The following is a 71036-nucleotide window of genomic DNA, read 5'->3' as shown; positions in this document are numbered from 1 at the left end:
GATATGGTTTAATTCTCTTGATCCTGGTTGTGTGCGTAGTCCCCAGGATATGATTTATTACTTCTCTGCTAAATATTTCCCTGCTCATAAGAAACAAGCTGCTTTAAGGGATATATAAAATTTTGTGCAAATTGAAGAAGAGAGTCTCCCACAAGCTTGGGGGAGGCTTCTCAAATTACTTAATGCTTTTCCTGATCACTCTCTTAAGAAAAATGAAATAATTGATATCTTTTATAATGGACTAACCGATGCTTCCAGAGATTACCTGGATAGTTGTGCTGGTTCTGTTTTCAGGGAAAGAACAACGGATGAAGCTGAAATTCTATTGAATAATATGTTGACAAATGAAAATAATTGGACACTTCCTGAGCCAACTCCCGAGCCTATTCCTAAACCAACTCCGAAGAAAAGGGGTGTTCTATTTCTCAGTCATGAAGATATGCAAGAGGCAAAGAAATCCATGAAAGAAAAGGGTATTAAAGCTGAAGATGTTAAGAATTTACCTCCTATGGAAGAAATACATGGTCTTAATTTACCGCCCGTTGAAGAAATATATGGTTTTAATACATCACCTATTGAAGAAACACATGGTCTTGATAACCCGACACAGGTAGTAAAGGTAAATTCCCTCTATAGATATGATAAAGCTGAAATGCCATTTACTAAGTTTGCTAGCCCATGCTTAGATGAGTTTGATAAATTTATGGTTAAGCAAGAAGACTTCAATGCTTATTTTGGTAGAGAATTAAAACGCAGTGCTGATATGCTTGAACACTTGGGTGATTTTATATGGCTAATGTCAAAGGTGAACTTAAACTTATTAGTAAACATGCTTCTATGGTTACCACTCAAGTAGAACAAGTACTTAAAGCTCAAAATGATTTGCTTAATGAATTGAATAGTAAGAATAATGATTATGCTATTAGAGTGGCTACTAGAACTAGTAAGATGACTCAGGAACCTTTGTATCCTGAAGGCCACCCTAAGAGAATTGAGCAAGATTCTCAGAGAAATAATATAGATGCACCTAGTCCTTCTAAAAGGAAGAAAAAGAAAAATGATAGGACTTTGCATGCTTCTAGTGAACCTACTGCGGAAACACCTGAGAATCCAAATGATATTTCTATTTCTGACGCTGAAACACAATCTGGTAATGAACCTGAAACTAGTGATAATGTTAATGATAATGTTCATGATGATGCTCAACCTAGTAATGATAATGATATAGAAATTGAACCTGCTATTGATCTTGATAACCCACAATCAAAGAATCAACATTATGATAAAAAAGACTTTGTTTCTAGGAAACACGGTAAGGAAAGAGAACCGTGGGTTCAAAAACCCATGCCTTTTCCTCCCAAACAATCCAAGAAAAAGGATGATGAGGATTTTGAGCGCTTTGCTAAAATGATTAGACCTATCTTTTTGCGTGCGATTAACTGATATGCTCAAAATGAATCCTTATGCTAAGTATATGAAAAATATTGTTACTAATAAAAGAAAGATACCGGAAGCTAAAATTTCCACCATGCTTGCTAATTATACTTGGAGATCCAGGAGATCCAGGAGTACCCACTATACCATGCTCCATTAAAAGAAATTATGTGAAAACTGCTTTATGTGATCTTGGAGCCAGTGTTAGTGTTATGCCTCTCTCTTTATATCGTAGACTGGATTTGAATAAGTTGACACCTACTGAAATATCTTTGCAAATGGCTGATAAATCAACTGCTATACCTGTCGGTATTTGTGAGGATGTGCATGTGTGGTTGCAAATGTTACTATTTTAACGAACTTTATTATTCTTGATATTCCCGAGGACGATAGTATGTCTATTATTCTTGGAAGACTCTTTTTGAATACTGCATGGGTTGTTATTGATTGCACTAAAGGCAATGCCACTTTTCATGTTAATAGTAATGAGCATACGATACACTTTCCGAGGAAACAACCTCAAGTCCACAGTATCAATTCTATTGGAAAAATTCCATCGATTATTTTTGGAGGTTTTGAATTTCCTCTTCCTACTGTCAAGAAGAAATATGATATTCTTATTGTTGGGGATGTGCATATCCCCATTGAGGTAACCTAGTGTTATTCGAAAATTCTCTGGTTCCATGTTATCCGGAATGAGTTTGTTAACAAGACTTGATCGACCTTGTTAATGGATTCCTTTTGATGATCATGAGATGGATGAAGTTAGAAAACACAACTCTCTGTACCCTCCTTTTACTTTCTATTATTTATATTAAATAAAGAAAAAATAGTAATTTCTGTCTGTTTTCTAATTATCCGTGTAATATAAAAATATCCCGAAAATAAAAGTTCTCCAAATGCCCTGAAATTTAAATATGATTTTTTCTGAAATATTTGAGAATATTTTGCACTGAGAACATAGCAGGGGGGCATCCACCTGGCTATGAGGGTGGAGGGCGTGCCCCCCCCCCGCCTCGTGGGCCCATGGTGGCCCTCCTCCACTTATTCCTGCACCCACACACTCCTTCTTCCTCCCACAAACACCATTATCCAGCTCAAGCACGAGTTCTAGCTCATTTTGCTGCGATTTTCGATCTCCTTGCTGAAAGCACCTCTCACAAAACTGCTTTAGGGTATTGTTCCTTGGTACGTGACTCCTCCATTGGTCCAATTAGTTCTTGTTCTAGTGCTTTATTCATTGCAAATTTGTGCTGCCTAGGTGACCATGTTCTTGAGCTTGCATGTCAAATTTATATGGTTCCAAGTAGTTTTGATGCGTGATATAGGCTCTAGGCACTTGTAGGAGTAGTTGTTATCAATTTTGTTGAGTTTGGTTCACTTTTATTTTGAAGTTACTAAAAATTTCAGAATTTTTCAGAAAATAATGGAGAGATTTTTGAGGGGCTCATCGAGTCGAAGCTCGAAGGAAAAGCAAAATGAAGAAGCAAAGAAGCCCAAATATAATCTGCCTCGCATCGCGGAGGTTCGGCCGTGTGAATGGCCTTGTGATGATTTCTTGAGAGCAGCCCGGATTTATGATGATTTCTATGAATTGGTTGAGAATGCGGGCCTCACCGCCTTCCTCCACGACCAGCGCGAACAGTATCTCTTACTCACCAATATCTTTGTGTAAAACTTTCATTTCCATGCTAGGAACTCACCACCTACGTTGGAATTTTATTTATATGATGAGCACAAGGAGATGTCACTTCATGATTTTTGTCGGGTTTGTTTGATCCCTTTCGAGAGCATCATAGAGGAACCACATCGCGGCGATGTGGATGGGTTTATTGATACCATCACTGTAGGGGAAACGAGGAAGGTTTTCGATGCACGAACTACTAGTATACACTTTCATGTTCTATGTTACTTTGCTATATTTGCTAGTAGATGCTTAATTGGGCATAGAAACTGTGGAAACCTAAGTGCCCCTGATATTGTTATTTTGTGCCATGCCTTATTTCGTGATGACACATTCAGCATGGGTGCTATTATTGCAAAGCGGTTAAATCTTAACCGTACTAAGGGCCCCGTCTTTGGAGGCATCTTTGCCTCGCGCCTAGTTGCACATTTTAACACCCATTAGGCATTATGAGAAGGAAGAAAAATTGCTGCCTCCTATTTATTTAGATTATAAGAGTATGGTAGCACACGATTTTATTGTTAAGAATAGGGGAAATGAGCTCAAATACAAATTGTTCTTTGATAAACATCATCCTGAGACTATTACCCTGCCTGCTCCTTCCTTGTTTGATTTATCTACAGGCAAGTACCATGTTCCGTTGGAGGCTATTCACGCCTACCGGAACCCTACATCAGCCACAGAGCCAGAGTCGAAACCACAAGTTGATCCTCCACGACAGTATAATTACTAGTGGGATCCGGAGATGATTTCCAACCAGTGGCAATCAGAGTCTTCTTCTTCGCAGTACAACCCCAACTATTACTTTGGATATCTGCCAGGCCAGCCGTGGCCAAAGACTAACTTAGGCCAAAAGCCTAAGCTTGGGGGAGTACGTATTTCTCACCGACGTTACATTCATGTTCACACACTCATTGTTAGATGTCGGTGCTTATAATTTTTCATTGTATCATACATGCTAGTTTATTTTCTCTTTTTATGCTTTCTTCTTGTGTGTTTAATAAACATTAAGAAAAAAAATAGTTGTAGCTTTTAGCTAGTTTTAATTTCCATGCATGTAGTAGTAATTAAAAAGAAAAGCCAAAAAGATTTCTTGTTCTTCTTTTTGCTTGTTGGGAGCTTTCCCATGTAAATAGTTTTATTTCTTTTCTTTTCTTTGGGGGTCGATAGGAGAAGACCATGATTAAATTGTTAAAATGGCTCTTACATGCATTATTGTTGATCTGACAAAAGAGCCCATATTGCCTTGTCTTCTCCTGTTTATTGAATGCTTGCAGATTTCAGCTTAGTCCAATGCACGCGCACTATTATTATTATCCACATCGTTCGATCGTGCAAGTGAAAGGCAATAATGATGATTATATGATGAACTTATTGAGATGAGAAAAGCTGGTATGAACTCGACCTCTCTTGTTTTTGTAAATATGATTAGTTCATCATTCCTGATTCAGCTTATTATGAATGAACATGTTTGCAATGATAATTAGAGATTATAGTTGCTTATGCCATGCTTAATTAGCAAGGAGCTTATAATGGTTTACCTTGCGTGCCAACATGCTATTAAAATGGTTGCGATGTGGTATGATAGGGTGGTATCCTCTTTTGAACGATTCGAGTGGCTTGACTTGGCACATGTTCACGCATGTAGTTGAAACAAAACCAATATAGCCTCTACGATATTTATGTTCATGGTGCATTATATCCTACTCATGCTTGCATTCGGTGTTGATTAATTTTAATGCATGTTCATGACTGTTGTCACTCTCTAGCTGGTCGCTTCCCAGTCTTTTGCTAGCCTTCACCTGTACTAAGCGGGAATACTGCTTGTGCATCCAATTCCATAAACCCCAAAGTTATGCCATATGAGTCCACCATACCTACCTGTATATACGATATCTACCTGCCGTTCCAAGTAAATTTGTATGTGCCAAACTCTAAACCTTCAAATAAATATCATGTTGTGTATGCTCGAATAGCTCATGTATCAACTAGGGTTGTCTGTATCTTCCATGTTAGGCGGGTTATTCTCAAGAGGAGTGGACTCCGCTCCTCACTCACGAGAAAATGGCTGGTCACTGGGATGCCCAGTCCCATGCTTTATGCAAATTAAATCAAAATAATTGCAAACAAAACTCCCCCTGGGACTCTTGTTAGTTGGAGGCACTCGTTGTTTCGAGCAAGCCATGGATTGATGCTTGTTGGTGGAGGGGGAGTATAAATTTTACCATTTTGTTTGGGAACCGCCTATAATGTGTGTATCATGGAAGATATCGCTATCTATTGGTTGTTATGTTGACAATGAAAGTATACCACTCAAAATATTATTCATCTCTATTTCAAAACCGAGCTCTGGCACCTCTACAAATCCCCTCTTCCCTCTGCGAAGGGCCTATCTATTTACTTTCATGTTGAGTCATCATCCTCTTATTAAAAAGCACCAGTTGGAGAGCACCACTGTCATTTGCATTCATTACTGTTAGTTTACATTGAGTATGACTTGACTGGATCTCTTTTACCATGAATTAAAATGTCTAGTCAGTCCTTGATCTTTAAAGGTGCTCTGCATTTATGTTTTGCGGTCTCAAAAAGGGCTAGCGAGATACCATCTTGTTATATCATATTATGATTGTTTTGAGAAAGTGTTGTCATCCGAGATTTATTATTATTGCTCGCTAGTTGATTATGCCATTGATATGAGTAAACATGAGACCTGAGAGTTATTGTGAATATGGTTAGTTCATAATCTTTGCTGAAAACTTGAATGCTGGCTTTACATATTTACAACAACAAGAGCAACCATAGTTTGTAAAAGTTTTTCTTTATCACTTTCAGTTTGTCAACTGAATTGCTTGAGGACAAGCAAAGGTTTAAGCTTGGGGGAGTTGATACGCCTCCATCGTATCTACTTTTCCAAACACTTTTGCCCTTGTTTTAGACTCTAACTTGCATGATTTGAATGGAACTAACCCGGACTGACGCAGTTTTCAGCAGAATTGCCATGGTGTTATTTATGTGCAGAAACAAAAGTTCTCGGAATGACTTGAAACTCCACGGAGCGTATTTTTGGAAATAATAAAAAATATTGGCAAAAGATCAAGACCAGGGGGCCCACACCCTAGCCACGAGGGTGGGGGCGCGTCTGCCCCCTGGGCGCGCCCCCTACCTTGTGGGCCCCCTGGAGCTCTTCTGACCTCAATTCCAACTCTATATATTCGTGTTCGAAGAGAAAAAATCAAGGAGAAAGATTCATCGCGTTTTACGATACGGAGTCGCCGCCAAGCCCTAAACTCTTTCGGGAGGGCTGATCTGGAGTCTGTTCGGGGCTCCGGAGAGGGGAATCCATCACCATCGTCATCATCAACCATCTTCCATCACCAATTTCATGATGCTCACCACCGTGCGTGAGTAATTCCATCGTAGGCTTGCTGGACGGTGATGGGTTGGATGAGATTTATCATGTAATCGAGTTAGTTTTGTTAGGGTTTGATCCCTAGTATCCACTATGTTCTGAGATTGATGTTGCTATGACTTTGCTATGCTTAATGCTTGTCACTAGGGCCCGAGTGCCATGATTTCAGGTCTGAACCTATTATGTTTTCATGAATATATGTGAGTTCTTGATCCTATCTTGCAAGTCTACAGTCACCTACTATGTGTTATGATCCGGCAACCCCGAAGTGACAATAATCGGGACCACTTCCGGTGATGACCGTAGTTTGAGGAGTTCATGTATTCACTATGTGTTAATGCTTTGGTCTGGTACTCTATTAAAAGGAGGCCTTAATATCCCTTAGTTTCCGCTAGGACCCTGCTGCCACGGGAGGGTAGGACAAAAGATGTCATGCAAGTTCTTTTCCATAAGCACGTATGACTATATTCGGAATACATGCGCAGATTACATTGATGAATTGGAGCTAGTTCTGTGTCACCCTAGGTCATGACTGTTACATGATGAACCGCATCCGGCATAATTCTCTATCACTGATCCATTGCCTACGAGCTTTCCATATATTTTTCTTCGCTTATTTACTTTTCCGTTGCTATTGTTACAATCATTACAAAATACCAAAAACATTACTTTTGCTATCATTACCTTTTGCTACCATTACCACTACTAAAATATTAATTTTCTACTAAATACCTTGTTGCAGATATTAAGTTTCCAGGTGTGGTTCAATTGACAACTCAGCTGCTAATACTTGAGAATATTCTTTGGCTCCCCTTGTGTCGAATCAATAAATTTGGGTTGAATACTCTACCCTCGAAAACTGTTGTGATCCCCTATACTTGTGGGTTATCAATCGCAGAAACTTGATTTTCTTGTTACGATGATTTTTCACTTCACTCTGAAATTCTTTGAACTTTTCAAATGTTTCAGACTTATGTTTCATTAAGTAGATATACCCATATCTGCTCAAATCATCCGTGAAGGTGAGAAAATAACGATATCCGCCACGAGCTTCAATGTTCGTTGGACCACACACATCAGTATGTATGATCTCCAATAACTCTGTTGCTCGCTCCATTGTTCCAGAGAACGGTGTTTTAGTCATCTTGCCCATGAGGCATGGTTCGCAAGTACCAAGTGATTGATAATCAGGTGATTCCAGAAGTCCATCGGAATGGAGTTTCTTCATGCGCTTTACACCAATATGACCAAAATGGCAGTGCCACAAATAAGTTGCACTATCATTATCAACTCTGCATCTTTTGGATTCAATACTATGAACATGTGTATCACTACTATCAATATTTAGCAAAAATAGACCACTCATCAAGGGTGCATGACCATAAAAGATATTACTCATATAAGTAGAACAATCATCATTCTCTGATTTAAATGAATAACCGTCTCACATCAAACAAGATCCAGATAAAATGTTCATGCTCAACGCTGGCACCAAATAACAATTATTTAGGTCTAAAATTAATCCCGAAGGTAGATGTAGAGGTAGCGTGCCAACGGCGATCACATCGACTTTGGAACCATTTCCCACGCGCATCATCACCTCGTCCTTAGCCAATCTTCGCTTAATCCGTAGCCCCTGTTTCGAGTTGCAAATGTTAGCAACTGAACCAGTATCAAATACCCAGGAGGGAGAGGGAAGTGGGGAGGGAGAAGGAAAGGGGGGCGCCGCCCCCCCTCTCCTACTCCAATTCGGACCGGGGGGAGGAGGCGCGCGACCCACCCTGGCTGCCCCTCTCTCTCTCCACTAAGGCCCATATGGCCCATTACTTCTCCCGGTAGGGTTCCGGTAGCCCTCCGGCTCTCCGGTTTTCTCCGGAATCACCCGGAACACTTCCGGTGTCTGAATATAGCCATCTAATATATCAATCTTTATGTCTCGACCATTTCGAGACTCCTCGTTATGTCTGTGATCACATCCGGGACTCCGAACTAACTTCGGTACATCAAAAACTCACAAACTCATAATATAACTGTCATCGAAACCTTAAGAGTGCGGACCCTACGGGTTCGAGAACAATGTAGACATGACCGAGACACATCTCCGGTCAATAAGCAATAGCGGAACCTGGATGCTCATATTGGCTCCTACATATTCTATGAAGATCTTTATCGGTCAGACCGCATAACAACATACGTTGTTCCCTTTGTCATCGGTATTTTACTTGCCCGAGATTCGATCGTCCGTATCTCAATACCTAGTTCAATCTCGTTACCGGAAAGTCTCTTTACTCGTTTCGTAATACATCATCTCGCAACTAACTCATTAGTTTAAATGCTTGCAAGGCTTATGTGATGTGCATTACCAAGAGGGCCCAGAGATACCTCTCCGACAATCGGAGTGACAAATCCTAATCTCGAAATACGCCAACCCAACATGTACCTTTGGAGACACCTATAGAGCTCCTTTATAATCACCCAGTTATGTTGTGACGTTTGGTAGCACACAAAGTGTTCCTCTGGCAAACGGGAGTTGCATAATTTCATAGTCATAGGAACATGTATAAGTCACGAAGAAAGAAATAGCAACATACTAAATGATCGGGTGCTAAGCTAATGGAATGGGTCATGTCAATCACATCATTCTCCTAATAATGTGATCCCGTTAATCAAATGACAACACATGTCTATGGTTAGGAAACATAACCATCTTTGATTAATGAGCTAGTCAAGTAGAGGCATACTACTGACGTTTGGTTTGTCTATGTATTCACACAAGTATTATGTTTCCAGATAATACAATTCTAGCATGAATAATAAACATTTATCATGATATAAGGAAATAAAATAATAACATTATTATTGCCTCTAGGGCATATTTCCTTCAGTCTCCCACTTGCACTAGAGTCAATAATCTAGTTCACATCGCCATGTGATTCAACACTAATAGTTCACATCACCATGTGATTAACACCCATAGTTCACATTGTCATGTGACCTATACCCAAAGGGTTTACTAGAGTCAGTAATCTAGTTCACATCGTTTATGTGTTTAACACCCAAAGAGTACTAAGGTGTGATCATGTTTTGCTTGTGAGATAATTTTAGTCAACGGGTCTGTCACATACAGATCCGTAAGTATTTTGAAAATTCTATATCTACAATGCTCTGCACGGAGCTACTCTAGCTAATTGCTCCCACTTTCAATATGTATCTAGATCGAGACTTAGAGTCATCCAGATCTGTGTCAAAAACTTGCATCAACGTAACTTTTTACGACGAACCTTTTTGTCACCTCCATAATTGAGAAATATTTCCTTATTCCACTAAGGATAATTTTGACCGCTATCCAGTGATCTTCTCTTAGATCACTATTGTACCCCCTTGCTTAACACAGTGTAGGGTATACAATAGATATGGTACACAGCATGGCATACTTTATAGAACCTATGGATGAGACATAGGGAATGACTTTCATTCTCTTTGTATCTTCTGCCGTGGTCGGGCTTTGAGTCTTACTCAATTTCACACCTTGTAACACAGCCAAGAACTCTTTCTTTGACCGTTCCAATTTTTGAACTACTTCAAAATATTGTCAAGGTATGTACTCATTGAAAAAAAAAACTTATCAAGCGTCTTGATCTATCTCTATAGATCTTGATGCTTAATATGTAAGTAGCTTCACTGAGGTCTTTCTTTGAAAAACTTCTTTCAAAACACTCCTTTACGCTTTGCAGAATAATTCTACATTATTTCCGATCAACAATATGTCATTCACATATACTTATCAGAAATGTTGCAGTGCTCCCACTCACTTTCTTGTAAATACAGGCTTCACCGCAAGTCTGTATAAAACTATATGCTTTGATCATCTCATCAAAGCGCATATTCCAACTCCGAGATGCTTGCACCAGTCCATAGATGGATCGCTGGAGCTTGCACATTTTGTTAGCACCTTTAGGATTGACAAAACCTTCAGGTTGTATCATATACAACTCTTCTTTAATAAATCCATTAAGGAATGCAGTTTTGTTTATCCATTTGCCGGATTTTATAAAATGCGGCAATTGCTAACATGATTCGGACAGACTTAAGCATAGATACGAGTGAGAAACTCTCATCGTAGTCAACACCTTGAATTTGTCGAAAACCTTTTTGCGACAATTCTAGCTTTGTAGATAGTAACACTACTATCAGCGTCCGTCTTCCTCTTGAAGATCCATTTAATCTCAATGGCTCGCCGATCATTGGGCAAGTCAATTAAAGTCCATACTTTGTTCTCATACATGGATCTAATCTCATGTTCTCATACATGGATCTAATCTCAGATTTCATGGCCTCAAGACATTTCGCGGAATCTGGGCTCATCATCGCTTCCTCATAGTTCGTAGGCTCGTCATGGTCAAGTAACATGACCTCCAGAACTGGATTACCGTACCACTATGGTGCGGATCTCACTCTGGTTTTACCTAAGAGGTTCGGTAGTAACTTGATTTGAAGTTACATGATCATCATCATTAGTTTCCTCACTAATCGGTCTAGTAGTCACAGGAACAGATTTCTGTAATGAACTACTTTCCAATAAGGGAGCAGGTACAGTTACCTCATCAAGTTCTACTTTCCTCCCACTCACTTCTTTCGAGAGAAACTCCTTCTCTAGAAAGGATCCATTCTAAGCAACGAATATCTTGCCTTCGGATCTGTGATAGAAGGTGTACCCAACTGTCTCCTTTGGGTATCCTATGAAGACACATTTCTCCGATTTGGATTTGTGCTTATCAGGATGAAACTTGTTTCACATAAGCATCACAACCCCAAATTTTAAGAAACAACAACTTTGGTTTCTTGTCAAACCACAGTTCATATGGTGTCATCTCAACGGATTTAGATGGTGCCCTATTTAACGTGAATGCAGCTATCTCTAATGCATAACCCCGAAACGATAGTGGTAGATCGGTAAGAGACATCATAGATCGCACCATATCTAATAAAGTACGGTTATGACGTTCGGACACACCATTATACTGTGGTGTTCCAGGTGGCGTGAGTAGTGAAACTATTTCACATTGTTTTTAACTGAAGGCCAAACTCGTAACTAAAATACTCTTCTCTACGATCAGATCATAGAAACTTTATTTTCTTGTTATGATGATTTTCCACTTCACTCTGAAATTCTTTGAACTTTTCAAATGTTTCAGACTTATGTTTCATCAAGTAGATATACTCATATCTGCTCAAATCATCTGTGAAGATTAGAAAATAATGGTACCTGTCGCGAGCCTCAATATTCATCGGACCACATACATCATTATGTATGATTTCCAACAAATCTGTTGCTCGCTCCATTGTTCCGAAGAATGGAGTCTTAGTCATCTAGCCCATGAGGCATGGTTCGCAAGCATAAACTGATTCATAATCAAGTGATTCCAAAAGCCCATCAGCATGGAGTTTCTTCATGCGCTTTACACCAATATGACCTAAACGTCAGTGCCACAAATAAGTTGCACTATCATTATTAACTTTGCATCTTTTGGTTTCAATATTATGATTATCTGTATCACTACGATCGAGATCCAACGAACTACATTCATTGGGTGTGTAACCATATAAGGTTTTATTCATGTAAACAGAACAACAATTTATTCTCTTACTTAAATGAATAACCGTATTACAATAAACATGATCAAATCATATTCATGCTCAACGCAAACACCAAATAACACTTATTTAGGTTCAACACTAATCCCGAATTTATAGGGAGTGTGCGATGATAATCATATCAATCTTGGAACCTCTTCCAACACACATTGTCACTTCACCCTTAACTAGTCTCTGTTTATTCTGCAACTCCCGTTTCGAGTTACTAATCTTAGCAACTGAACTAGTACCAAATACTGAGGGGTTGCTATAAACACTAGTAAAGCATACATCAATAACATGTATATCAAATATACTTATGTTCACCTTGCCATCCTTCTTATCCTCCAAATACTTGGGGCAGTTCCGCTTCCAGTGACCAGTCTGCTTGCAGTAGAAGCACTCAGTTTCAGGCTTAGGTCCAGGTTTGGGTTTCTTCTCTTGAGTAGCAACTTGCTTGCTGTTCTTTTTGAAGTTCCCCTTCTTCTTCCCTTTGCCCTTTTTCTTGAAACTAGTGGTCTTATTGACCATCAACACTTGATGCTCCTTCTTGATTTCTACCTCCGCAGCTTTCAGCATTGCGAAGAGCTCGGGAATAGTCTTATTCATCCCTTGCATATTACTGTTCATCACGAAGCTCTTGTAGCTTGGTGGAAGTGATTGGAGAATTATGTCAATGACGCAATCATCTGGAAGATTAACTCCCAATTGAATCAAGTGATTATTATACCCAGACATTTTGAGTATATGCTCACAGACAGAACTGTTCTCCTCCATCTTGCAGCTATAGAACTTATTGGAGACTTCATATCTCTCAATCCGGGCATTTGCTTGAAATATTAACTTCAACTCCTGGAACATCTCATATGCTCCATGACGTTCAAAACGTCGTTGAAGTCCCGATTCTAAGCCGTAAAGCATGGCACACTGAACTATCGAGTAGTCATCAGCTTTGCTCTGCCAGACGTTCATAACATCTGGTGTTGCTCCAGCAGTAGGCCTGGCACCCAGCGGTGCTTCCAGGACGTAATTCTTCTGTGCAGCAATGAGGTTAATCCTCAAGTTACGGACCCAGTCCGTGTAATTGCTACCATCATCTTTCAACTTTGCTTTCTCAAGGAACGCATTAAAATTCAACGGAACAATAGCACGGGCCATCTATCTACAATCAAACATAAACAAGCAAGATACTATCAGGTACTAAGTTCATGATAAATTTAGGTTCAATTAATCATATTACTAAAGAACTCCCACTTAGATAGACATCCCTCTAATCCTCTAAGTGATTACGTGATCCAAATCAACTAAACCATGTCCGATCATCACGTGAGATGGAGTAGTTTCATTGGTGAACATCGCTATGTTGATCATATCTACTATATGATTCACGCTCGACCTTTCGGTCTCCGTGTTCCGAGGCCATATCTGTATATGCTTGGCTCGTCAAGTATAACCTGAGTATTCTGCATGTGCAACTGTTTTGCACCCGTTGTATTTGAACGTAGAGCCTATCACACCCGATCATCACGTGGTGTCTCAGCACGAAGAACTTTCGCAACGGTGCATACTCAGGGAGAACACTTCTTGATAATTAGTGAGAGATCATCTTAAAATGCTACCGTCAATCAAAGAAAAATAAGATGCATAAAAGATAAACATCACATGCAATCAATATAAGTGATATGATATGGCCATCATCATCTTGTGCTTGTGATCTCCATCTTCGAAGCACCGTCGTGATCACCATCGTCACTGGCACGACACCTTGATCACCATCGTAGCATCGTTGTCGTCTCGCCAATCTTATGCTTCCACGACTATCACTACCGCTTAGTGATAAAGTAAAGCATTACAGCACAATTGCATTGCATACAATAAAGCGACAACCATATGGCTCCTGCCAGTTGCCGATAACTTGGTTACAAAACATGATCATCTCATACAATAAAATTTAGCATCATGTCTTGACCATATCACATCACAACATGCCCTGCAAAAACAAGTTAGACGTCCTCTACTTTGCTATTGCAAGATTTACGTGGCTGCTACGGGCTTAAGCAAGAACCAATCTTACCTACGCATCAAAACCACAATGATAATTTGTCAAGTTGGTGCTGTTTTAACCTTCGCAAGGACCGAGCGTAGCCACACTCGGTTCAACTAAAGTTGGAGAAACTGTCACCCGCTAGCCACCTTTGTGCAAAGCACGTCGGGAGAACCGGTCTCGCGTAAGCGTACGCCTAATGTCGGTCCGGGCCGCTTCATCCAACAATACCGCCGAACCAAAGTATGACATGCTGGTAAGCAGTATGACTTATATCGCCCACAACTCACTTGTGTTCTACTCGTGCATATAACATCAACACATAAAACCTAGGCTCGGATGCCACTGTTGGGGAACGTAGTAATTTCAAAATTTTCCTACGCACACGCAAGATCATGGTGATGCATAGCAACGAGAGGGGAGAGTGTGATCTACATACCCTTGTAGACCGACAGCGGAAGCGTTAGCACAACGCGGTTGATGTAGTCGTACGTCTTCACGGCCCGACCGATCAAGCACCGAAACTACGGCACCTCCGAGTTTTAGCACACGTTCAGCTCGATGACGATCCCCGGACTCCGATCCAGCAAAGTGTCGGGGTAGAGTTCCGTCGGCACAACGGCGTGGTGACAATCTTGATGTACTACCGTCGTAGGGCTTCGCCTAAGCACCGCTACAATATTATCAAGGATTATGGTGGAAGGGGGCACCGCACACGGCTAAGAATATGATCACGTGGATCAACTTGTGTGTCTAGGGGTTCCCCCTGCCCCCGTATATAAAGGATCAAGGGGAGGAGGCCGGCCGGCCCCTATTGGCGCGCCAGGAGGAGTCCTCCTCCTAGTAGGAGTAGGACTCCTACTAGGAGGGGGAAGGAAGTGGGGAGAGAGAAGGAAAGGGGGGCGCCGCCCCCCTCTCCTAGTCCAATTCGGACCAGGGGGAGGAGCTGCGTGGCCCACCCTGGCTGCCCCTCTCTCTCTCCACTAAGGCCCATATGGCCCATTACTTCTCCCGGTAGGGTTCCGGTAACCCTCCGGCTCTCCGGTTTTCTCCGAAATCACCCGGAACACTTCCGGTGTCCGAATATAGCCGTCTAATATATCAATCTTTATGTCTCGACCATTTTGAGACTCCTCGTTATGTCCGTGATCACATCCGGGACTCTGAACTAACTTCGGTACATCAAAAACTCACAAACTCATAATATAACTGTCATCGAAACCTTAAGCGTGCGGACCCTATGGGTTCGAGAACAATGTAGACATGGCCGAGACACGTCTCCGGTCAATAACCAATAGCGGAACCTAGATGCTCATATTGGCTCCTACATATTCTACGAAGATCTTTATCGGTCAGACTGCATAACAACATACGTTGTTCCCTTTGTCATTGGTATTTTACTTGCCCGAGATTCGATCATCGGTATCTCAATACCTAGTTCAATCTCGTTACCGGAAAGTCTCTTTACTCGTTTCGTAATACATCATCTCGCAACTAACTCATTAGTTGAAATGCTTGCAAGGCTTATGTGATGTGCATTACCGAGAGGGCCCAGAGATACCTCTCCAACAATCGGAGTGACAAATCCTAATCTCGAAATACGCCAACCCAACATGTACCTTTGGAGACACCTGTAGAGCTCCTTTATAATCACCCAGTTACGTTGTGACGTTTGGTAGCACACAAAGTGTTCCTCCGGCAAACGAGAGTTGCATAATCTCATAGTCATAGGAACATGTATAAGTCATGAAGAAAGCAATAGCAACATACTAAACGATCGGGTGCTAAGCTAATGGAATGGGTCATGTCAATCACATCATTCTCCTAATAGTGTGATCCCGTTAATCAAATGACAACACATGTCTATGGTTAGGAAACATAACCATCTTTGATTAATGAGCTAGTCAAGTAGAGGCATACTAGTGATGTTTGGTTTGTCTATGTATTGTCAAGTAGAGGCATACTAGTGCTAAGCTAATGGAATGGGTCATGTCAATCACATCATTCTCCTAATAGTGTGATCCCGTTAATCAAATGACAACACATGTCTATGGTTAGGAAACATAACCATCTTTGATTAATGAGCTAGTCAAGTAGAGGCATACTAGTGATGTTTGGTTTGTCTATGTATTCACACAAGTATTATGTTTCCGGATAATACAATTCTAGCATGAATAATAAACATTTATCATGATATAAGGAAATAAAATAATAACATTATTATTGCCTCTAGGGCATATTTCCTTCAACAACAACTTTATTATTGCCTCTAGGGCATATTTCCTTCACTTATTACTTCCCAATGCCTTCCCCTAGGCCCAAATCATGGTGAAGTGTCATGTAGTCGACGTTCACATAACACCACTAGAGGAGATACAACATACATCTCATCAAAATATCGAACGAATACCGAATTCACATTATTACTTATAACAATACTCCTCCCATGTCCTCAGGAACAAACGTAACTACTCGCAAAGCACATTCATGTTCATAATCAGAGGAGTATTAATTATCGTTAAGGACCTGAACATATGATCTTCCACCGAATAAACCAACTAGCAGCAACTACAAGGAGTAATCAACACTACTAGCAACCCACAGGTAGCAATATGAGGTTTTGAGACAAAGATCGGATACAAGAGATGAACTAGGGTTTGAGAGGAGATGATGCTGATGAAGATGTTGATGGAGATTGACCCTCTCTTGATGAGAGGATCATTGGTGATGACGATGGCTTCGATTTCCCCCTCCGGGAGGGAAGTTCCCTCGGCAAAATAGCTCCGCCAGAGCCCTAGATTGGTTATGCCCAAGTTTCGCCTCGAGACAGCGGCGCCTCATCCCGAAAGCTTCCTCTCAGTTTCTCTAGGTAAAAACCCTTCATATAGCAGAAGATGGGCACCGGGGGCCTGCCAGGTGGGCGGCAAGGCAGGGGCACGCCCCCCACCCTTGTGGCTGCCTGGTGGGTCTCCTCAGGTGCTTTCTTCGCCCAATATTTTTTATATATTCCAAAATAATTCTCCGTGAAGTTTCAGGACTTTTGGAGTTGTGCAGAATAGGTCTCTCGGATTTGCTCCTTTTCCAGTCCAGAAATCCAGCTGCCGACATTCTCCCTCTTCATGTAAACATTGTGAAATAAGAGAGAAAAGGCATGAGTATTGTACCATAATGCGTAATAGCAGCCCATAATGCAATAAATATCAATATAAAAGCATGATACAAAATGGACGTATCAATGCCAAGCATAGTTGAGATTTAGTGGGGGTGAAGGTTAGTCGAGATGCACCAGCAGTCACTAATTTGCTATTTGCTGATGATTCACTAATTTTGAAGAAAGCTAATGTTCATAAATGTTGCTTGTTTGAAGTCTATCCTGGATATGCACTGTGCTGCTTATGGACAACTTCTTAGCATGGAGAAATCAAGCATTTTCTTCAGCCCAAGCACTGATGTGAATATGAAAGCAAGCTAAGGTCTGCTCTTGCCTCAGCATCATGACTGAGGCCCTGAATGACAAGTACTTGGATCTCCCTGCCACACTTGGACTTGATAAGAGTGATAGCTTCCAATATTTGATTGATCGGTTAATTTTGAAACTCATAGGATGGAAGGAGAAGTGCCTATCATCATGAGGTAAAAAAGGTCCTTATTAAATCAGTTTCACAAGCAATACCAACTTATGCGATGTCCGTCTTTACAATTCCTTAAAAAAAATGCAAAGGAATCACAAATGCAATATCTCGTTCTTGGTGGGGTGATGACGCAACACATAGGAGGATGCACTGGTTTGCTTGGTGGAAGATGTGTATTCCAAAGAAGGAAGGTGGTATGGGATTCAGAGATATCCACTGCTTTAACCTTGCACTGTTGCCAAATAGGCATGGCGTCTTATTGGTAACCTTGACTCTCTACATGCATTGATTTTAAAAGCTAAATACGTCCCAGATGGAGACCTTATTAATGCAGTTTGAAAAAAAGAAAGTGTCCAACACTTGGCAAAGTGTCATGGCAGGAGTGGAAACACTGAAACGTGAACATATTTGTAGAGTTGGAGATGGAGCTCAAGTCAAGATTTGGGAGGATTCTTGGATTCCGCGGTCCCCATCAAGAAAGATAATTACACCAAAGGGAAAGCATCGTCCCTCACGTGTCAGTGATCTTATTGACCCTGCATCAGGCTATTGGGATGAACGAGTGGTTATGCAAACGTTCTGGCACATGGATGCTCAAAGGATACTTGCAATTCCCCTGCCCTTGAATGAAATGAAAGACTTTGTGGCTTGGAACCTAACAAAAGCGAGATTTTTTCAGTGAGGTCTACCTATCAGTTGGAGTGGGAGTTCCAATTTGGTAATAAACTGCAAATCTCTACAGGAATTCGAGGCCAAATGATATTTGGGATTTGGTCTGGAGTCTTCTTTGTCCATCAAAGATCAAAAAATTTATTTGGAGGGCACTCCATGGCGCTATTCCATGTTGCACTATTCTGGCTAATAAACACATTAAAATCAACCTGAGTTGTCCCGCATGTCCCTCTGATCATGATGATATAAAACATATGTTGTTTGATTGTACGTCAGTCGTGAAAGTGTGAAAGTTGCTCGGTATCTATGATGTCATTGAAAAAGCGGTTCTGGTTGACAAGGCAGGCAAAGCTATTCTGAAACACCCATTCTGTCTACGTGAGCAAGATTTCCATGTTCTCAGGTTGCCCAAACCGAAGGAAACAATGGCAACCACCAACAGATGCATTGTATTTATGGTATGAACATCGACTTATGGAGAAGAGACCCAAAGTGTTGCCCAAATTAGCCTGGCTCTGCAGGCTTTAGCGGCAAATTACAACATTTCATGTATCCCGAAGGCCAGTGTGAGGTCGGATGCTTGGATAAAACTAAGGTATGGCTATGTCAAGTTAAGTGTGGACGCTGGTTTCGATAGTGATACACTTGAGGGAACTATTGGAGCAGTCATACGCGACCATCATGCAAAGTTTATGGCAGTGGCACATGGAAAAATTGATATATGTTTTGACTCTTTCACAGCGGAAGCCATAGCAGTGAGATTTGCTATGAATCTTGCACGTATTGTTGGGTGCAGCAAGATCAAAATTAACTCGGATAGTGCGGACGTGATCACAGCCTTACTTGATGGATTTTCTTCTTCATTCGCTTCTGCTGCCTTCATGGACTGTTATTTTGTGTCTCTTGATTTCACCCTTCTGGTCTATGATCATTGTAATAAAGAGAGAAATTAGGTTGATCATGAACTAGCTATGATTGCTATGTTTTCTGCTCCGAACTTCTGGTTAGAATCTACACCTAAGACGATAATTCCTTTTAGTGTAACCGATGCCACAATCCTCAAATGAATAATGATGATTGTCAAAATAAAATTGGATTTGGAGGACTCAGGATTTTAATGTCCTATAAATAAATAACGGAAATAGTAACAGACGAATGTTCGCCAGGGAGAAACTGCTAGCGAACGATCCTATGATGCAGTTTGGATGACTTTTTAGACTCAGGTTCTCCGGACGCACTAAAAACTGCCAGGTTTTCCAAACGCACTAAAAAGTTATGCCATGGCAGTTTTACAAAAAAATCCACCCAGGTTCTCCAAACGCACTAAAAACTGCCTCACAAACGTTCGCAAATGTCATGTCGTGTGACGAACGTTTGCTAGATAACACCATCGCTCAATTATTCTCGATGTGACCCCTCAAAAAAAAGTTATCCTCGATGATGGTGTGTGCTCTACTTATTTGCTCTTAAAATTCTCAATTATTGTACAATATGAGGCAACTCCGCGTCTGAAAAAATTAGTCCAAGTCTCGGAGGGATCGATTGGGAAACAAACGAAGGGACTGTAAGTGACTCGCAGTACAGAAGTACGACTACTTCAGATTTGCCTACTGTCGTACATGCAGAGGTGCAGATGCAGATAAAGTAATGGGGCTGCAGCGGTGGCCAGTGGGTGGGTGAAGTTAGCGCAGAGAAGAGAACCAAACGCATCATTGAGTTTGAATGCCGAAACTACTACACGTACGACTATGGCTCTTCCGATTTGATGCAACATCCAGCCGTCGCTGGGCTGAGAGTCCAACTGACATACGTTTGATCTGCTTAGTCGGACAGAATTCGTACGTGAATTGTCGTACGTATAGCACGGTTGAGGCAGCTCGAAAAAAATCAGTGCAGCGTTCAGAGTAGTTCACGCACGTTCGATCTCGGGCATCAACGCTGGTGCTGCAGCTGCATCGGATCATGTCTCGATTGAACTGGGAGGCTGCGGAGGTCGGCGAGGTTCAGAAATCAGGAGCGAGCAGATGAATTAGGAACTCTTCCGTTTATATATCTCACTTTCTTTCTTTCTGCGTGGAAGCAAACATATATGCGGTTTACACGCCATTCACAGATGCTCGGGGAAGAGACCGAAACGGAGAAAGAGAGAGTCTGGAAAAGAATCGATAGACAGCAGAACAAAAATGTGCTACTATTAGTTCTATAATCAGTTGGGGGCCCAGCAGACGATGTGGTACGCCTTGTGCAGCTTCTCCTCCTCGGATCGCCTGGGCCGGGCAGCCCTCCCGACGACGGCCACACTGCCGCTCGTGGCCTGGGAGGAGGAGGAGGTGGAGGTGAGGGACGCCGGGACGGCGCGGCGGCCGGTGACGACAGCATGGTGGTAGAGCGAGCGGAGCGCGTAGTCCCAGCGGCACAGCCCCACCTGGTCCTTGAGCGCCTCCACCGCCGCCATGCTCGTCGCCACCACCATCGACACCCCCTTCTTGGTCGCCGACGAGCTCATCTATGTCCTGTGCTTCCTGTTGGAATTTTGCTAATAGGCCTTTGGCCCAAAGCCGAACTAAAATTCTGAAATTCTCTTGGTCCATTCATACACACATGTGAGTGGAGTGAGTGAGGCTAAAGTTTAGTCCCACATTGGAAGTTGAGAGAGAGTTGCACCTCAGCTCTTCTACCACTTGTATGAGCATGAGAAGAGGAGACCTACATGCGCGCTCCTCCTCCTCGCTCGCCTCGCCATGCCACGCCTCGCCTCGTCACGACGCGCCGTGGGTTGCGGGATTGAGCCGAGCCGAGGACAGAGCTATGCACGTTGTCTATATTTTTGCTGCATGGGAAAATTAATGAGTCATTAATTAATAATTAACGGACGCGTTAATTACTGAACCGTTTCCGATTCTTTTGGATCGTGATGACTCGGACGTGGGGTTTACTCCCACGACCTACCCGGCCCGCAATATATAGTCAGGCAGACGTCTACCCTAGCCGCCGCTTCGTATGGTTTCTCATCACCGTTCCAGATCATTGCGCCGCCAAGTTAGTCTTCTCCATCCCTCCTTCCGGCCTGCACCGCGAGAAGGGACAGCAGGCCTCCGGAACCCCGCCTCTCGTGATCCTGTATGGGAGAGGGGCGATCAGGTTTTTGGGGAGCGCACTCGCGCGACTGCTGGCAGCGACGACTTCGTGAACGACGACTTCTTCCCCGACCTCGGCAACCTCATCCTCGACGACATGGGCGACAACATCAACGCCGGCGGTGCTGCACCCGCTGCACCGTATGTGATTCTATCCTTCCTGTTCGAGATCGTGGTAGAATTCATGTTTCTAGTATGTGCCCTAGATGTGATATGTTTATCTGCTATGCTAGTTCGCATGATTAGTTTAATCTCTGCTGCTGTGGTCATGATTTATATTCTGTTTATTCGGATTAAATCTCGTAGTAATTTGCTCATATTTCCAACAATCCAAAAACCTGATTATAGGCAATTTACTCCGAGTGGTTTTGCTGCGCATCTGAAACCGCCTGCCTTTAAGGGGCGCAATATAAGAGGTGGCGCACGAGAGCAGTCTACTGGTTTCAGACCATGGGCTGCTATGATGCCACCAAGGGCAAGCCTGAGGGCGATCTTAATCCAGCACAGCTGGAAGCTTTTGAGAAGATCGATACCCTCTTTAAAGGCGCTTTTCTGAGTGTTCTTGATGACTCCATTGTGGATTCGTATATGTCGTTTGACAAAGGCAAGGACATGTGGGCTGCGCTCGAGGCCAAGTTTGGTGCCTCGGACGCCGGCAGCGAGTTGTACGTCATGGAGCAATTCTATGACTACAAGATGACTGATGAGCGCCCTGTTGTACAGCAGGCTCATGAGATACAGTCGCTCGCAAAAGAACTTGAGTACTTCAAGTGTGTGTTACCGGACAAATTTGTTGCCGGAGGCATCATTGCCAAGCTTCCACCTTCGTGGAACAATTTTGCTACTTCCCTGAAACACAAGAGACAGGAGTTTTCCGTTGCGGATCTCATTGGTACTCTTGATGTTGAAGAGAAGGCGAGAGCAAAGGACACACGTGCTCGAGTTGCTGAAGGAGGTTCTAGTGCCCACATGGTACAGAAGAAGAACTCCCAGCCCAACAAGTACAAAAACAATAAGAACAAAACTCAGGGCAAAGGCAAGTTTGATACAAAGAACAAGCCATCACATTCTACCAACTTCAAGAAGAATTCTCATAAGAAGGGGAAGGGACTTTGCCATGTCTGCGCTGATCCTAATCACTGGGCTCCAAAGTGTCCTAACCGCTTTGAGGAGCGCGAACATGAGAAGAGCGACAAGTCCGCTAATGTTGTCATCGGTGATACTGATATGAAGGAATCAGGGTACGGTATTTTTCCTACCATCCTTTCAGTATTTCAATCCCCTGATTGGTTAATTGACACCGGTGCCAATGTACATGTTTGTGCTGACGCCTCCATGTTTTCTTCTTACCAGACAACAGGGACTTCACCCGTGCTGATGGGGAACGGGTCACATGCCATCGTTCAAGGTGTTGGTACGGTCGATCTGAAGTTTACTTCGGGGAAGACTGTGCGTCTGAAGAACGTTCATCATGTGCCGTCCATTAATAAAAATCTCGTTAGCGGTTCCCGTTTATGTCGAAATGGTTTTGAGTTGGTTTTCGAATCCAATAAAGTTGTAATTTCTAAGTGTGGACAATTTGTTGGAAAAGGCTATGAGTGCGGAGGCTTGTTCCGCCTATCTTTGTCAGATATTTGCACTAAAGTTATTAATAATGTTTGCCACAATAATGAGTCTGATATTTGGCATTCGCGACTCTGTCATATTAACTTTGGTTGCATGACGCGGTTAGCCAATATGAATTTAATTCCGAAAATCTCTACTGTCAAAGGCTCCAAGTGCCAAGTATGTGTGCAAGCTAAGCAACCTCGCAAGTCCCAAAGGACTGCAGAGGCAAGAGACTTGGCGCCACTAGAGCTTATACATTCTGATCTTTGTGAGATGAATGGCGTGTTGACAAAAGGTGGAAAGAGATACTTCATGACGTTGATTGATGACTCCACTAGCTATTGTTATGTGTATCTTCTGAAATCAAAATATGAGGCTTTGACTTTTTTTAAAAACTATAAAGCTAAAGCAGAGAACCAACTTGATCAAAAAATTAAACGGCTTAGGTCCGATCGTGGTGAAGAGTATTTTTCCAATGAATTTGATCTGTTTTGTGCGGAACATGGTATAATCCATGAGAGGACGCCTCCCTACTCACCCCAGTCAAATGGGGTAGCCGAAAGAAAGAACCGAACTCTAACTGATATGGTTAACACCATGTTAGACACTTCGGGTCTATCCAAGGAATGGTGGGGGGAGGCGCTAATGACTGCGTGTCATGTCCTAAACCGAGTTCCCACAAAGCATAAGACCATGACTCCATTTGAGGAATGGGAAAGGAAAAGGTTGAAACTCTCTTACCTACGTACTTGGGTTGTTTGGCGAAAGTCAATATATCAATTCCCAAGAAGCGCAAGCTTGGACCAAAAACCGTGGATTGTGTTCTTCTGGGCTATGCTTTTCATAGCATCGGCTATAAATTTTTGATAATAAAATCTGAGGTATCCGACATGCATGTTGGTACGATTATGGAATCAAATGATGCAACTTTCTTTGAGGACATATTTCCTATGAAGGATATGTCGAGTTCATCAAATCAGGAGATACCTACTCCATCTAGTGAGGAATTCACTGTAATTCCTGAACCCACCATTGCGATGGAACACGTTGAGAATCCTGTTGAGGGTAACAATGGAACTCCTGTGAGGAGTAAGAGACAGAGGACTGCAAAGTCTTTTGGTGATGATTTCATTGTGTACCTCGTGGATGACACACCCAGGACTATTTCAGAAGCCTATGCATCTCCTGATGCTGACTACTGGAAGGAAGCTGTACGTAGCGAGATGGATTCCATCTTAGCTAACGGTACCTGAGAGATCACTGACCGTCCATATGGGTGCAAACCTGTAGGATGTAAGTGGGTGTTCAAGAAGAAGCTTAGACCTGATGGTACGATTGAAAAGTACAAGGCACGGCTTGTGGCCAAGGGTTATACCCAGAAAGAAGGTGAAGACTTCTTTGATACTTACTCACCCGTGGCTAGACTGACCACAATTCGGGTGCTACTATCACTGGCTGCCTCACATGGTCTTCTTGTTCATCAAATGGACGTTAAGACGGCTTTCCTTAATGGAGAGTTGAAGGAGGAAATTTACATGGATCAGCCAGATGGTTTTGTAGTACCTGGTCAGGAAGGAAAGGTGTGCAAGTTATTAAAGCCTTTATATGGCCTTAAACAAGCTCCTAAGGAGTGGCATGAGAAGTTCGAAAGAACATTAACTGCTGCCGGCTTTGTAGTAAACGATGGTGACAAGTGCGTGTACTATCGCTATGGTGGGGGCGAAGGAGTTATTCTTTGTATGTATGTCGATGACATATTGATCTTTGGAACCAAACTTGATTTAATCAAGGAGGTTAAGGATTTCTTATCTCGCTGTTTTGAGATGAAGGATCTAGGAGTAGCTGATGTTATCTTAAACATCAAGCTGTTGAGAGATGAGAATGGTGGGATCACACTGCTTCAGTCTCATTATGTGGAAAAGGTCTTGAGTCGTTTTGGGTATAGCGACTGCACGCCTTCTCCAACTCCATATGATGCTAGTGTGTTGCTTCGAAAGAATCGACGGATTGCTAGAGATCAACTGAGGTATTCTCAGATTATTGGCTCGCTTATGTATTTGGCGAGTGCCACGAGGCCTGACATCTCTTTTGCTATGAGCAAGCTGAGTCGGTTTGTGTCAAAACCGGGAGATGATCATTGGCATGCGCTTGAGAGAGTTATGCGCTATTTGAAAGGCACCGCGAGCTATGGGATTCACTACACCGGGTATCCAAGGGTACTGGAGGGTTATAGTGACTCAAACTGGATATCTGATGCTGATGAGATTAAGGCCACAAGTGGTTATGTTTTTACACTTGGTGGTGGCGCTGTTTCCTGGAAGTCTTGCAAGCAGACCATCTTAACGAGGTCAACTATGGAAGCAGAACTCACAGCATTAGACACTGCCACTGTTGAAGCAGAGTGGCTTCGTGAACTCTTGATGGACTTACCTATGGTTGAAAAACCAATACCCCCTATCCTAATGAACCGTGATAATCAAACTGTGATCGTCAAGATAAACAGTTCTAAGGACAATATGAAGTCCTCAAGGTATGTGAAGAGGAGACTAAAATCTGTCAGAAAATTGAGAAACTCCGGAGTTATTACGTTGGATTATATCCAAACGTCGAAAAACTTGGCAGATCCCTTCACAAAGGGTCTATCACGTAATGTGATAGATAATGCATCGATGGAGATGGGTTTGAGACCCACTGCATGAGTTGTCCATAGTGGTAACCCACTCTATGTGATCGGAGATCCCGTGAAGTAGAAGTGGGAGACAAGCTGTTGGTCAGCTGGGAGGGGAGTATCCCTATATTAATTATCCCACTCCGTAAAGATGCAATACTCTCCTGATCTGCATGGCAGGTTGATAATTATCTTAATGTGTTCCAAGTGGCTTATTCGGGTAAGGAGAGATGTTGTCCTGCAGAACATCTTCTGAGGAACACACCTATATGAATTTGACTGTCAACATCGCAGTCTGTGAGAATTGGGTGTTCTCTAATAAATTCATGAAAGGCCCTGGAGTATGACGTATACGCTCCACCCGCGGGGAAGCCTTGCGGCAGCCCAGTATCGATCAAGAATTTGTGTGAAACTAGTTTCACATAAAACTTGTAGTTCAAGGCATAGTCCACTATTCAAGTTGTGATTTAGTGTAGCATAAATTTCTAAGTGGAAGTTCAACTTCACAGTCTCCACTAAGCACCGATATATAAAACAATGTTTTGGAACTAAATGATGAGATGTGCCAATGAGACTTTGTGGGGGATTGTTGGAATTTTGCTAGTAGGCCTTTGGCCCAAAGCCCAACTAAAATTCTGAAATTCTCTTGGCCCATTCATACACACATGTGAGTGGAGTGAGTGAGGCTAAAATTTAGTCCCACATTGGAAGTTGAGAGAGAGTTGCACCTCTTTATAAGGTGAGCTCTTCTACCACTTGTATGAGCATGAGAAGAGGAGACCTACACGCGCGCTCCTCCTCCTCGCTCGCCTCGCCACGCCACGCCTCGCCTCGCCTCGCCTCGTCACGACGCGCCGCGCCGCGCCGCGGGTTGCGGGATTGAGCCGAGCCGAGGACAGAGCTATGCACGTTGTCTATATTTTTGCTGCATGAGAAAATTAATGAGTCATTAATTAATAATTAACGGACGCGTTAATTACTGAACCGTTTCCGATTCTTTTGGATCGTGATGACTCGGACGTGGGGTTTACTCCCACGACCTACCCGGCCCGCAATATATAGTCAGGCAGACATCTACCCTAGCCGCCGCTTCGTATGGTTTCTCATCACCGTTCCAGATCATTGCGCCGCCAAGCTAGTCTTCTTCATCCCTCCTTCCGGCGTGCACCGCGAGAAGGGACAGCAGGCCTCCGGAACCCCGCCTCTCGTGATCCTGTATGGGAGAGGGGCGATCAGATTTTTGGGGAGCGCACTCGCGCGACTGCTGGCAGCGACGACTTCGCGAACGACGACTTCTTCCCCGACCTCGGCAACCTCATCCTCGACGACATGGGTGACAACATCAACGCCGGCGGTGCTGCACCCGCTGCACTGTATGTGATTCTATCCTTCCTGTTCGAGATCGTGGTAGAATTCATGTTTCTAGTATGTGTCCTAGATGTGATATGTTCATCTGCTATGCTAGTTCGCATGATTAGTTTAATCTCTGCTGCTGTGGTCATGATTTATATTCTGTTTATTCGGATTAAATCTCGTAGTAATTTGCTCATATTTCCAACACTTCCGATGGAGGTTGTGCCCGTGCGGAACTAAACTCTGTACTAGTTTGCTTCTTGTGTGCTTCGGTTGAGTCGACGTTGTGTAGCGACGAGCAGGGGTGAGGCCCCGAGTGGGCGTTTATATACGCGGGCGTGGGGATTCTGCGTGCGGCGAGAGACAGGGGAAACAGGGGCCTTCCGTCGCTGGTTTCGGGCCAGTAGACTGCTGACCAGAACCAGGGTTCCAAAAACGAGCAATGCTACACCTACGTAGCTATTGTACGTAAACTAACGTAACAGCTAAGGTGTCTTTTTCTGTTGGAGAAAATTAGAGGAGGGACCCCACCCAGTTGAAATCAGGGGGACGGAAGGATTAGTTGTTAGTCAAGTTACGTAAGCGTACGTAGGTTCTTTGGTAAATCTAGCATTTTTGCCCAAAAACCGGGGGTCGGGTTGGACGATGTGGGTAGGTGGGTGGCTCTCTTTGTTGTCACTCGACAAAGGGAGGGCGAGCTTTTTTTGTTGAAGGGTAACCACTCCACTTTATTTAGATATTAAAGTTCGGAATTTCATCCGCAATTACATCTAGAATAGAGTCTGGAGGGACCATAAGCCATACATTACTTATTTCATCTCCTACACATACACGAGCTAGCTTATGTGCCGCCTTATTCGCCGAGTGTCGCACCCAAGTTACCTTCGCGTCTTCAAAAGACCTGATCATTTTCTTCACTTCCCAAATCCAAGGCCCAACTCCGCTCAGGTTTCTGTCAGCATCATTGATCATTTTCACGGCCGCCTACAGTCCAACTCCAAGTGTACCTTACTGACATTGCACTTCCTTGCCAGTTGCAATGCTTTCTTGCTTGTAAGGATCTCCGTAGCCTCCCCATCAGTAACCTGAGGGAAATAGTAGCATGCTCCCGCTATATATGCTCCGTTCTGATCCCGTAGCACCACTCCCCCCTCCTTTTCCTCCAACTCTTGTCGTGGCTCCGTCCGCATTGATCTTCACCTAGCCCGCCTCAGGAGGTTCCCAGCGTTGATGCTCGATCACCTTTGGGGGTCTAGGTGTTGCAGCATGCACTTCATGCCATTCCTTCACATGCATGAGCACGGACGTCATTATTGCATGTAGCTCGGCAATCCTTTTGCCGTCTCTAGCTTCGTTCCTTGCCAGCCGTAGCCTGTAGACAACTTGGATAAACAGCTCCTTCTCCTCTTCTGCAGCACCTGCGAACCATCCTAGTAGCCAATTCGACAGCTCACTCTGGGACCTAGTTATTTCTGGTGGGTTTGCCACCATAGCTCCCGTTTCCGAGCGCAACAGATGCCAAAAGAGTGATGAGTGTGGGCACGTCCAGAATCGATGGAGTATCGTCTCTTCCCTCCCGCACGCCACACAAAACACCCCTGGTTTAATTCTTCGTTGATGTAGTTCCGAGCCGACGACCAGTCCATTCCTCAGCAGTCTCCAGACATGAACTTTGGCTTTCCCCGGAGCCGAGGAATCCCAAAGCGCCATGAAGCCTTTGTGTTTACTTGTAGACGTCGTGGGTTCCGGCCGTCCGGACCTCAACTTATTCGTGGACATTCTCAAGTGATATGCTGACCTCACTGTAAACACACCGTTCTTAGTGAAATTCCATGCTAAATAGTCCTGACAATTCGGCCCTCCCACAGCTATCCTCTTTATATCCTGACCATCATCATGCGCAAACATAGCATCCACCCGATCCCCATCCCAGTCGGTTCCGTTGGGGAGGAGGAGATCTCTAACTTTCGTTATACCACAGACAAAATTTTGACCAGGCGGCTTCATGCTTCCAGCTCGCAGGATCCAATTATCATGATGGATGTTGACCATTGATTCATCCCCTATACGTCACACCAGTCCGTCCCTCAAGAGATCTCTACCATGAAGAATGCTACGGAACGTGAACGAGCCCGCCGATGGACAAGTAGCCGAAAGGATGGAATCATCCTGAAAATAACGAGCCTTCAATACATGGGCACAAAGAGATCCAGGAACTTGAAGGATCCTCCAAGCTTGTTTGGCAAGGAGAGCTTGGTTGAACGCCTCCGGGTCACGGAAGCCAAGCCCGCCCTCTTTTTTAGCATCACACATCTTCTCCCACACGATCCAATGCACCTTGCGTTCATCATCCATTGCACCCCATCAGAATTTAGAAGAGATCGAGGTCAGATTCTGGCACATCTTCTTTGTGAGGTGAAAACAATTCATGGTAAACGTAGGTGTCGCTTGGAGGCCCGATTTTATGAGAACCTCTCTTGCCTTCATGGACAGCCCCTGTCCTTTCCATCCACTAACTTTGCCCTTCGAACACTCAGTCACATATTTAAAGGTACCATCCTTAGACCTCCCAACCAGTGTTGGTAAGCCTAGGTATTTCTCATTTAGAGCCTCATCCTCTATCCCAATATATTGCTTTAATTCAGTCTTTGTCCCCTCCTGACAGCCTTTCCCAAATAAAATCGCCGACTTCTGGAGGTTTACTCGTTGATCTGAAGCCTCCTCATATCTCTGTAAGATATCCTTTAGTGCCTCCATATTCTGCCTTGTGCCCTCCAAAAACACAATACTACCGCCAGCAAACAAAAGGTGAGTCACCTGGGGGCCAGTGCTCCCAAATGCCACTCCCTTCAGACTTCCTTCCTGTTGGGCCTTTTTTAACAGTGCTGATAAGCCCTCTGCACAGAAAAGAAAGAGGTAAGGGGAAAGGGGATCCCCTTGCCTAAGGCCCCGTGAAGGTACAAATCTCCTTGACAATCCTCCATTCAAATTTACTGTAAACGTTGCAGAGGTCACACATCTCATGATCATTGCAATCCACTCTGTGGCAAACCCATATTTGGCTAGCATCTGTTCAAGAAATATCCACTCCACTCTATCGTATGCCTTCATCATATCCAACTTGACCGCACAAAATGCTTTCCTCCTTTTCCTGGTTCGAATTGCATGAACACACTCATGCGCCACAAGAACATTGTCAGTGATTAATCTCCCTGGAACAGATGCACTTTGCTCCTCCGAAATAAGGACCAGCAAGATTCCTTTGAGTCGATTAGCCAACACCTTTGTTGCTATCTCATAAAGCACATTACAGAGACTAATAGGCCGAAACTACGTCAGTAGCTCCGGTGAATTTACCTTTGGGATCATAACAAGAATTGTGTCATTGAAACTTGCCGGTGTCGCCTCCCCACGAAGAAAGCTCCGCACTGCCGTGCAAATATCCGCTCGTAACAGAGGCCAGTGCCTCTGGTAGAACAGCGCAGGGAGTCCATCTGGCCCCGGCGCTTTTGTTGGTCCCATCTGGAACAAAGCCACTTCGATCTCTTCATCTGTTATCACCGCGGTTAAACTTGCGTTCATAGTCTCCGTCACCGAGGCCTCGATATGTTGAAGGAGATCTTGTGCCCCAGCCGACCCTTCCAGGTGAATAGATTTTCATAGAAACCTGCAGCCATCTCCCTCGTCTCATCATTCACAAGACATCGAGTCCCGTCCTGGCGCCGTAAAGCTCTAACCGCGTTCTTCCTCTTGCGATGCAAAGCTCTTTGTTGGAAATATTTTGTGTTTTGATCTCCCGCTTGCAGTCAATCGACTCTGGATCTCTGTCTATAGAACACTTTCTCTCGCTCATATATCTCATGCAGTTGCTCCTCGATCTCCTTGATTTCATGTCGATAGCTAGTCTGGGAAGCTCGCTCCTTTGCCACTTTCAGCTGCGTTTTAAGCCGCGCGATCTGTCTCCTGATAGAGCCAAACACCTCCCGCGCCCATCTCCTCATGCTACCAGTCGTGGCTCCTAATTGTTCATACCCCGGCCAGGATGATGTCTCCCGTGGCCGGCGCCTCCCACGTCTCTCTCACCATCTCATCATATTTGTCATGCCTCGTCCATGCTTCTTCAAAACGGAATGGTCTCTCCCCTCACTGATCCGAGCATGGAGCCGTCTCCAATGCCCGAACTAGCAGAGCTTGATGATCGGATTCTTCTGTCATGATATTTTCCACCGAGGCCTCTGGGAAGAGTTCCAGGAAGCCATCGTTGCATGCTGCCCGATCCAGTCTGACCTGAACATTCTGTTCCCCCTCTCTCTTGTTGTCCCATGTGTATTAGTACCCCGAGTAACCCAAGTCTGCAAGACCGTAGTCGGCCAAGCAGTCACAGAAATCTTCCATCTGCAAAAAACTCCTCGGATTACCTCCTCTTTGATCGGTATGAAACATAGCTTCATTGTAGTCTCCCATGCAAATCCATGGTAAATTATCATGTGCACGAAGATAACGTAATGCATCCCAGGACTTCTTCCTCTGCTCTCTGCATGGCTCTCCGTAGAAACCAGTGAATCTACAAGCCTTCCCCTCCCACACCACCTTAGCATCTATGAAATATTGGCTTCAAGGCCTAACAGTAACACTGACATTATCTCTCCACCACAAGGCCAATCCTCCACTCTGACCCACACAGTCAATAGCCACACCGTTCCTAACCCTAGAATCCATTTGATTTTCTCCATTGCTCTCGCCCTTTTCTTTGTCTCACATAAAAATACCACCGCTGGGTTGTAGGACCTAATCAGGTCTCGGAGTTCGCCAACTGTCGAGTCCAACCCCAACCCTCAACAGTTCCAGGCAAAGAGATTCATTGATCACGGCGGCCCTGGGCACCAGGGTCCGCGGATGAAGCTTTGTTCTCTGAGATGCGGTTAAACACTGAGCTAGTCTTTTGCCTCGTATCCCTGAAAAAACCGTCACCACCCTCCCGCGTGTCATGATCACCCTTAGGTATCCACATTTGGGTCGGGCGCATCTTCCTGCTATCATATTCCTTTCTGTCATGGTAATCAGCTATGTCCCTTCCCCCCAATCCTCCCTCTGCCTATGCACGTAGTAGCCACGATGTCTCTCCCAGGTCTCATGCATATCGGGTTTTCCCAGTGGATAACCCCGACCCGCACCGCCCGCATGTACACCTCTTTGATAGTCCACCTTGTCTTTTCCTTTCTTTTCTCTGTCAATGTCCATTTGCTCTTCTCTCATCCGCTACTGTCCCTCTTCCATCAGCTTGTGCCTGAGATTCTGCTCGCGACACTCCTCTAGTTCATCACGTAAATCATGTTCCATAGTGTTCACGTGCTTTCCACTATCCTTACACTAGTGCAGAACCGGGCAATAGCACCGGCTCGTAAGGCCCTTTAGTGCCGGTTCGGTAACCGGCACTAAAGTGTGGGCACTAAAGCCCCCCCCCCCCTTTAGTACCTGTTCAGCACGAACCGGTGCTAAAGGGCAACCACGTGGCACGAGGCGCGCCATGGTCTGAGGGACCTTTAGTCCCGGTTTTGTTTTTGATTTTTTTAAATAAAGCAAAAACAGCCCGCCAACTGGGCCGGCACGGCCTGCATACGACTAGAAACCCAACATCTAGTTAGGCCAGGATGCAGGCCCGGATGGCCCAATAGGCCCCACAGGGCAGAAAACTTGCAATAGGCCCACAAAGGCCTGCTTGGAGAGGAGCTCGACATGGTAGCCGCGACGGGGCTTATAAACCGGTGCGAGCTCCTCTCAACTAGCGAGGTGGGACTAAACATTGTGCACTGCGGGTGGCAGCGCATCACCTTTAATACCGGTTGGTGGCTCCAACCGGTACTAAAGGGGGGTCTTTAATACCGATTGGAGCCACCAACCCGTACTAAAGGCTACCACCTCTTTAGTATCAGTTCGTGGCACGAACCGGTACTAAAGGTTCGCAACGAACCGGTATTAATGAGCGTCGCCCGCCTAGCCGTTGGAACCGGCACTATTGGTCACATTAGTGCCGGCTCAAATACAAACCGGGACTAATGAGCTAAACATTTGACCCTTTTTCTACTAGTGTTATTTGGGCTATTCACTTCATCTCTAAAGGTTCGACTGCCCCCGCCAATGCGGGATTCAGACGTGCGTGAGAATTCAAAATTTAGGTTACGTTTAATGGGCACGTCACGCATTTTCGGATGATCATAGCGTCGGGCATATGCCTCACCAGTGTGGGCGCTGCTCATATTGTTGTTGCTACTACCAGCTGCACCCATTGATCCCTCTTTGCTTGACATGTTTCTTCCCGGTGATGCTCTCAGCCACCCACCCCATTGCTGTGCAGAGTCGACCGATGGTTCACACACTCCATTATTATGCACCAGCCTACCACAATCAAAGCAAAAGTGTGGGACTTTTTCATAGTGAAAATCAAACCAGGTTTTCTCTTCCTTCTCTTTCTTCTTCCTCAAGTAGAAACCTCGCACCAATGGTTCCCTCACAGGAATCTTTGCTCTGACTCGCAGATGTTGTCCTCTTGCAAAACCCTCTTTGTCCACGTCCATTCTTACAATCTCTCCCAACCAATTACCAAGGGCTCAACCAAACGCTTCCGTTCTCTTATCCGGCGGCAGATCCGTGACCCTAACCCACACATCAATTTTATCGAACACCATCTCGAACAGTCTTTTATCTCCCTCATAGTCCTTCATATGAGAGTGCCGAAGTTGAATTGCCATGGCCCGTTCTGCAGCACATGCCTCCAATCACCCTCGCTGCCAAAGTGAACCTCAAAGATATTCGGGCCAATCTCAGCAAACTTTGTCTCCCAATGCAATCCCCACGCCCTCGGCATGGTTTTCTCTACAGCACTCATCTTCATCGGCCTGGGAGAGCACACCTTACCCACAGCAGACCACCGGTGGAGCTTACGAACGGGAGGGTTTGGATCTTCAAAGACAAAACCTTCCACCTCCTTGTCCATCAATACCATGCCTCCTAACCTTGCTGAAAGACTCGCGGTCGGATCCGGGGTTTTGCTCTCAACAGGGGACTTGGAGGAGCCCTCGCTAGCAATCCCACCGTCCTTCTTCGTTGGCGTCGATGTCGCCTTCATCGAGGGAGTGGCCATGGATTTCCCCGCCACCGCCGCCTCTTTCCTATCTGTAGTCCCTGCCATAGCACCGCTCCTCGACAGAGATCACAAACTCGCAGGCCCGAGTCCAGGAGAGCGTGTCACCGTCCCGATCTCGGCCTGATTCCACCCACCCCCAAGCAGCAAAACCCTAACCCTAGCGTAGTCGCACAATAGCCTTGGCGATCGCCTCCTACCCCTTAGCGTTCGTGCCATGGTGGACCCGTCACACAAAGGGAGGGCAAGCTGCGACGTTGATGTACTCGTACGACCGTATGTGCACGTCTACAAATAATTCGCAATCACGCGGCAGACACAGGGAATCAACAGATGGGAAATGAGAAACGGGTTGATCGATTCATCCCGATCGATCCAGCCGGCGGCGAGGGCGCGTGGTTTTTGCTCGTGCATTGTAGGCAGACCGGCGGCAGAGGAACCTTTCGGCGGTACGAATATGCCGGCAGTAGTACATAACTAGTTCTAGTTGCACGCCACCGCGGGAGAAACAAATGTGGCACACGCCTTCCTCCGTTCCTTGGTTCGGGCTACGCGCTGTCTCGTTCTCGTCGTTTCCAGCCCGGACGCGCGAGCCGAAACTGTGGACACCCGATGCCTCACCGAACGGATCCGGTATGTTCCAACACGTCGGTGTCTTCTTCCCTTCACCTCACCAGGACGCGGAACCCGCTGAAAAAGGAACACGACGCACCTTCTCACCCTACGAGCGCCCACAGCTTTCGGCCGGGAGAAACAAGTCAGTGCTCCGTGCTCTATAAATAATAAACTACTACGTGGACGTTTTCAAGAGAAACAGAGCTCGAGTGCCCCCATTAAGCTACACTTCAGGCCAGGCGGCCGGCATGTGCAACGGGCGAGGCTGCAAGCGGGAGTCCGCCGTCCGCGCGTCGCTGCGCCTGGGCGAGCGCCAGACTGCGTCCGCGGACGGCGGGGTCGGGCCTGGCCGGCACGGCGCGACGACGGAAGCTGCAGAGGCCCAGGGTGATCAGACGGTGACGACGGCGAGGACTGGCTCGTGGAAGGCGGAGGCGGTGGAGCGGGAGGAGACGCGCCGGGCGACGGGAGCGGCCGAGATCGCCAGGACGGAGAAGCTCCTCTACTTGCTCCTGTGGGGGCCGAACTGACCGACCACCAGCTTGATAAATGGTCTACGGATATTTGAACGTGAGGTCTATGTGCAATTCGGGTTTGCTATTTCATATCTTTTTTTTTGACTAGATGCAATATACTTATCTCATATCTAAGTCCAGAACCGTTGATCTTGTTTGTCTTTAATTTTCGCGTAAGTTGATGTCTCGCCTCGCACACTCGTCGTCCGTGTTCGTTGTCCGGCGCAAAGGCCAGGTGTCCACGGCCATGCGAGTAGGGGGCGGGCCGTTGTTGTTTTTTCACGATCTTGAATTCCCGTCGATGCATGTGCGTGCGGCCGGGCTTCTTTTTTTTTTCCTTTTGTTGGCCTGTTGTGCCCGCACAGGGCTTTATGGGCTGTTATTATAGGCGTGTCCTTATGCGAGCGTTTAATAAGGAAGTAGATTCAATAAGTATTGTTTTCCTCCTCTAAAGAAAGTGTTGTTTTCCCATCCTGGGGTGCAGGGTAGAAATGCAAGAGTTTTTTTTTCTATTTTCCATCCCGAGCGATTTTTCTTCGTTTGTCTTTTTATATTTTTGTTGGTTGTGTGCATTTTTTGTGTGTATTTCATCAGGCTGTTGTTGACACATGTGAAGTTGTTTTGATATACACTCAATATTTTTTTTGGATGCATCAGAAACATATCTATATCGGGTTTGCTATTTTCACATATTGATGTGAAATAGTTATCTCATATCTAAGTCCATCATCATAGGATAAAACTTTGCTATAAGATTCGTGCAACTGTCTCTCGCACTCGTACATCCCATGCAGCCGTGTTTGTTGCTCAGTTGTGTCACGTTGTCTTTGTTGGGTCTGGCCCAATGACAAAAATAACCAGTTTTTTTATGCATTTTTTTTGTGGGTTGGATTGTCCGTGTGTTTGACGGCTGTAATTTTTTTTAAGCAATGTAATTGTGAGCGGGGAGAGGCATTCTTAAAAGAAAAGGAAAAGCACGGAGAAGAAGCAAGGCAAGGTATAGGTATGCTCCATGAGTTATAGGGCCCTACGGTGACAACTTGCAATTTTCGTTCCGTCTTTTGAAACAAGGGTCTTTAATTTTTTTTTTCATGTTTGTTTTTGTCCAATTTTTCTTTTGGTTTTTCTTTTTCTTTTTCTTTTTTTGGTCTTTTTAATTCCACGATTTTTTAATTTTTATAAGTCTATTTTATATTCACTAATCGATTTAGTTTTCATAATTTTTGTGCAAGCGCTCTATCTTCCGCCTCACTTTGTTGCTCTTTGTGTATTGCGTATCAACATGCCCGTTTGGCTTCACTTTTGTTGGCTCTCGAGTCGTAACTAGGCTCTCACTTGTTTTGTTCCAGTTGCAAGTCCATCCTCGGCTTACAACTAGGAACCGGTCTTTTTTTCCAGTTGCAAGCCCACCCTCGACTCGCAACATGGGCCTGATCTTTTTTGTCCCAGTTGCAAGTTCATCCACGACTCACAACTGGGACCCAACGTTTTTTGTCCCAATTGCAAGTCCATCATCTACTCGCAACTTGGGCCCAACCCTTTTTTAATTGCAAGCCCACCCTCGACTCATAACTGGAGCCCAACGTTTTTTGTCCCAGTTATAATTTTCCCTTCGACTCGTAACAGGAACCTGACTTTTTTGTCCCAGTCGCAAGTCCACCCTCAACTCGCCACTCAGGGTCTGGCCTTTTTTTGTCCTAGTTGCAAGTCCATTCTCGAGTCACAACTGGGGCCCGGACTTTTTTGCCTGGTTTCAGTTACATTCTTGACTCGCAACTGAGCCCCGACATTCTTTTGTCCTAATTGCAAGTCCACCCTCGAGTTGCAATTGGAGTCTGACCTTTTTTGTCCTAGTTGGAAGTCAACCCTCGATTCCTAACTAGGCTCAACCTTTTTTGTCCTAGTTAAAAGTCCACTCCCAACTCACATATGGGGCCAGACTCTTTTTGTCCAAGTTGCGAGTCCACCAGCGACTCGCAACTGGGGCCCAACCTTTGTTGTTCGACCCTTGTCGTGGTGCGCACGACAGATGCCAAGGGATGGCTTAAGAGAGGAGGAGGCTCGAGGGCGCTGGTGGACTCCAGAGGCGAGGTTGGCATGAGCGGGTGCGGGACGCCGGACATACCCAGGTTCGGGGCTCTCCGGAGAGATAATACCCCTAGTCCTGCCGAGTGTAGTTGGATGATCGATAGTACAATGTTGCTCCTGGAGCTGTATGGAGGAGGAAGGAAGCTGGCCAAGGCTTAGGCAGTTCCCTCTCCTTGGGTGTTGCTAACTAGGTGTGTGTGACGGAATGAGTTCTCTTCGCTCTGTCCTTCTTGTGATCGCGGGCTCCCGGGGGGTTTTATAGTCCAACCCCCCGGGGGTACAATGGTAATGTTACAAGTCGGTGGGTCCGTATTGTCGGTGTCCGGGAACCCGGGCTGGGTCCCGCTGAGGGCTTGTGGTTCGCTGGGTTCCCCTAGGTGCGGGCCCCACATGCCTAGGGGACTGTGCGCCGTCTTGTCGATCGTCAGGGCGTGGCCGAGTCGAGTCGTGTACAATGCTCTCCATCAAGTCGCCGCTTGCTGTTGTCAGTGGTGAAGGCGGGGCACTATAGCCACGCCGGCCCTGGACAGTGGGTAGGTGAGGGGCACTGTTGCTACGTACCCGCTGACCAGAGGCATGGGCGGGGCACTGTTGTCTCGGTCATTATTGATTGAGGTCTCGTCCCATCATACGGCCTGGATGGGACGGGAGTTGACCCGTGGCTGGATTGCGTAGCACGCCACAGGTGGTGCTGGCTTGTTGAGGAGGCTTTGCTCATGCCAGGTTCGGCTGTCTTGCGCTAGTTGTTGAGGCCGAGTCGACGCGTCTTGCCGGGTCGGCTAGTCTGGCCGGCTTGCGGGGCTTGGCCGAGTCGAGCGACCCGGCCAAGCGCGTGCCGGTATTGAGGGGCAATGCCAACCCTGTTATTTTTGAAGAGGATCCGGGTTCCGTTGCCTTCCCGGGGTCCATCCCCCGATAGTAGTCCCCAAAGCTGTGAAGGTCCACCGTCTTCGGATGAGTGGGCCTTCACAGTTTCCCCCTTAAGCAAGGTGGATTCTGCGAGCGCCGGGTCCGGCAACACCCACTGTGTGCCGGTTTTCTCGGAAACTGGATCGTGGCATCCCGGCCGTGGCGGGGACCGAGAAGTCCACCGAATCTTGGGGCAATCCCTTGGGCTTCGCGCGGGCGCCACGTAGTGCCCGGAAGTCGGAGGGGCCTGACAGGCCACATGCGCGACGGGACCGGGCGGCGGGCTGGGGCCCACCGTTGCGCGCCCTTGGCCCAAGCGCGTGGATTTATTGCGGTGTCCGGGGGCCGGTTTCTCTTCCCCGGGGAGTTACTGCGCGTGTACGTGCGCACTTATTGCGGGGTAGTGGAACGGGTGCGTGCAGACGATCCCACTTCCCCACTTCCCCACGTTCAAACCGAGGGTTATAAATTGGGGTCAGGGGGCGGCGGACATTATTCTCGCTCGCACCCTCCTGTCCCTTTGCTCTCGCTCCGCTCTCTGCAACTGACGCACCACAGCGCCCGCTGCTCCGAGCAGAATCTCTTCGCCGTCCATCTTCCTTCTTATTCTTCTTCTTCTTCTTCCTTTGATCATGTCGCTGCCATCGGGCTCCTGGATGGGCTCGAGCGTCACCTTCGAGGACATCGCCCAACTTCGGGCTGTGCGGCGCCTCCCGCGGGAGACGGACGTCAGCGTCCGCCTACCACGGGGCGAGCAGAGGCCTCGGCCCGAGGGGCAGGAGTGCGTGGTCTTCGTCACGCACTTCGAGCGCGGATTCGGGCTGCCGGCGAGCACCTTCTTCCGCGCGTTATTGGAGCTCTTCAGGCTCCAGCCGCATCATCTTGGCGCCGGCGCCATCGTCCAGCTCTCCGGCTTTGTCACCCTCTGCGAGGGGTACCTCGGGGTAGAGCCTTCGATCGACCTCTGTGCGCGCTTCTTCTCCTTGAAGCAGCAGGGCCTGTCGGCCGGGGAGTTCGCCGACTGCGGCACCGCCGTCATCTCGAAGCGGTCGGGGCCAGATTTCCCCAAGATCCCGCTGGAGGATTCTGCCAAGAAGTGGCAGAACTCCTTCTTCTACGTCCGCAACCTTGGCGCGGATCGCATTAACCTTTCGGTCTTCGCCATCGCACCACTGCGGGCGAAGATGAACTGGGGCTATTCGCCCAGGCGCCCGTCGCAGGAGATCGTCAATCTCTGTGAGCAGGTGACGGTGATGAGGACGCAGGAGGGGCTCACCGGCACCGACCTCCTCGCCGCGTTCATCAAGTGCCGGGTCCTTCCGCTTCAGGGACGCTCCTGCCTCAATGGCGAGATGGCGGCCTTCAAGACCCCAACCGCATGGGGTCGATGCTGCTGTCCGCGGTGCAGGTCACGCGCGGCGTGAATGACATCTCCAAGGCCAACCTTGAGGAGGACTTGGAGTTCGGCAAGGCGCCATACAGCCGGTCGAACCCGGCGCCGCAGGTGAGTGTCTGGTCTTCTTACTTTGATTCCGTGCACCTTCTCGTTCGTCCTGACACGACGCAGGTGGTAATTCTGAACGAGATTTAGCATCCTTACGCCTGGGCCTCGTCGTAGGTGGCGCCGGTGGCGCCAGAGGAACCTGCGGCTCATGGCGGGGAGGAGGAGGCTGAGTCCGACGCCGGCGCTGGGCATCGCATGGGTAAGTCTTATGTTTTTCTTCATGTGTCTTGAGTTGCTTACCATGGCACGAAACGGTCGGTGCTGATGCCAGTTGTTGGTGTAGCGGCGTTGGGCGGGGGAGGCGGCGACGCGGGCGGAGCCGGGTCCTCGCATGGGGCGGTGCCGAGCCGCCCGCATGGGAAAGACAGCGTCGCGCCGCGACCCCAAGCCCCGAAGCGCACGGCGGACCCGGCCGGGGCCGGGAGGCCGGCCAAGAAGAAGCACGGTGGCGAGCACGGGGGGCCAACCCCGGTCCCGGTCTTGGTGGGGTAAGCTTCATTTCTTGTTTGCGCTCAGCTTTTTCTTTTCTTGAGCTAGTCTTGTTTCTTTTCCGCTCATTCTGTCTTCTTCTTTAGGTCGCCAATCGCGCTGGCGAGGGCGGCGGCGGAAGCCGCGGCCGCCGAAGGGGCCAAGTTCCGCAGGAGCCGGTCCGACCTCGCCGACCAGGTCGAGGTGGAGGAACAGGCCAACTAGGATCTCGGCCTGGATCCGAACGACGCCGAAGTCGTGTCCTGGCGGGACAGGAACCGGGCCGAGGCAGAGCTGAAGGCGGCGGCGGTTCGAGCCTAGACCGACGCTGCGGCGGCATGGGCGCGAGGCGACGCCGAGCCGGCCTGGCGCGAGATGCTGGAGGGCACGGTGGTTGCGGCGACGGTCTTTGAGCCGTCGCTGGCGAGGGAGCGCGGCCGTGGAGGCCGGCTGCGGTGGTGATCCCTAACCGGGCGGTCGTGGAGGTGGCGGATGACTCCCCGCCGCGGGCCGACGTGGTCGGGCGAGCGGGGGCTGATGGCGGTGGAGGCGGTGCCGTCTTGGAAGAGATGCTGCGGGCGGCGGTGTCGGAGGCGCCGCCGGTTTTGGAGGAGGCACCGCGGGCAGCGGTGCCGGAGGCCGCCCCGGCAGCTGGGCCGGAGACTGCGACGCAGGGCGTCCCGGCGTCCGGGTCGTCGTCGGTGCCGGGAGGGGCGTCGGAGGAGGTGCTGGCCGCGTCGCGAGCGGCCAGCGGAGAGTACGCCTTGGTGCCCCGGCAGGGAGGGCGCCGAGCTGTTGTGCCGCAGCCGGCGCGGAGCGGGAGCGCCGTTGTCTTCGGGACCCAGACCCAGGAGGAGGCGGCGATGGACGCCGTCAGTCGCCGCCTGCGAGGCCGGACGGAACGGCTCGAGGCCGAGGTGGAGCGGACGCGCGACCTAGAGCGCGCCGTTCTGGTAAGTTTTCTTGTAATTTTCTCTTTGTGGGGGCGCGCCAGCGCACCCATTGGGTGTAGCCCCCGAGGTTCGGTCCAACTACGTAGTAGTTGGGTCGAATCTTTAGAGTGTTGGCCTTGTTCTGACTTCTGCTTTTTCAGCATCTCGACGCTTTCTGGGCCGCCGCCTTCAATCGTCTCCTGGGCAAGCACCGGGAGCTCAAGGAGCAGCTTGCCGCCAAGGAGGAGGAGCTCCGCGTCGCCGCAGGTATTCTTGTGCTCTTTTCTAGTGGGGGCGTGCTAGCGCACCCACTGGGTGTAGCCCCCAAGATTCGGGCCAACTACGTAATAGTTGAGCCAAATCTTAAGTCTTGCTTTTTTCTTCTGCCGAGTCCTTTTTTGCAGCCGAGGTGCTGTCCTGGTAGACTCGTCTGCTCCGGGCCGGTCATCACTACGACCGGCTCGTTGCCGACACCGGCCGTCTTGGCGTCGAGGCGGCGCAGACGAGGGCGGAGGCGGAAGCAGCTCGGCGGTCTCTTGACGAGGCCAACCGGCTACATGAGCAGCTGGCGGGTCACAAGAGCCGCCTCGAGGCCGAGGTGGATCACCTTAAGGCGGAGGCCGCCAAGGTGGCGGAGGCGCAGCAGGCCCTGGCGGAGGCGGACCAGCAGCGCGGCCAGCTGGCCGACGACAAGGGCCGGCTCCAGGCCGAGGTGGATCGCCTGCGGGAACAGGTCACCATGGCTGAGGGGGCCCGTCAGGATGAGGCCCGTCGCCGCGAGGCGGCCGAGAAGGCGGCCGAAGAAAAGGACGCCGAGCTGAAGGCGGCCCTTGCCAAGGCGGCCGACCTGGAGAAGGCGCTCAAGGAGCGCGATCGCGCCATCGAATGGGAGTGGCGTGGTACGTTGCTTGAAGCGCAGCACCTAGAAGAGTCCTTCTCCAGTAAGTGCTTTTTCTTATCGTTCGCCGGGTCAGGATCCGACCTTTCTTGCTTGTTGTTCTTCTTCTAACTTGCTTCTTCTTTTGCGGCAGGGGCCTTCCCGGAGACGCAGCGGCTGGCGGAGGAAGCCGTCCGCCATCAGCGCGACCCGACCGGCGTCGTTGGGTCCGGGACGGATCCGCGGGTGGCCTGGACCTTCCCGGAGATCATCGCCACCGCTAAGGCCCGCCTGCAAGTCCTGGGAGCGCAGCTGGGGCGGTTTATCCCAGGACGGCACCGCGATGATGGCGGCCCTATGGCCGGGCTCCGTTGAACCAAGCAGCTTCTCGCGCCTGGCGCGTTGGTTGGAGATGGGGCCGGACCAGCTTGGCGAGTGGCGCGTCTCCGCCACTCATGCCGGTGCTGAGATGGCGCTCCAGTTCGCGCTGTCCTGGCATCCTGACCTGCAGCTGGACGCGTTGATGGGCCAGTTCGGAGCAGTTCGGAGCAGCACTTGCAGGAGCAAGCCGGCCGGATCGCCTCCCGGGCCAGTTACATCGCCGAGTTCGCCTTCCACGATGAGTTCCATCCGGAGCGGAGGGAAGACGGCAGGGCCGTGGATGGTGAAGACTACGGCTTGCTCCTCCACGATCCGGAGGGGAGCTCGGAGGAGACGGGCGTCTACCGCGACGCGGGTGCTGAGGAGGACACCGGCGCCTCGCTGGGCCGGGGGCCGCCAGGGGAGAGCCGTCGACGTCGCGACGCGCCGCTGGAGGTGCCTGAGACACTTTGTAAAATTTGTTAAATAGCAGGTCCACCCACCCATTGGGGGTTTTTAGGGTGTAATGAATTCGGGCCGTGGGCCTTTCCTTAAATATTTGTGTAAATATCGTGGGTGCTTTCGCTTTTTGCCTTCCGTTTTTTGGACCGATTTCATGCGTTTTTCCTTTCTCAACCCTTCCCCCCCCCCCCCCCGCGCGAGTCAGACGGCCGAGGCTCCGGTCCGTGACAAGGAGTTTGGTTCTTTGATAGGAGTGCGCAGGACTTGGGGCCCTCGAAACGTTGAGTGCGACCGAAACACCCACTGAGCCGGCTGGCGGCAATCCGTCGAAGCCGGTTGGCGAGCAGCCGGTCGTGCGACTGTTCATTCGATGAATGGCGGCCCGGGTTGATGGACCCTGTAGCCTTTGACTTAGTGTATGAAGCGTAAAAGAGCTTTGGCCCGTTGTGCTTGCCAGCCGACTGCCAAAGCTGGATCTGTGGCTTTATGGCGAAGTGGGGGACCGCGGCATCCTAACTTTATCAGGAATCACCAAGTAAGGCGGCAGGATGGCGACTGAGCTGGCTACTACGTCTCGAGCTAGCGTTGTTTTCCCCGAAGAGGAGGGGGTGATGCAGCACAGTAGCGTAAGTATTTCCCTCAGTTTTTGAGAACCAAGGTATCAATCCAGTAGGAGGTCATGCGCAAGTCCCTCGTACCTGCACAAAATGGTAGCAACTCGCAACCAACGCTTAGGGGTTGTCAATCCCTTCACGGTCACTTACGAGAGTGAGATCTGATAGAGATAATATTTTTGGTATTTTTGGTATAAAGATGCAAATTAAAAAGTAAAAGCAAAACAAGTAAAATAAAGTAATGGAGATTAATATGATGAGAATAGACCCGGGGGCCATAGGTTTCACTAGTGGCTTCTCTCAAGAGCATAGATATTCTACGGTGGGTGAACAAATTACTGTTGAGCAATTGATAGAATTGAGCATAGTTATGAGGTTATCTAGGTATGATCATGTATATAGGCATCACGTCCGTGACAAGTAGACCGACTCCTGCCTGCATCTACTACTATTACTCCACTCATCGACCGCTATCCAGCATGCATCTAGAGTATTAAGTTAAAAACAGAGTAACGCCTTAAGCAAGATGACATGATGTAGAGGAATAAATTCATGCAATATGATAAATACCCCATCTTGTTATCCTCGATGGCAACAATACAATACGTGCCTTGCAACTCTTTCTGTCACTAAGTAAGGACACCGCAAGATTGAACCCAAAGCTAAGCACTTCTCCCATTGCAAGAACTACCAATCTAGTTGGCCAAACCAAACAGATAATTCGAAGAGACTTGCAAAGATAACTCAATCATACATAAAAGAATTCAGAGAAGATTCAAATATTATTCATTGATAAGTTGGATCATAAACCCACAATTCATCGGTCTCAACAAACACACCGCAAAAAGAAGATTACATCGAATAGATCTCCATGAGAGAGGGGGAGAACATTGTATTGAGATCCAAAAAGAGAGAAGAAGCCATCTAGCTACTAGCTATGGACCTGAAGATCTGAAGTAAACTACTCACACTTCATCGGAAGGGCTATGGTGTTGATGTAGAAGCCCTCCGTGATGGATGCCCTCTCTAGCGGAGCTCCGGAACAGGCCCCAAGATGGGATCTCGTGGATACAGGAAGTTGCGGCGGTGGAATTAGGTTTTTGGCTCCGTCTCTGGTCTAATGGGGGTACGTAGGTATATATAGGAGGAAGGAGCACGTCGGTGGAGCTCCGAGGGGCCCACAAGGCAGGGGGGCGCACCCAGGGGGGGCGCCCTCCACCCTCATGACCTCCCCGGAAACTTCTTGGAGTAGGGTCCAAGTCTCCTAGATCACGTTCGGTGAGAAGATCACGTTCCCGAAGGTTTCATTCCGTTTGGACTCCGTTTGATATTCTGTTTCCTCGAAATACTGAAATAGGCAAAAAACAGCAATTCTGGGCTGGGCCTCCGGTTAATAGGTTAGTCCCAAAAATAATATAAAAGTGGAAAATAAAGCCCAATATAGTCCAAAACAGTAGATAAAGTAGCATGGAGCAATCAAAAATTATAGATACATTGGAAACGTATCAGGCATCCCCAAGCTTAATTCCCGCTCGTCCTCGAGTAGGTAAATGATAAAAAGAGAATTTTTGATGCGGAGTGATACTTTGGCATAATTTCAATGTAAATCTTCTTAATCATGGTATGAATATTCAGATCCGAAAGGTTCAAGACAAAAGTTCATATTGACATAAAAATGATAATACTTCAAGCATACAAATCAAAAAATTATGTCATCTCAAAATAACATGGCCAAAGGAAGTTCATCCCTACAAAATCATATAGTTAGGCTATGCTTCATTTTCGTCACACAAAGATGTTCCCAACTTCTATACCCCCGATGACAAGCCAAGCAATTGTTTCATACTCAAATAATCTCAAACTTTTTCAACCTTCACGCAATACATGAGCGCGAGCCATGGACATAGCACTATGGGTGGTATAGAATATGATGATGGGGATTGTGTGGAGAAGACAAAAAAGGAGAAAGTCTCACATTAACGAGGCTAATCAATGAGCTATGGAGATGCCCATAAATTGATGTTAATGCAAGGAGTAGGGATTGCCATGCAACGGATGCACTAGAGCTAAGAATGCTTAACAAAAGAAAACTAGTGGGTGTGCATCCAACTTGCTTGCTCATGAAGACCTAGGGCATTTTGAGGAAGCCCATCGTTGGAATATACAAGCCAAGTTCTATAATGAAAAATTCCCACTAGTATGAACAAGACAACTTATGAGACTCACTATATGAAAATCATGGTGCTACTTTGAAGCACAATATATGAGACTCACTACATGAAGAACAAGGTGCTACTTTGAAGCACAAGTGTGGAAAAAGAGATAGTAGCATTGCCCTTTTTATTTTCTCCTTTTTTTGGGGGCCTTTTTCTTTTTGGCCTTTCTCTTTTTTTTGATTGGGCAATGCTCTAATAATGATGATCATCACACTTCTATTGATTACAACATAATGATTACAACTCGATACTAGAACAAGATATGACTCTATATGAATGCCTCCGGCGGTGTACCGGGATGGTGCAATGAATCAAGAGTGACATGTATGAAAAATAATGCATGGTGGCTTTGCCACAAATACGATGTCAACTACAAGATCATGCAATGGCAATATGACAAAAGTAAAGCATGTCATGATGATGATGATGATGGAAGTTGCATGGCAATATATCTCGGAATGGCTATGGAAATGCCATGATAGGTAGGTATGGTGGCTGTTTTGAGGAAGATATAGGGAGGTTTATGTGTGAAAGAGCGTATCATATCACGGGGTTTGGATGCACCGGTGAAGTTTGCACCAACTCTCAATGTGAGAAAGGGCAATGCACGGTACCGAAGAGGCTAGCAAATGGCGGAAAGGTAAAAGTGCGTATAATCCATGGACTCAACATTAGTCAAAAGAACTCATATACTTATTGCAAAAATTTAGAAGTCATCAAAAATCAAGTACTACGCGCATGCTCCTAGGGGGATAGATTGGTAGGAAAAGACCATCGCTCGTCCCCGACCGCCACTCATAAGGATGCACAAGCCAGGTACACTTCATGCTTCAAATTTGTTACACAACTTTAACCATACGTGCATGCTACGGGACTTACTAACTTCAACACAAGTATTTCTCAAATTCACAACTACTCAACTAGCATGACTATGATATTATCACCTCCATATCTCAAAACAATTATCAAGCATCAAACTTATCTTAGTATTCAACCCACTAAAAAAGAAAGTTTCACATATCTTGAATACCAAGTATATTAACATTAAGCAAATTACCATGCTATTAACGACTCTCAAAATAATCTAAGTGAAGCATGAGAGATCAAGTTTCTTTAAAACAATCCACCACCGTGCTTTAAAAGATCTAAGTGAAGCACTAGAGCAAAAATTATCATGCTCAAAAAGATATAAGTGAAGCACATAGAGTAAACTATCAAGCTCAAAAGATATAAGTGAAGCACATAGAGTATTCTAACAAATTTCAATTCATAAATGGCTCTCTCAAAAGGTGTGTACAGCAAGGATTATTGTGGTAGACTAACAAGCAAAGACACAAATAATACAAGACGCTACAAGCAAAACACATATCATGTGTTGAATAAAAATATAGCTCCAAGTAAATTACCGATGGAAGTGGACGAAAGAGGGGATGCCTTCCGGGGCATCCCCAAGCTTTGACTTTTTGGTGTCCTTGGATTATCTTGGGGGTGCCATGGGCATCCCCAAGCTTAGGCTCTTGCCACTCCTTGTTCCATAATCCATCAAAAGAATTCACCCAAAACTTGAAAACTTCACAACACAAAACTCAATAGAAATCTCGTGAGCTCCGTTAGAGAAAGAAAACAAAAGACTACTTTAAGGTACTGTAGTGAACTTGTTCTTTATTTGTATTGGTTTTAAACCTACTGTATTCCAACTTCTTTATGGTTTATAAACTATTTTACTAGCCATAGATTCATCAAAATAAGCAAACAACACACGCAAAACAGAATCTGTCAAAAACAGAACAGTCTGTAGTAATCTGTTACTAACGCAAACTTCTGGAACCCAAAAAATTCTACCAAAATTAGACGACCTGGGAAATTTGTTCATTGATCAGAAGCAATTGGAATCACTATTTTATCACGTTCTGGTGATTTTTGATAATTCGGGCACTGAGCGCAAAGATTCTGGAAATTACAGCAAGATCAAATAACTATCTTCCAAGAAGATCTAATAGGTTTAACTTGGCACAAACACTAATTAAAAGATAAAACCCCATCTAAACAGAATCTAGATGGATTATTTATTCCTAAACAGAACCAAAAACAAAAAACACAAAATAAAATTGGGTTGCCTCCCAACAAGCGCTATCGTTTAACGCCCCTAGCTAGGCATAAAAGTAAGGATAGATCTAGGTATTGCCATCTTTGGTAGGCAATTCTTCAATGAGGCATCCACCTCCTTTAGAATTTTCTTTCTTTCTAGTTATTATCAAACTTTTAGGCATAAGATTGAAAAATTCATTCGTGGCAAATGATTCCTTAATGATTGTAAAAAGATCAGGGTGAATACTTATAGATTTAAGATCCACATTTTCCTTACTAGATGATTCACCCTTATTTTTAGGAACATACATAAACTTGGCAATTTTAGTGGGAGGACTAGGAGTACTTTTTACGGAAGAAAAAGCAGTTCCCAAGTTGGTAATGATACCCTCAAGTTTATCGATTCGAGTAGAGTCTAGATTTATTTTTTCATTAACCATGGGTTCCTTCTCCTTAATATTTTTCAAAGTCATTCCTACCTTAGATCCATATTGAGTAATTTGATTATGAATATTTTTATCTAGATTTTCAATGGATTCAATGGTAGCAACTTTGTTTTCAATAATTTCAAGCCTTTGCATAACATGCTCCAAGGTTAACACAGTTCCATTAACCAAAAGGGGAGGTGAGCCAAATAAATCTATTAAAACATTATAGGAATCAAGAGTATGGCTACCCAAAAAATTCCCTCCGGTAATGGTATCAAGGATATATCTATACCAAGGATTAGCACCTACATAAAAATTGCGAAGAAGGACTGAAGTAGATTGCTTTCTGGTAGATCTATTTTGAGCATTGCAAATTCTATACCAAGCATCTTTTAGATTTTCTCCCTCCCTTTGTTTAAATTTTAGCACTTCATTCTCGGGAAATAACGGAGAAGATAAGGAATTCGACATAGCGACAGGTAAGCAAACTAACACACGAGCAAACAAAAGGCAAAGGGAAAGAGAGGGCGAATAAAACGGCAAGGGTGAAGTGGGGAGAGGAAAACGAGAGGCAAATGGCAAATAATGTAATGCGAGAGATAGAGATTGTGATGGGTACTTGGTATGTTTACTTTTGCGTAGGCTTCCCCCGGCAACGGCGCCAGAAATGGCTCGTTGACGGGAGAGTAAATCTTGACTTGACTTGGCGTAGGCCTCCCCGGCAACGGCGCTAGAAATGGCTCGTTGACGGGAGAGTAAATCTTGACTTGACTTGGCGTAGGCCTCCCCGGCAACGGCGCCAGAAATCCTTCTTGCTACGTCTCGAGCTAGCGTTGGTTTTCCCCGAAGAGGAGGGGGTGATGCAGCACAGTAGCATAAGTATTTCCCTCAGTTTTTGAGAACCAAGGTATCAATCCAGTAGGAGGTCACGCGCAAGTACCTCATACCTGCACAAAACGGTAGAAACTCGCAACCAACGCTTAGGGGTTGTCAATCCCTTCACGGTCACTTACGAGAGTGAGATCTGATAGAGATAATATTTTTGGTATTTTTGGTATAAAGATGCAAAGTAAAAAAGTAAACGCAAAACAAGTAAAATAAAGTAATGGAGATTGATATGATGAGAATGGACCCGGGGGCCATAGGTTTCACTAGTGGCTTCTCTCAAGAGCATAGATATTCTATGGTGGGTGAACAAATTACTGTTGAGCAATTGATAGAATTGAGCATAGTTATGAGGTTATCTAGGTATGATCATGTATATAGGCATCACGTCCGTGACAAGTAGACCGACTCCTGCCTGCATCTACTACTATTACTCCACTCATCGACCGCTATCCAGCATGCATCTAGAGTATTAAGTTAAAAACAGAGTAACGCCTTAAGCAAGATGACATGATGTAGAGGAATAAATTCATGCAATATGATAAATACCCCATCTTGTTATCCTCGATGGCAACAATACAATACGTGCCTTGCAACTCTTTCTGTCACTGAGTAAGGACACCGCAAGATTGAACCCAAAGCTAAGAACTTCTCCCATTGCAAGAACTACCAATCTAGTTGGCCAAACCAAACAGATATTTCGAAGAGACTTGCAAAGATAACTCAATCATACATAAAATAATTCAGAGAAGATTCAAATATTATTCATAGATAAGTTGGATCATAAACCCACAATTCATCGGTCTCAACAAACACACCGCAAAAAGAAGATTACATTGAATAGATCTCCACGAGAGAGAGGGAGAACATTGTATTGAGATCCAAAAAGAGAGAAGAAGCCATCTAGCTACTAGCTATGGACCCGAAGGTCTGAAGTAAACTACTCACACTTCATCGGAAGGGCTATGGTGTTGATGTAGAAGCCCTCCGTGATGGATGCCCTCTCCGGCGGAGCTCCGGAATAGGCCCCAAGATGGGATCTCGTGGATACAGGAAGTTGCGGCGGTGGAATTAGGTTTTTGGCTCCGCCTCTGGTCTAATGGGGGTACGTAGGTATATATAGGAGGAAGGAATACGTCGGTGGAGCTCCAAGGGGCCCATGAGGCAGGGGGCGCGCCCAGGGGGGCGCCCTCCACCCTCGTGACCTCCCCGGAAACTTCTTGGAGTAGGGTCCAAGTCTCCTGGATCACATTCGGTGAGAAGATCACGTTCCCGAAGGTTTCATTCCGTTTGGACTCCGTTTGATATTCTATTTCCTCGAAATACTGAAATAGGCAAAAAACAACAATTCTGGGCTGGGCCTCCGGTTAATAGGTTAGTCCCAAAAATAATATAAAAGTGGAAAATAAAGCCCAATATAGTCCAAAACAGCAGATAAAGTATCATGGAGCAATCAAAAATTATAGATACGTTGGAAACGTATCACTGGCCAGCCCCCGAGCCCCCGGGTCGAGCGAGTCAGACCGGTGGCCGGGTCAGTGGTATAATGATGCAAGAAAATACGACACAATAAATTGGTCAACAAAAGGCAGCCCTCGAGTTTTGTTCGAGGACCCCGTAGTATCATGCGTTTACAAAAGGCGACGATACATACATTCGTGCGGCTAACTGTAAAACGGGCGGAGGAGTTTCGCGTTCCACGGCCGGGTCATTTCTTCACCGGCGGTGTCCTTCTTGCGCTTCCTTGACTTGCGTGCGTTGATGAGGTAGTAGGCGTTGCGGTCGTGCAAGGCCCTGCTCACGATGAATGGGCCCTCCCATGGAGGGGACAGCTTGTGCTGGCCTGCCTGCTCTTGGACGAGTCGAAGGACGAGGTCGCCCTCGCGGAACGCGAGGGGTTTGATCTTCTTGCTGTGGTAATTCCTCAGGCCTTGCTGGTAGATGGCCGAGCGACTGAGTGCCAGGAGGCGTGCTTCTTCGAGCAGGTCGAGGCCATCTTCGCGAGCTTCTCTGGCTTTGGCTTCGGTGTACATCGCGACGCGCGGCGAGTTGAACTCGACGTCGGTCGGGATGACGGCTTCGGCTCCGTAGACGAGGAAGAACGGGGTGAACCCAGTCGACCGATTCGGCGTGGTGCGTAGAATCCAGAGAATGGCTGGCAACTCGTCATGCCAACTGCCGGGTGAGCGGATGAGTGGCTAGACGAGTCGCGGCTTGACGCCGGACATGATGAGTCCATTGGCCCGCTCGACCTGCCCGTTGGACTGTGGATGCACAACGGAGGCCAGGTCGAGGCGGATGCCGGAGACGGAGCAGTATTGTTCGAGTGCGCCCTTGGCGAAGTTGGTGCCGTTGTCGGTGATGATGCTGTTTGGCATGCCGTAGCGCACCGCTATGTCATTGATGAACCGGACAGTTGTTGGCCCGTCCAGTTTCTTGATTGGTCTTGCCTCGATCCACTTGGTGAATTTGTCCACTGCCACCAGCAAGTGCGTCATGCCGCCTCGAGCGGTTTTGAAGGGTCCCACCATGTCGAGTCCCTAGACCGTGAAGGGCCAGGCGATCGGTATGGTGCGGAGTGCTGACGCTGGCTGGTGGCTGCGTTTGCTGAAGCGCTGGCATCCCTCGCACTTGAGGACGAGCGACTCGGCATCTTGGAGGGCCGTGGGCTAGTAGAAACCGTGGCAGAACGCCTTGGCCACCAGGGATCGTGACGCGGCGTGGTGCCCGCACTCGTCCTGGTGTATGTCGCGGAGGATGTCGATGCCCCGTTCCTGCTCGACGCAGCGCTGGAACACGCCGGCGGAGCTGCGCTTAACAAGCTTGTTGTTGATGATGCTGTAGGCGGACGCCCGGCATTGCACTTGTCGAGCTTCGGTCTCGTCCATGGGGAGAACCCCGTTCTCCAAAAATTCTGATATTGGGAGGGCCCAATATGGAGCCGTAACCACGGCGAAGACGGCCACCAGGGTGGGTTCTGAGTCGGCAGCCCCCGAGCTGGGTTGAGCAACCCCCGGGTCGGGTATGGCGACAGCCGAGACTGGGACGATGGTGGCCGGGTCGAGCTGAGCAGCCCCCGGGCCGGTTGAGCAGTCCCTAGGCCGGGTTGAGCAATCCCCGGGCCGGGTTGAGGTGCGGCCGGGTCATCTGGAACGTGGATGGACTCGGAGTCCGGCGATGGCTTGACGGACAGCTTGCGTAGGTGCTCGAGGGAGATGCTGGACGGGATGGCTTGTCGAGACAAGGCGATCTTGGCGAGCGTGTTGGCTGCTTTGTTCTTCACGCGCGGGACGTGGAGAAACTCGCAACCCTCGAAGGATCCGGACAACTTCTGTACGAGGAAACGGTAGCTTGCCATGTTGGAGTCGCGGGCGTCCCATTCGCCAGAGCACTGCTGCACCACTAGGTCCAAGTCGCCGTAGCACAAGATGCGCCGGATGCCGAGTTCCTTGGCAAGCCGGAGGCCGTGCACAAGGGCTTCGTACTCGACGACGTTGTTGGAGGCAGTGAAGTGGATCTGGAGCATGTAGCGGAGTCGGTCGCCCTTTGGGGACGACAGTACGATGCCGACCCCCAAGCCGAGTCGCATCTTGGACCCATCGAAGTGCATGCGCCAATGCGTCGAGTCGGGAGGCGGCGGCAAGTACTGGGTCTCGGTCCAGTCGGCGAGGAAGTCGGCCAGGGCTTGAGACTTGATCGTGGTGCGGGGCTCATAGAGAATGGTGTGGCCGGCTAGCTGGATCGCCCAGTTGGCAACCCGGCCAGAGGCGTCCCGGCACCCGATGATTTCTCCGATAGGCGCCATGCTGACCACGGTGACAACGTGCTCTTGGAAATACTGCTTCAGCTTCTTGGCGGTGAGGTACACGCCGTAACACATCTTCTGGTAGTGCGGGTAGTTCTGCTTGGAGTTGAAGAGCACCTCGCTCAGGTAGTAGACTGGGCGCTGGACAGCTTGGATCTTGCCCTTCTCTGGTCGCTCGACCACCAGGACTGTGCTGACCGCCCGCGAGGTCGCGGCTATGTAGAGCAGCAGCGGCTCTTTGTCGGTCAGCGCGGCCAGGACTGGTGCGGTGGAGAGCATGCGCTTGAGGTCTTGGAAGGCCTCGTCTGCCTTGACGTTCCATTCGAACGGGCTTGTCTTCTTCATCAGCTGGTACAGGGGTAGCGCCCTCTTGCCCAGCCGGCTTAGAAACCGGCTGACCGAGGCCAAGCATCCGGTGAACTTATGGACATCGCGCAGCCGAGCCGGCTTGCGCATGAGCTCGATGGCCTTGATTTTCTCCGGGTTCTCCTCAATGCCGCATTCCGAGACGAGGAAACCGAGTAGCTTTCCGGCCGGGACGCCGAACACGCATTTTCCGGGTTGAGCTTGACCTTGTATTCGCGGAGGTTGGCGAATGTTTCCTTCAAATCGTTGAGGAGCGTGAGGTTCTGCTTGGTCTTCACCACGATGTCGTCCACGTACACATGGATATTGTGGCCGAGTTGCGGCAGCAGGCATTTCTACATGCAGCGCTGGAAGGTGGCGCCGACGTTCTTCAAGCCGAACGACATGGTGATGTAGCAATACACCCCAAAGGGCATGATGAAGGACGTCTTCAGGGCGTCGGCCGGGTCCAGCTTGATCTGGTGGTAGCCGGAGTAAGCATCCAGGAAGGACAGAAGCTCACACCCGGCGGTCGAGTCGATGACTTGGTCGATCCGCGGGAGGGCGAACGGGTCCTTGGGACATGCCTTGTTGAGGCTGGTGTAGTCTATACACATGCGTCAGGTCTTGTTCTTCTTCAGGACGAGGACTGGATTGGCCAGCCACTCGGGGTGAAACACTTCCATTATGAAGCCAGCCGCCAAAAGCTTGGCGACCTCTTCACCGATGGTTCTTCTCTTCCCTTCGGAAAATCGTCATAGAGGTTGACGGACAGGCTTGGTGTCCTTGCGAACGTGAAGTCTGTGCTCGGCGTACTTCCTCGGGATACCCGGCATGTCCTTGGGGGTCCATGCGAAGATATCCCGATTCTCATGGAGGAAGTCGACGAGCTCGCCTTCCTATTTGCTGTCGAGGCGGGCACCTACGATGACGTACTTGCTGCAGCCGGGGTCTTCTGGGTTGAGCTTCACTTTCTTGATCTCCTTGGAGGGCTTGAAGGCGGCCTCGTCGGCCGGGTCCGAGGTCGGAATCGACGCGGCGGAGGCCTCGCCTTCCAGGGAGACGATCCGATCGAGCTGGCGCCGCTCCTCGGCAATGACCAGTGGCTCGGCCAACTTGGCGCCGTCTTGAGCGCACTCCAAGGACTTGCGGTAATCGCCGATGATGGTGATGAGGCCCTTGGGACCTGACATCTTCATCTTCAGGTATGCGTAGTGGGGAACCGCCATGAACTTGGCGAGCGCGGGCCGACCCAGCAACACGTGATACGCGCTGGACAGGTCCACCACCTCGAACCAGATCGGTTCGCGCCGGAAGTGGCTGCTGTCACCGAACAGGACATCTAGCCGGATCCGGCCAACGGGGGCGCAGGAGAGGCCGGGCACGATGCCGTGGAAGATCGTTCGGGTCGGCTCCAGGTCCTCGGCCTTGAGGCCAAGCTTGGTCATCGTGTCGCGATAGAGAATGTTGATGCTGCTGCCACCGTCGATGAGGACTCGGGAGAACTTGCATGTGCACCTCACGGCGATGGTGGGGTTGAGGACGAGGGTGTAACCACCCGGACTCGGCATGACTGCCGGGTGATCCTCCCGGGTCCAGGTGATCAGGCGATCTGACCAATGCATGAACTCCGGCTTGGCCGGGACGACGGTGTTCACCTCCTGCCGAAGGAGGCGCTCGCTGTGCTTGTCGTCGCCGAGGCTGGTGAAGATGACGTAGGCCGCGTTCTGGTTCGGGTAGGCGTCGTTGCGCATCGCTCCACCGGCTAGAGGCGGAGGCGGTTGTCCCACGCCTGGAGTCGGAGCCGGAGGGGGCGGGACGTCGTCCCTCATGATGCGCTTGGTGATGGCGCACTGCCGAAGTGTGTGCGTGGAGGGTTTTGCGCCGCTGTGGTGCTTGCGGGGGCGTCGAGCATCTGCTCGAAGCTCATGGCGGTTTGCCATGCCGTCTTGCCGGTTTGCCGGCACTTCTCCGCCGGCTCCGCCGCGGGCTCGGCGGCCGCGAAGAGCCGGGTGTCGCGACGCGGCGCCAGCTGGTCGGCCTTGCGCTTATTGTTCTGGTGATGCTGCTTTCGCCGACCGGCTTCAGAGGGGGAACCGGCTTCGCCTTGCCGGCTTCATCCAGCGCCACCTGGATCTTCATGGCGGAGTCGTCATTGGCATACTTGTCCGCCATCACCATGAGCGCGGCCATGGTGGCCGGCTCGGTGCGTAAGAGTTTGTGCTTGAGGAGGGTGCCGTCTCGGCACCCGTTGACGAAGTACTGGATCGCCTGGACTTCATGGACTCCCTCGCAGCTGTTCCGGAGCTCGGTCCAGCGTGCGAGGTACTCGCGGTCGGTCTCCGTAGGTCCCTGCACGCACATGGCGAGCTGGCTAGGGCGGTCGGGTCGCTTGTAGGTCCCCGTGAAGTTGCGGATGAAGGCCTCCTCGAAGTCCACCCACATGTTGATGTTGCCCATCGGCAGGCTGTTCAACCATGTGCGGGCCGACCCTTGGAGCCTGAGCGGTGCATAGCGCACGGCGATACGACGATTGGCACCGGTGATGCCAATGGCCGTGGTGTTGTTGGTGAGCCAGTCTTCTGGCTTCACCATCCCATTGTACTTGGGGGTGTCGCGGGGGAGCATGAATCCTTTGGGGAAGGGCTCCTCCCGGATGCGGGGGCCGAAGCACGCCGACCCGATAGCGCCGCTCTCCTCCATCTCTAGGGAGTGAGCGAGCCGATCTAGGCGGTGGCAAGCGTCAGCGTCGTTGATGGCACGTGGGCCGAGTCGACTTGCGGCCAGGCCATGGGGGGATGGGTCGGTTGGAGCCGAACGCTGGCCATGCGGGCCGGATCTGCGCTGGATCTCTAGGACGGGCTCGTCGCCCAATCCGCCGGTGGCTGCAGCGGCCGGGTTGCCCCGAGTCCGGGCTCGGCCAGAGTGCGCCTCGCCGGGGGGCGAGGAAGCGGTGTGCAGAAGTTCGCCGGACCCGCCAAGGCGGGCGGAGCCGGACCCCGCCGGCTTGGCGAGCTGGTTGAGGCGGTCCTACTGAGTGTTGGCGGCGTGGAGGAGTTCGCGCATCCGCCCGATGCGCTCTTTCAGCTCCTCACCCGCGAGCTGATCCAGGCCGGCTATGGCTGCATGGGCAGCGCGCATGTTCTTCACTGGGGTCTCGTAGACGGTTGGGACGGCGCCAAGGGCCCGGCCGATCGCTCCTCCCTGGGCACGCACATCGGCGACTCGGCTTGGGTCAGCCACTGTGGGCCTGAATCCGTAGGCGGCATTGCGCTCCAGCTGAGTGGCGGCGAGCGTCTCGGATTGGTCCAGCATCTGCTAGCGCCTTTCCTTGAGCTGGGTTCGGGCCTCGGCGACATTGGTGGCGTCAACGTCGGTGCCGATGGGGATGCGGAGGCTCTGCATCGTGGCGCGCAACGGATCAGACGGCTCGATCCGTTCCGCTGCCACCCTGGCTTCGGCAGCCTTCCTCGTCTTGCTCGACGAGGAGGAGGCGCCGTCGCCGGTGACAAAGACCTCCACGTGGACGTCCATTGCCCCGGCGGAAATGCCGCCGCCGAGGGAGAGGGGAGAGTCGGAGTAGCTGAGCACCTCGCTAGGGTACTCGTCGGCCGCAAACGCATCGGAGATGCGCAGTGCGGCGAAGGAGGCGACAAGCGCGCCGACGACGTCGTCCGCCAGCGCGACGGACTCGTAGGTGTAGTAGAAGGGCCCCGTCTGAAGCATGTTCTTGGCCAGTTCCTCGAGCTGGCCCACGGTGGGCGCCAACTGTCGTGGTGGGGGCACGGCAGATGCCAAGGGATGGCTAAAGAGAGGAGGAGGCTCGAGGGCGTTGGTGGACTCCAGAGGCGAGGTCGGCATGAGCAAGCGTGGGACGCCAGACATACCCAGGTTCGAGGCTCTCCGGAGAGATAATACCCCTAGTCCTGCCGAGTGTAGTTGTATTATCGATAGTACAATGTTGCTCCTGGAGCTGTATGGAGGAGGAAGGAAGCTGGCCAAGGCTTAGGCAGTTCCCTCTCCTTGGGTGTTGCTAACTAGGTGTGTGTGACGGAATGAGTTCTCTTCGCTCTATCCTTCTTGTGATCGCGGGCTCCCGGGGGGTTTTATAGTCCAACCCCTCGGGGGTACAATGGTAATGTTACAAGTCGGTGGGTCCGTATTGTCGGTGTCCGAGAACCCGGGCTGGGTCCCGCTGAGGGCTTGTGGTTCGCCGGGTTCCCCTAGGTGCGGGACCCGCATGCCTAGGGGGACTGTGTGTCGTGTTGTCAATCGTCAGGGCGTGGCCGAGTCGAGTCGTGTCGTGTACAGTGCTCTCCGTCAAGTCGCCGCTTGCTGTTATCAGCGGTGAAGGCAGGGGCACTGTAGCCACGCCGGCCCTGGTCAGTGGGTAGGTGAGGGGCACTGTTGCTACGTACCCGCTGACCAGAGGCATGGGCGGGGCACTGTTGCCTCGGTCATTATTGATTGAAGTCTCATCCCATCATACGACCTGGATGGGACGGGATTTGACCCGTGGCTGGATTGAGTAGCACGCCACGGGTGGTGCTGTCTTGTTGAGGACACTAATAGGAAAACCCTTACCAGTAGCGCGGGCACCAGCGCTACTGCTATGGCGCTACAACTATTTTGTAGCAGTAGCGCTTGTTTAAACCAGCGGTACTGTTATTTGTATCTAGTAGTAGCGCGCCTCTTTCCGTCGCTACTGCTAATACTAGTAGCGTGGGCTTCAAAAAAACGCTATTGGTAAGCAGCGCTGCTACTACTCCAATACCCCACGCTGCTGCAATTTTTTTTTCTTTTTTTATGTTGTTGTATTCGTATTTTTATAGGTTTTATACAGTTACAACATACACATACACTGAACTATATGAAAAGGAATGTCTCATCATCATCATCGAAGTGGTACAACATAGTCTCATCATATCAACATAGTCTCAACACAAATGATGTCGATCTCATCATCTTGAAATAGCGATACAAGTTAATGACCACATGTCTCTTACATTGTCACCGTAGACACATGTTTCATCATCTACCTAAACTAAGACATAAACGATAAGAGCGATCCCGATGATCAAAAGCGGTATGATGTAGTAGTTTTTGCGGCGGCGCTGGTTCTGAATCCCCTGTTGTGCTATGAATCTCAAGTAACTAGCTTCGGCTTCCGCTCTGCTATCAAACCCTTTCTGGCTTCCGCCGGAGAAGCCAGAGACTTGGTCCTGACACTCTGGCCACTCATCATACACACCCGGAACATGCCCTACATACACGGCATACCACTTCCTCGCCATCGTTGATCTATATACCTGTCAGAGATGCACATATATATACCATGAAGTGAATTCAACAAAACAGTTATGAAATAGAAGCAACATATATAGTAAACATAGTTAACAAATTTCATCATACCGAAAGTAATTAACTAGAGCGCGGCACCATACATCTAATAGTTTTGTCGTACTGAGAGATTCGAAGTTTCGTCGTACATAAAGTAACAAGTAACTAAACAGACACATTGTTTTTAAGCAGTGCACTCTTCCCATATGTCCATATCCGGAAGGGTGTCGCCAAGCTTAGTGAAAGGCCTCATGTCCTAACGCTGTAGGGCAATGCGGGTTCGGACGTCAACTCGCGATATTGGGCCGCCGTAGAACATCCCATTCTCTTCGAGGACATCTTTGATAATGATGGACGCAATTTCCTGTTGGATCCGGTAGAAATCATTTCGAAGTCGATTATCCGGCACGGCTCCAAAGGCATCGGCCCATCTCTGTATATGGGTATCGGATGAAGATTTCATGCAAAGTGATTGCACATCCCTTCTCTACTCCATCATTAGATGGATGACGTAGAATCCATCATTCTCACTTCTTGCTGGTTGCTGGATGCAACAGAAGTCAGTCTTGTGGCTGAAACAAAGCCCGGCCTTATTTGTTTTTTTGCATTGGACGTAGCCACCCCGCATGCTGAAGCCCAGTATAGCTCTGTCCAGAACATACTTAATGTGTGTGTAATCTTTCTTCTGTATGTTCTTCGACAGGTCCAAATATACAGCGCGGGAGTAACGCGGGTAAAGAACAATGAGAACGGCACGACACCCCCCGCTACGCAAAATACACGATCAAGTTTAGCCTCCATGCGTGCAAAGTAACTATTGAAATGCACGAAAGGATGTATGTGTGCTATCCGCGGATGTCTTACCTGGGATGATAAGGTAGGAGAATCGTTTCTTTGTCCTTATTGCTAACCAAGAATTCTTCAATGTACTGACTCACATATTGATGGTTGGCGTCGTTGATTGACAAGAAGCCCTCATGCATGTAGTATGGGTCCGCGACTGCAAGACCGGTGACTTGCTCTCTCCTGACGATGTAGTTCAGGTGCAGCGCATATAGGCGGATGAAGGTAAAATCGAGTGTCCTCATTTGAAACATCTGGAAGATGTAATCAAACCTCAGGAAGAAGAGGTCCGCGGGGCATGTGTGGACATACATCTTGCAACTGTTCGGCACATGAACCGTATAAAGTGGGTATCCTGGATCATCCGAGGCGAGGAGGCTTCTCTCTGTCGAAAGCACATGGTCATGGAGTCTCCTAAGATCCCCTTCTATGGCAGCTAGTGCATTCGCCGGTACCATTGGCTGTCCCGCGACATGGATTAATGGCGCATGTTTCATCGGTACACGGTCAACCTTGGTCGAAGGCGGCTGGCTGCTAGAACCAACATTGCCAGCTTTATTGGATTTTCTCGCCGCCGATCTCTTCCTCTGCTTATTCTTGGTGGGCTCAGGTGCTGGTGGGTCTGTCAGACCCTCCCTGAGCACCACCCCTAGTGTTGTCGGGCTCAGCTTTGGACGACTCTGGCTAATCAGTTGAGCTTGGGTGGAGCCGGCATCTGGAGGCGTGTCCTGCGAGGATTGCATGAACAGAGACTTTTTGCACTCCCGAGGATGTTCCGGCTCTGGTACATGCATCTCATATTCATATGGTTGACTCATTGTTACATCGTTGTCAAAGGCAGTATTGAAATAGTGGTTAGGGTCATCGTCGGCCTCCTCCATGTCATGATCCCTATCCTCTTCCATAGGGCAGATGGCATCATCTGCCGGCGGAACGGTTGGCCCTCCTTCCTCATGTCTCTCGATCTCAGCAAGTAGCACAGACGATGGTTGTACTTGTGTAGGTGGTGTTGTGGTCATACCTTCCTGAGGTCCCGTTGGTCTGCTCCCGGCCACCTCGACACGAAGAAGATTTTTCGGCCACAGGATCGACCAATTTTTGCATTGCCCAAGCTGCGTGGGGGTCACGTCATCCTCTCCATCGGTTTGTATCGGATGAGGGAGACCCTTGTAGCCCGCTTTCACACTCGCCACAGAGACCCTTAAGGCGTTATCAGGCATCTGCCGGCGGTGAAACAATCGATCCTTAGGCTTCACTATAGTACCCTTCCCCACATCCACCAACCCGCCCTTCATGTTGTAAAGGAGGGTGCACGGAGTGGAGTCGGCCTACAAAGACATATACGTGTGGCGTCAGAGATCCAAAAAGAACGGCAACTAAAGATTAATTAATCAGTTGAGTTGATGAAGGTGCGACGACGCGTATTTACCGTGAGGGCGTCGAGCTCAGCCAATGTGGCCCGACATTCAAGCCAGAGACGGAGCTAGGGCTGCTGTGAGAGCTGGGCGGAGGAACAGGTGCCGCTGGAGGAGGTGCGCCGGTTGCCATACTAGGTACGGGTATGGGTGCGGTGTTCATTGAGTTGCTCCCGCTGAAGCCGGGCATGGGAAAATCACTTGGTGGCGTGTTTGGATTTTGTTGCACCCATGTGACCACTGTTGGAATCAAGCTTGTAAAGGCAGCCACCATATCATCTCTACAGGCAGCGATTATCTCAGCTTTGGTCTCAGCTTTTGCTTTCTCCATCGCCCGCGCCACCTTCTCGTCGATAGTCACTTGACTGAACTTCTTTCTCTGTCTTTTGGCCTCGGGTCCTCGTTATAATAGTACTTCCAAGTGGCCCCATCCTCGGCGCCATGCACACGTCCATATTGCGGCCGCTGGCCGGGCGGGTGTCCCATCATTATGTTCATGGCCCGGTTGAAAGGAGTGTCCCACTTGTACTTTGCTGACGACTGAGTCGATGGGTCGCTCTCGGCCACAAGCTTGTGTTGCTCTCTCTACAAAATGGACCGCGAATCATTTACGAATGCGACTAGAATGTAGTAGACTTCGTTGATCAGAACCTAATATGTAAGGTGGTAAAAAGGATAATTACCAGTAATCTCATGAATTGCCTAGTCGGCCCGTCGGTGAAAAAAATCTTTTTCTTGGGGTCCCACGAGAATCGGGCCCTGATGAAGTCGTGCTCCTGCTGGTCGGTGAACTCAGCCAATGGGTCTGGGATCCCCTGACGTTCACGTTCCGCGTCCTCCTTAGCCCACACGGGCCTCTTTCCCGTGTAACCACGACTTCCAAGGCGGTGGTTCCCCATGTTCTTTGCCTGCAGCTGCTTGCCTCTCTCCGACCTGGCCTTGGCAGCTTCTTCATTGCAAGTCTCCCTGAACCTTTCAAAGTCCTCTATTGTAATTTTTGGATTGTCTGCAACAATCTCGGCGTAGGTTTCATGGTCTACTTGAATCGCCCTTTTCACCCTAGTTTTCCAAGCGCTCAATGCGTTGTTGAACTTCCCTAGGGCTTTGTTGTTGATTTTTTTCATGCCCTCATCATCCCATGGGTCGACATCGTCATTCTGACCGGGGAACTGGAATCTTGCGTGCAACCTAGTTAGAAGCAGCTTCTTCAAATGTTCATCCTTCCGTATTTTTGTGGTGTTGATGTTAGCGGTATCTTGTAGGATGCATCCTAGTTGGTTGCCGTAACATGCTGCCACTTCTCGCGGCTCTATTGGCTCGAACTCGCCAGGGTGCACCACCGTGACCACCATTCTTCCGGTGCCGAGCTCATTTGGGCGTCGTGTCCTCTTTTCCTTCTGTCCCTCACTAGCTTGGGAGGTCCCACCTTCCGTGCTGCAGTTAGGAACATCATCAGCGCCAATCTTAGTGCCGGTGTCTTTGGTGGCACAGTGTCGGCACCGGCGCCACCACCGTCGTCATCCGTCATGACAAGGCGGTCGGGACACCCAGCTTCCTGTCTCTCCTGATCCGCCAGAAAGTCGAGGTAGGCGTGTGCTTGACCTAATTGGGACTGAGAACCTCCGGCCTCATCGGTGTCGGTCATGTTTCCTAGGGTTCATTGTCGTAGTGGTTTAATTATCGAGATTTATATAATAAAGTGAATAATGACAAAAAAGTGACCTTTGTTTTGCCGGAAATGTCGTTTCATTCCCGTCGTGACAAATCTCAAGCACTCGATATGTCCAACTTTCTAGCACAAGTCACGCCGAAATTCATGAAAAATTTCGGCATGACCTTTGCTAGAAAGTGCACATATAGAGCGCCTGAAATTTGCCGGAATGGAAATGAATCAAAATTTTCGGCAAAACATAGGTCACTCGCAATCGGGAAATTAATCAACAACCAAAGTCCGGTAGAACTACAGCAGCACAACAATATAGGATGCTCACTATAGCAACACAACAACCACATGCACATGTACTCTCCTCTAGCATATGCATGGACAGAGATCTATATAGTGTGGGTTTTGGGATGCTCACTATCTGCTTGTCGAGGATGTGGGTGTGGTGTCGATGATCTACGAGCGTTTGAACAACATGCATTTTAACAGCAAGCATTTGAACACTCTAACAATAGGCATTTTAACAACAATTGAACACTCTAACAACACACATTTGAACACTCTAACAACAGACATTTAACACTCTAACAACATGCATTTTAACAGCATTCAACATTTGGACAGCAAACATTTGAACAAAACAAGCATATGAAAAGGGAGGGAAGAGGGGGTGGCACACCTCAGCCGGGGTTGGGATCAGGGTCGGCGTCGCCGGGGCAGAGGGGCCAGGTGCACCTAGGTCGGGGTCACCGGGGTAGAGGGGCTGGGGTCCTTCTCCTCCTCGTCGATCTGCAGAGAGACCAAATTTGGTCAGAGAGAGAGAGAGAAGGGGTGGCATGGGGGGAGGGGTCGGGCCAGGGGTGCACCTAGGGTAGGGGGCAGCACGGGGGAGGGAGCATCGGGGTGGCCAGTGGCCTGCGTCGAGGTCGGGTGCAGCACGCGTCGACGGCGGCGTGGGCTGGTGCGGGCGTCGGCGGTGGCGTGGGCGGGTGCCGGTGTCGGCGGCGTGGGCGGGTGCGGGCGTCGGCGGTGGCGTGGGCGGGTGCGGGCGTCAGCGGCGTGGGCGGGTGCGGGCGTCGGCGGTGGCGAGAGAAAGGGGATTCGAGCGAGAGTGAGAGAGAGGAAAGAGATAGGATCTAGCGGACGGCGCTGTAGGCAACTTAGTTATAGCGCGTGTTGGCAAAACGCTCTATAGCTAAGTTAGCTATAGCGCTGCCCAAGCCAAAACACGCTACTGCTATTTTTTTTCTTAGCTATAGCGCTGCCCAGGCCAAAACGCGCTACTGCTAATTTTTTTTCTTTTTTTATTTTTATTTTTCTTTTTACTTTTCATATTCCACAAACCTTCTTCATTTTTATTTTATTTATATTTCTCTTTTTATATTTATTATTCTTTTTCTTTTTCATATTCCACAAACTTCCTTCCTTTTTCTTTTTTATTTTTCTTTCATTTCAGTTTCCACAACTGGTTAGTTCTTTTTTCTTTTTCTTTTTCATTTCATTTTGCAAAACTTCCTTTCTTTTTCTTTTTCTTCTTCTTTTTCTTTTTCTTTCATTTGCACTTTTCTTTTTCTTATCTTTCTTTTGCACTTTCCTTCCTTTAATTTGGTCTGTCGTTAGAGCAATACCACTGTTACCCTCCGGATAATAATTAGTATAATATATATTACATGATTTGACCACTAACACCGGTATACAAAAAATACACACACAAACTTTGGGGATTAGTTTGTCAGCTTGGGCGACGACGACGCTTTAGACTGATCTTCTTCCCTCTTTTGTTCATTATCAAATAATTGAGCCCATGGTCGTGACTTTTCCTTCTCCAGGGATTACGATCTTTCGTAGGTAATGTAGTCTTCATTCTTCTTTTGACATATGTTTCGTCGTCATCAGCATCATCTTCCCTCATCGGATCACCGTACTGGTCATAGTCTTCCTCGTTGGCGACTCCATCCATTTCGGCGATGCTCCTTTTGCTTCTCCTCACGACAACACGGCTGGGATTGATCGGATCAGTTATGGAGAAACATTGTGTCACGTGTTTAGCGTGTACCCATGGCTCATTTTTGGCGATGGCGTTGACGGTACCGCTATCATCGGAGTCGGGTATACACATGGTAGTGAAATGTCAGTTTTCTCTGTGTACATTTTTAGCCCATCTGACATGGAACATCGTCGTGCTATGCAATCTAGAGTAGTTAAGCCGCCATATCTGTTCGACCCTTCAATATATCTTTCAATTACATTCCCGGTCATGGCTTCCATCGTCACCCCTGAGTTTTGGTCATCACTGTTTATATCTTTCTCCTCCGTGTAGAACGTGTATCCGTTGATATCATATGCTTGATAAGTCGCGAGGTTGGTCGAGGGGCCATGTGCTAAGGCATATATGAGTGTTCCGTTCGGACAACCCTCTTCCGGGGGATTAGCCAGAACTCGCACTTTGAACCAACGCACGAAAGTGGAGTTGTGCTCTCTAATAACTTCAGTGTCCGTCCTGTGCACCCCACGGTCACGGTATTTCTTTGCGATGGTCTCTTTGTGCAGTGTCACGAAATCTTCTAGCACATCTAGGTGTTGTAGCACTACTAAGTTTGCCCTACCAATGTCGTTTTGTTGGCCCGAGCGTAACACATTCAAATCCCTATGACCGTTGGTGTGACCTTCGCCTTCGATCCTTCCACAGTGCTTCTTGACGGGCAAACCAACAACACGGTCTTTGGTCAGATAACTCTCATAGAAAGAGATGCACTCTTTGGTCAGACATCCCTGGGCTATGCTTCCATCTGGACGGGACATGTTACGAACGAATCCTTTGATGACCCCATTCATCCTCTCGAACGGCATCATGCTATGCAGGAATGTCGGCCCTAGGTCGATGATGTCGTCCACGATGTGGACACATAGATGCACCATGACATCAAAGAGCGCGGGCGGGAAGTACATCTCTAGCTCATTCAGTATGACAACGATCTCTTCCTGTAGCCTATGGAGTTGCTTCACACTGATCGACTTTCGAGAGATAGCATCAAAAAACTGGCATAGGTCAGTAAGCGTCTCACGCACATGTGTGTCCATAATCCCTCTAAGTGCAACCGGGAGTAACTGCATCATCATCACATGACAGTCGTGAGACTTCATCCCACTGAACCTTTTTTTTCTTAGTGTCCAGATATCTGCTTATCTTCCCACAGTATCCGGAACTAACTTTGATTCCGGCAAGGCACTTGAACAATTGATCAACCTCCTTCGGATCTAAGGTGAAGCAAGAGGGGGGGGGGCAATATTGTTCTTCCTTCTTGTTTACTTTTTTGCCCCTATCTTCTGTCTCTATTTCGGTCTCCTCCAACGACCTTTTACCGGGCATTTGGAGATCTTTCCTGATTTTCAAAAATTCCAAGTCTTTTCTTGCCTTCGGCCCATCCTTGGTCCTCTCCGGCATGTTCATCAATGTTCCAAGCAAACTCTCAAGGATATTTTTGTGATATACATTTGATCAAGGCTATGAGGCGTGTCGAGTATGGGCCAGTATTCCAAGTCCCAGAAAATAGATCTCGTCTTCCATACCTTCAGCAGGGGCTCCGACGCCTTTTTCTTCGTCTTTCCCGACGAGGGGCACTCTTTCCAGTTCTTCAATAACTCATATATTCCTGCACCGCTACGCTTACGTGGAGGACCTCGATGCTCAGCATTACCATTGAATAGGTCTCCATGCTTTCTCCATGGGTCATCCTTCTTGAGCCACCTTCGATGCCCCATGTACATGATTTTCGAAGACCCGCCATCTTTCGATAGATGCAGAGAAGTTGTATCATCCATGCACCTCGTGCATCCGCAATATCCGTGGCACACCTGGCCGGAGAGATAGCCGTAACCGAGATAGTCCTGCACCGTCGTGATCAGCGCGCCTCTCATGTAGAAATACTCTCCTTTGCTTGCATCCCATGTCTTGGCCGGCGTTGTCCATAAGGTCTGTAACTCCTCTTTTAGTAACCCGAGATACAGATTTATATCATTTCCCGATTGTCTCGGCCCTTGAATAAGCATAGCCATGTGTATGTATTTTTCCTTCATGCACAACCAGGGGGAGGTTGTACATCCATACAAACATGGGCCATGTGCTATGATTGGTGTTTTGGTTGCCAAATGGATTCATGCCATCACTACTAGCGCCAAGCACGATGTTCCTTGGATCATTTGCGAAAAAATCAAATTCAACATTTAATGCTCTCCACTGGCTAGCATCTACGAGGTGTCTCAGCTTCGGCTCATCTCCGTCATCTGGCTTCACCCTCTTCGCATGCCAGTGCATAAGCTTTGCTTCCTTAGAATCTACGAAATACCGTTGTAGACACGGAGTGATCGGAAAGTACCATACAACTTTCTGTGGAGCTTTCTTTCCGGTCTTTTTATATCGTGAAGCATTGCACTTTGGACAGATGGTTTTTTCAGCGTGCTCGTTCCGATATATGATGCAATCATTGATGCATGCGTGATATCTAATATGTGGCAGATCAAGAGGGCACACGATTTCGTTTGCCTCCTCAACACTAGTAGGACACAGGCTTCCCGCGGGAAGAACCTTCTTTAGGTACTTCAGAAGCTCATCCAGGCTTGTATTTGTCCATTTGTTTTTTGCCTTCATCTTTAGAAGTTCTAGTGTGAAACTCAAGTGGGTCACCTCGGGATTATTGCAACCATCATACAAAGGAGTCATCGAGTCTACCTCCAGTTGCGCCAGTTTGGCCTCCTCTCTAGAAGCAGCTCTGTTGCTAGTCGTCTTCTTGCGAAGTAGGTCTCGAACATGTGGGTCCCGCATGGCTGAACTTAGTAGCGACGAAGACGGTGGCGTGTCCGCGTCTTCTCTGCCTTGAACTGCCTCTTCGCCATCGACATTTCCGAGGCCGTCTTCCTCTTCGAGCACATAATCGGTCATCTCTTCGTCTGGTGGCCCCATGTCGTTATTTCCTGCCCCGTCGACGTCCTTGTCGGTGTCAAAACCGGCGGATCTCGGGTAGGGGGTCCCGAACTGTGCGTCTAGGCCGGATGGTAACAGGAGGCAAGGAACACGATGTTTTACCCAGGTTCGGGCCCTCTTGATGGAGGTAAAACCCTACGTCCTGCTTGATTAATATTGATGATATGGGTAGTACAAGAGTAGATCTACCACGAGATCAAGGAGGCTAAACCCTAAAAGCTAGCCTATGGTATGATTGTTGTATGATGAAGTTGTCCTACGGACTAAAACCCTCCGGTTTATATAGACACCGGCGAGGGTTAGGGTTACACAAAGTCGGTTACAATGGTAGGAGATCTTGAATATCCGCATCGTCAAGCTTGCCTTCCACGCCAAGGAAAGTCCCATCCGGACACGGGACGAAGTCTTCAATCTTGTATCTTCATAGTCCTGGAGTCTGGCTGAAGATATAGTCCGGCTACCCGAACACCCCCTAATCCAGGAATCCCTCAGTAGCCCCTGAACCAGGCTTCAATGACGACGAGTCCGGCGCGTAGATTGTCTTCGGCATTGCAAGGCGGGTTCCTCCTCCAAATTCTTCATAAAAGTTTGTAAACACCAAGAGTAGTGTCCGGCTCTGCAAAATAAGTTTCCATGTATTGCCATAGAGAGAATAATATTGACACAAATCTAATCTGCTGACGTATTCCGCAGCGTGACATCACACTACGGCCAAGCCTTTATTCGAATCGTTTTCACTTTTCCACCTCAGCGTGTTTTGCGAGGCGGTTTCCTTGGCACGTGTTGTCAAAGCAGAGATCGTGCCCTCCATTTACGGGATTGTCATCAACACGGACGTGGGTAACCCAACCGCGCCATTTATCACGGCGCTTGGGAGGCAAGTGAGTTTTACTAGGCTGGTGGGGACGCATAGTCGCATCCGCTCATATAAGGGGATAAGGATCCACCTTTTTACCTACGCCTTCTTCCTCCTTTTCCTATCCATCTTCTGCGCACCCGAGCTCCAGCGCCCAAGCCCGCACTTCCTACCTCAACCTTCTCCAACGATGTCCGGAGCGGGAGGCAAGTGGATGGTCTCCTCTATCACGGAGGGCCATGTCAAAAGGCTAAGGAAGGCCGGATACCTGTCCAAAGACATCGCGCACCAGCTTCCTGAGGAGGGGCAGCTTCTCCCCACCCCAAGGCCCCATGAGAGGGTAGTATTTCTTCCCCACTTCCTCCGCGGACTGGGTTTTCCTCTCCACCCATTTGTCCGCGGGCTCATGTTCTACTATGGCCTAGATTTCCACGATCTGGCCCCGAACTTCATCCTCAATATCTCGGCGTTTATCGTCGTGTGCAAGGGTTTCCTCTGCATCCGCCCCCATTTCAGCCTCTGGCTCAAGACCTTCAACGTCAAGCCAAAAGTAGTGCGCGGCAACCAAGCGGAGTGCGGAGGTGCCATGGCGGGCAAAATAGCCAACGTCCTATGGCTCGAGGGCTCCTTTGTGGAGACCTTGAAGGGATGGCAGTCAGGGTGGTTTTACATCACCGAGCCACGCGATCCGAAGTGGATCGCAGCCCCTGAATTCCGATCCGGACCCCCTACACGGCTCACGTCCTGGAAGGAGACGGGCTTGTCGTGGGGCGACGAAGAAGAGGTAACCGGACTACAAAAATGCATCCAATCCCTGGTGAACAAGCAGCTCAAGCTTGTCAACGTAGTCCAGGTCATGCTCGTCCGCCGGATCCTTCCGTGTCAAGAACGGGACTTCAATTTGTGGGAGTTCAACCCGGCGCAGCACCGAAGACCGCGGATTCAGCTCGCAGCGTCCTGCTAGCGAGTTAAAATATTTTCATCTTTTATAGGATGTTAAGTTTTCTTCATAGTTTGACTATATGCAAGATCTAAACTCCCTCACCTTTGACATGATTGGCAGGCGAAGTCCGGACTGATTAACTGTCCGGCCCCCTTGCCCGAAGACCCAGCCCTTGCTCTCCTAGTGAAGCTGCTGGTTCCGGCACCTTATGTGGTGCCGGAGAACAAGGCCAAGAAGAAGAAGCGGGGACTCAAAAGAGTTCTCGGCATATGGTGGTGTCGGACTCGTCGTCCGATGAGTCCGAGACGCACTCCTCCCGTGAAGACGAGGAGGAGAAAGAAGAGACCTCTCCCCCTCCAGCGGGGGGAGGAAAGAAGAGGAAGGCCGCCCTAGTAGGGGGGCGAAGGGTCCAGGAAGAGGAAAACCCCTCCGCCGGACTACGCCCCCGACACCGACGAGGACTAAGAGGAGTGGCCGGACAGGGCCAAGCGTCCGGCGAAATCGTAAGTGTTCGGATACCAGAGTAACTCATGATATTCCTTTTGTTGCGCGGCTTTCCCTAATGTCGAATATAATCATGCAGCCTGCCCAAGGACGGGCTCGACGAGTCATCGAGCGGCTCCCTGGATTCATCGGACGTGAATTCAGTTCCGCCCGCTGCCTCCCCCTGTGCTGCGGATGACACCAAAGTGGCGTCGCGACAAGCTCCGGGGCAAGAGGAGGTGGTCCAGGAGGAGCCGCGAGGCGACCTCCCGGACTCCAGGAGTAAAGGGGACGAGACCCCCCAGGGCTCCAAGTCCGGCTTTAAGCCGGACACCGCGTCGGAATCATCAACGGTTCCGGACCGCGGCAAGCGAACTCCTGCCAAGAGGAGAAAGCCTATTGAGCCGGCGTCCTCCGTCCAACCGGAGGCGCCGGACAATCTGCTGGACGTGCTTAAGGGCGCCTCCATCGATGAGGAGCACCGTACTATCATGAGTACGGTGGTCCAGAAGGTTCAGTCCGCCAAAAGCGGACTTACTGAAGCTTGTGCTAGCCTTCTAACAGGCTTCGAGGTAAGTAGAAATATGTAAAAATATTACCGCATAGAAAGTAGCCCCTGATGCTCTGTTTGGCGTTCGGAAAGAAAAGCCGAATAGAGGATCTATTAAATATCGCAGGAGTCTAACTAAAAAGGAGTCAATATACATATGCAGGCTTCGCTGCTGGCCACCGCCGCACTGACTGCGGAGGTGGATGCCCTGAAGCAGGGCCTCGAGCGGACCGAGCAAGAGCTCGGCCTTGCCAAACGGCAGCTCGAGGAGAAAGAGGGTAAGAGATACCTTATAGAAAAAATGCCTATAAGAAGACGCAATTGCAAAAATGACAGGAGTATATTGCTTATTGTAGGGGCCACAACTGAGGTGGCGACCCTCAACAGGCGCTGTCCGAGGCCAAGAAGAGAGCGGCCACGGAGTGCACCGAGCGG

General features: G+C 48.5%; 4 protein-coding genes and 1 pseudogene across 7 annotated transcripts; 2 read left to right on the top strand and 3 right to left on the bottom strand.

The window, feature by feature from the left end:
- Window positions 1-20715: 20715 nt before the first annotated feature.
- LOC125524577 (uncharacterized) lies at window positions 20716-21027 on the bottom strand. The gene has a single exon (XM_048689610.2). It carries the CDS (start codon window positions 21013-21015, stop codon window positions 20716-20718), a length of 300 nt encoding a protein of 99 aa, XP_048545567.2. The 5' UTR covers window positions 21016-21027.
- Window positions 21028-33328: 12301 nt separating this feature from the next.
- LOC147961012 (uncharacterized) lies at window positions 33329-33997 on the bottom strand (annotated as a pseudogene).
- A 1214-nt stretch (window positions 33998-35211) lies between these two features.
- On the top strand, window positions 35212-35712 carry LOC125525403 (uncharacterized). The gene has a single exon (XM_048690403.2). It carries the CDS (start codon window positions 35280-35282, stop codon window positions 35559-35561), a length of 282 nt encoding a protein of 93 aa, XP_048546360.2. The 5' UTR covers window positions 35212-35279; the 3' UTR covers window positions 35562-35712.
- Window positions 35713-35862: 150 nt separating this feature from the next.
- LOC147961011 (uncharacterized) lies at window positions 35863-43215 on the top strand. 4 transcript variants are annotated; one of them, XM_087535883.1, is made up of 6 exons: window positions 35863-40246; window positions 40331-40535; window positions 40623-41468; window positions 41609-41714; window positions 41852-42388; window positions 42479-43215. In XM_087535883.1, exons 3-5 carry the CDS (start codon window positions 41085-41087, stop codon window positions 41869-41871), a joined length of 510 nt encoding a protein of 169 aa, XP_087392009.1. In that variant the 5' UTR covers window positions 35863-40246; window positions 40331-40535; window positions 40623-41084; the 3' UTR covers window positions 41872-42388; window positions 42479-43215. The 4 variants fall into 4 exon arrangements, with proteins under 4 accessions (XP_087392009.1, XP_087392005.1, XP_087392006.1 ...); XM_087535879.1 differs by having other exon boundaries at window positions 41609-42388; XM_087535880.1 differs by having other exon boundaries at window positions 41609-43215.
- Window positions 43216-52046: 8831 nt separating this feature from the next.
- LOC147961010 (uncharacterized) lies at window positions 52047-54144 on the bottom strand. The gene is made up of 4 exons (XM_087533627.1): window positions 53892-54144; window positions 53300-53754; window positions 52532-53227; window positions 52047-52442 (listed from the first exon to the last, which is right to left on the bottom strand). The coding sequence occupies exons 1-4, from the start codon at window positions 54142-54144 to the stop codon at window positions 52047-52049; spliced, it is 1800 nt and encodes a 599-aa protein (XP_087389753.1).
- Window positions 54145-71036: the final 16892 nt, after the last annotated feature.

The sequence above is a fragment of the Triticum urartu genome, chromosome 7A (genome assembly GCF_056163025.1).
Source record: "Triticum urartu cultivar PI428250 chromosome 7A, HENAU_Tu73, whole genome shotgun sequence".
NCBI lineage: Eukaryota > Viridiplantae > Streptophyta > Magnoliopsida > Poales > Poaceae > Triticum > Triticum urartu.
The sequence above is the reverse complement of the archived record's forward strand: the minus strand, read 5'-3'. Positions and strand labels throughout refer to the sequence as shown.

Excerpts from the sequence above, each read along its gene's own strand:
- LOC125525403 (XM_048690403.2), top strand. The coding sequence starts at position 35,280 with ATGTGCAACGGGCGAGGCTGCAAGCGGGAGTCCGCCGTCCGCGCGTCG.
- LOC125524577 (XM_048689610.2), bottom strand. The coding sequence starts at position 21,015 with ATGAGCTCGTCGGCGACCAAGAAGGGGGTGTCGATGGTGGTGGCGACG.
- LOC147961010 (XM_087533627.1), bottom strand. The coding sequence starts at position 54,144 with ATGTGTATAGACTACACCAGCCTCAACAAGGCATGTCCCAAGGACCCG. Across the intron at positions 53,755-53,891 it reads CGGCGCCACCTTCCAGCGCT|GTCAAGCTCAACCCGGAAAA; the intron begins GCATGTAGAAAT and ends CGCGAATACAAG. Across the intron at positions 53,228-53,299 it reads CAGTCTACTACCTGAGCGAG|AAGCTGAAGCAGTATTTCCA; the intron begins GTGCTCTTCAAC and ends CTCACCGCCAAG.
- LOC147961011 (XM_087535879.1), top strand. The coding sequence starts at position 41,085 with ATGCTGCGGGCGGCGGTGTCGGAGGCGCCGCCGGTTTTGGAGGAGGCA. Across the intron at positions 41,469-41,608 it reads ACCTAGAGCGCGCCGTTCTG|CATCTCGACGCTTTCTGGGC; the intron begins GTAAGTTTTCTT and ends CTGCTTTTTCAG.